Source organism: Cryptomeria japonica, chromosome 10 (assembly GCF_030272615.1).
Source record: "Cryptomeria japonica chromosome 10, Sugi_1.0, whole genome shotgun sequence".
Lineage (NCBI taxonomy): Eukaryota > Viridiplantae > Streptophyta > Pinopsida > Cupressales > Cupressaceae > Cryptomeria > Cryptomeria japonica.
Window position 1 is genome coordinate 162,467,878 of NC_081414.1, and position 72,089 is coordinate 162,539,966.

The window sequence follows — 72,089 nt, forward strand, 5'->3', positions numbered from 1 at the left end:
ACTAACTTTCTCCCTCAAGTAATGATATTTGATTGACACATGTTTAGTCTTTGAATGTTGCACCATATTTTTTGACATGTTGATAGCATTGGAATTATCATAGTATATGATAGTAGGCTCATCATAGATAACTATGATATCTTTCAACATTTGCTTCATCCAAACCATCTGAGTGCAACTTGTTAGGTACCGGAGACAACTGAGAGGGGGGGGGGTGTGAATTAGTTGTCTAATAAATTTAAACCAAAATTAACTTAACCAAAACTTAATGCTTAATGCCGGTAAACCAAACTTTATGCCAGTAGATAGTTTTATTAGTTAATCATAGTACCGGTAATTATTAATGCATGAAACAAAAAGACAATAACATCCACTACGCATAACACAAATATTTGTACATGGAAACCTTGTAAGGGGAAAAACCATGTTGGGAAACCTTACCCACAATTAGATGATACTACTGTAGATGGTATGTGTGTACGATATGGAGTCTATACATGCAGAAATGCTAGTTGCCTAGAGCTCACTGCTCAAACACAAAATGGGAGTCACACTGACTACAATTGGATGGTTAAATCCAATGATAATTTACTGCACAAAATAACATCTTCATATGCTAGATTCAGTATCGGTTAAGCTTTGATTATCTTCTCAAAACCTTCCTTCAATCTTCAAATGATGTTTGCATGTATAGCTCTGCTTATTTTTGCATATTCACACTTACTTACATTCCCATTATCAATCTGACAAATGAGATCTTACATTTCTACCGAAGCCAAAGACCAAATGTGTAGGTCGGCTTACAACGAATATTACAATAAAATCAATTACAAATAAATAAATATGCGATGCATCATGTTGGCTCAATGCATTTACAATAATAACAAATCATCTCCATAATGTGCCATGCTGATCTGGAATAGATATTCTTGCTGGTGCATAACCTGGACCTATTTGCCGGTAACAACAAATATGCAAACCCGATTAGACCAATAACTAAATCACCAAAACCAAGTGATCAAATAATGACTTCAACATAACTAGGTAGTCTCCAAGTCATTCCAAGTGCCGGTGAACAATATAACCTATCAGTGAACCAAATCCCGGTGACTGTGCATAAGTTACTAAACATGCCGGTGGACAAAACCAAAGATCTCCAAGTGCTGATAAGGTTGACAAGTGTTGACAAGTGTTGAAATCAATGACAAAACCATATCAACATATTCAAAATACCAACAATCTCCCCCTTTGACATTGATGGCAACACAAGATGGAAAAACCATCAAAGCGCCAAAATAGAAATGCCAAAAACCAAAAACCAACAATCTCCCAAAGAGATCATTAACTAGAAATCAAAATACATAATATCTCTCCCCTAGGAATAATCTCTCCCAAAAGATAATGTGTTTTTTCATAATATCTCTCCCCCTTTGACATCAAATTCCAAAGCAATACAAAAACTAGATTGAAATACAAAGTACCAACTACTCCCCCTGAGAAGTAGCTCTCCTCATCAAAACCACAATAAAAGATTTCTCTGTTAATTCTGTCGGTTGATGACAAACATCAACTATCTAAGTCTCTACCAGTGGGGGTAGAAATCCAAGTTGCTCTCTGAGATATTCAAAAGTCTCCTTAGGCAAAGGCTTAGTAAAAATATCTACAATCTGCTCTTTAGTATTCACATAGACCAATTTCACTTCTTTTGCTTCAACATTCTCTTTCAGAAAATTGAATTTGATAGAAACATGTTTAGTTTTTGAGTGAAATACTGGGTTCTTAGATATATCAATTGCTGCCATATTATCACAGTAAATAGTTATAGGCTCCTTGCATTTTACCTTTATGTCCTGTTATCGCTGTTTTTAAAATTGGGTTCTTTCCCCATATTTGGCTATGGTTTTTGAAAAAATTTGTATAAGATGTGGCCCCAAATGCTTCAGCCTTATTCTAAACCTAGAGGGTTTAAGGTTTTCTAAGTTTTAGGCTTTATCTTTTGTGTTAGGTCCCCTGGTTTCTATTCCGACGTTACTTTATTTCACTTAAGTCATGGGTCGCGGGGTCGTAAGAAGTGTCCCCCCTTGCTATTTACCTAGGCAGTCATGTTAATTATTTGAAAATTTTCGCCTTTTATTATTTCCTTCTAAAGTGCCGGGCCCAGTAAACACTGATCAACTTGGGGAAAGATCCGACGGTTGGCGCTATTTCGCAAAGGCTAAGTGCTCACATTTTAAGGCTGCGAAATAGCGAGGATTAATATCAGCCGTCCATGTGTCATGCGGAGGAAGTGAAGGTTGCGGCTGTCAAGAAGGTGGGGCCCCCTCTACGTGGTCTTCTCTGGCGTATTAGAGGGCAGCACGTGGCACAGGCCGCCACAGTCAGCATTTTAAGATTAAGGATCAAAGTGGGCCCCAAAGATGAGTCAGCTCACAGGTGGAGGTGACCTGGCAGGGATAACTCTTACAATTCATTGAGACCCCGTGGCTCCTTCCAGCGAATGAAAAGTCGACAGGTCCGCTTCGAAGATGACAGGGCGCCAGGTGTCCATGATGTGTCCGTGGGCCCACCTCTTCTGAAAGCTCCTAGCAGGGTTTAAATGCCGAGCAACTTGAGAAAGGATCTGACGGTCAGCGCTATTTCGCAAAGGTTAAGTGCTTGCCCTTTAAGGCTGCGAAATAGCGAGAATGAATATCGGCCGTCCATGTGTCACGACAGGGTAAGTGGAAGGCATAGTTGTCAGAGATAGCTGGAGCCCCGTGGCTTTCTTTTGGCGTATTATAAGGTAACACGTGGCACAGGCCGCCACAGTCAGCAGGACAGAAAGCCAGGTGTCCATGATGTGTCCGTGGGCCCACCTCTTCTGAAAGCTCCTAGCAGGGTTTAAATGCCGAGCAAGTCGAGATAAGATCTAACGGCTCGCGCTATTTCGCAAGGGTAAGATGCTCACATTTTAAGGCTGCGAAATAGCGAAAGTTAACCTGGACCGTCCATGTGTCTTGATGACACGCGGTCTAAAATGCAGCTGTGGGTCCCTATAGTGTATGTTCGACAAATGAAAAGTTGACAAGTCATCTTCGAAGGTGACAAGAAAGCCAGGTGTCTATGGCGTTTCAGTGGGCCCACCATTTCTGAGGTAGACCTGTCGAGACTGAGGTGGGGCCCCCATGGTTCTTCTTCCGACAAATGACAGAATGACAAATCAGCACAGTGGATGACTAGATGCCAGATGTCACTGATGACTCAGCGGGCCCACCATTCCTGAGGACCTGTTCGAAGGATTAAAAGGTGATTAACTTGAAAGATAATCCAACGGCCCGTGCTATTTCGCAAGGGTTAAGTGCTCACCCTTTAAGGCTGCGAAATAGCGAGAATGAATATCAGCCGTCCACGTGTCATGATGATGACATGGCAAAAAGAGAAAAGCACGGGCCCGCTACAGTATAAAGGGCGACATTCAGCCAGTATCAAAATAGAATGTGAGGGGATTTTCTAAGCCAATGGTCGGATGCCGCGTGGTATTATGTAGCCAATAAAAGACAGGACTTAGACTAAGGACAAAGCCGTCAAAATGAAATTCACAGAGAGACACTTGCAGAAAGACTGCGGCCCGTTGGAGCTAAAATATGAATTCTCGTATGAATTCGATTTTGAAGGGACGGTCGAAGCATGCGGAATCAATGTTACAGTTAAGGCCCAGAGTACAAGCATTTGATTTCCTAACAACCAAGTAAGGATACCTCTTAAAAGGATTTTTGCAGAGGAGGCAAACGCAGAGTTATCTTTTACAAATACAGAGAAGGCGAATTGGTTGCAAAGCGAATTTCTTCGAGCAAGCATCAGGTTTTTTCTTATTTTGCAGCCGTTCTTGTGTTGTAATACGTGAAACTGTTCTCGTATAACAGAAATAGTTTCAGAAGTAAAATTTATCTGGTTGTATTGCAAATGGCTCCTAAAAGGGAATTTTTTGGTAAAGTTGATTATCTTGAAAGAAGTGTGTGTGATGACTTCTTAGAGCAGTTGACGCTGTCAACCAACCAGGCATCTAAGGCCAAAGAATTAGTACCCAGGGCTCCCCGATTGAGAATTGGAGAAGGATTGTATGATAAGGGTAATTGGTTAAGAGACCCATAGGTTGGGCTGTCTGGGTTGGGGTTATTTAAAATCGGTTTTGGAATGAGGAATTCTCCTGCTCCTCAAAATAGCATTTGGGAATTAGATGTTGGGAGATTGGTAGTCCCAGGGGTGTTCATGGATACAGATTTGTTAACCCAGATGGCATTAAATTATGATTCAGTTACCAGGTGTATCCGGGATGTGAATGGAAAAACCCTCGTGGAGATAAATGCAGAAGAGCTGAGAAAAGCGTTTGGGCTTAGTGAGTTTACCAATTTCTTGGAGCATATAAACTTCACACAATTAACTCAGGTATACAGGGCACAGAGGACTCATCTCAAGAATGGGCCTCTCAAAGAACTTTTTCTGAAAGTGGGAGGGTTAGCAGTCGTAGGGCCCAATACACAAGAGCCCTTTTCACTAAGTATGTTGACCTTAAGGGCAAAAGGGATGTACTGGGCACTTTGCCAAGTTCTAGGAGAGGATGCTGAATCTAATATACCAAATCATTATCTGTTAATGATTGTTCAAATTCTGAACCCTTCTCTTGCTATTACATTTGATTATGCCTCCTATATTGCTGATGCTATCCATGGAGGACTGATGGGGATAAAGAATGGGAAGGTGGATAGGCCATTTGGGTGGTATTCATTATTGATGCACCTCTTCCTCTTCAAAGGTGGAGATTATTTTGCCAGTGGAATGGATCTGGTAAAAGAAAAGGAGGGAGAGAAGATGCCAGTACAATTATGGAGTACTGTATTGTCATGGGATAGAGAGGATGCAAGTTTTCTAAAGTTTGATAAATACTTTGCATCCAAGATAAGGACTCTTCTTTGCTTTGACAATCCACGAGTCCCCAAGATTCTTCTGGAATTCTTAAGACCAAAAGAATTCGCAGAGAATGTCAAGATTGTTCATAACTGGGGTGATATGTATTTGTATCCAGTGTCCACAGTGTTTAGGGTCTTTGGTTTCAGAGGCACCCCATTTTTGTTACCATACCAGGTCCCCCTCAAAGTGGGAATAGCTGAGATTCTCAGACAAATTGGTGACTTGCAAGAGGCAGAGTTAACAGGCCGAGGTAAAGGGACTATTTTCCCTACAGCTACAGTAGCCCACCAATTTGTAATCACCAAGGGCGGCTGGAAATGTTTTGAGGATTTCCTCAAACCCTACCATTTGTCCACTGCAGTGTCAAGATGTGCTGATCCGGAGGACTTCTACAATGGTGTATTCCGGAAGAAAGTAGCATACAGAGGTAGGCCCCATCAATTCCACTTTCCTGAAGACCTCATCAGGAATGAATTTGATTTGGATGAACAGGAGTTGAGGAAGGAAAAATGGGTAGCTTACAGGAAGGCCCTGGATTTTGTGCATCAATTTGATGCTAGCTATGACCCATTGTCTAGCTTCTTCCCATTGGAAGAAAAGATAAAATTTTTGATTATTTGTTTTGAGGATGTGATGCAGACAATAAAGGAGAAAAGGGAAGTTGTAATTAAAAACAACCCTGAGAAAGCAAGAATGATTTTGAGGAAATCAGCTCCTACTAAAGCCATCCCTCCTGGTGATTATACCCTGCATAAGAAAGCAGGTTACAGTGTGTTGGTGTCTGCAACAGGGGAACCCTCTTCATCTAAAGGGAAGAGGAAAGCACATGAAGTCATTGACATCCAAGACAGCCCAAAGAAGCAGAGGGTGGGGAAGGAAGTGCAATCAGATACACCCTTATATTCCCCATCCCAATCCCCTCTCCACATTGGAGATGAACAAGCAGCAACTGAATACCTCTCTCAGTTGGGCAGTTTGGGGGAGATTGCGTATACATATGATGAAGTGGAAGAGGGGATGCCAGAAGAACCCACTGAAGCACAAATGGACATCACCTCGACTGAACTCAAAGGCCAAGAGTGGGATCCTGAGATAAAGAAGGCCACTAGTGCTTTTCTAGCAGATGATAGTTTTGTAACATCTGAAGCATTCATGCAGTTTATATGGAAACAACATATAGATAAATATAATGCTAGATGTGAAACAAGAAAGGCAGAACAACTAAATAAGGATCCAGCCTCGGTGGAGGAAGAAATAAAACAGGAGATGATGGAAGAATTCAAAACCATCACTCCTGAACAGGGGAGAGATTTAGTAGCACAAGCTGGAGTGCTCATTTTGCCAGAATGGAATATTGCTGATGCTCTGGTGCTGGATGCAGTGAGGAAAGAAACCAAACCCATGGAAGGGGTTACATTTAGTAAAGACAATGCTGCTCTAGTCATGTGGTCCCTTAAGAGAAATGAGGACAAGAAGGGTAAAGACACCATAGGGACAAGTCACATTGGCGGATTGATGGTCAGGAGAGTAGAAAGTACAGGGGTAGTAGAGGCTGCTAGCACAGTGTTGGAGACTGCCAAATTTAGTGTTGCAGTAGCTGAGAAGGATGCTAAAGAAAAAGAGGCTCTCCAGTTCAAATTGGAAACAGTCTTGAAAGCTTATGACATTGCCAAGGAGGAAATAAGAGGCAAGGAGAGTATCATTGCCAAATTGCAGAGCCAGTTAGCAGGACAACGTCAACAAGGTGAGTCTTCAACATTAATGATCACCTCTTCTCCTGCAAGACCTCCACCTACTAGCCCCATTATTGAGTTCCCACTATCTCCTGCACCTTCCAGTTCTCAGATGATAGAGATAACTCCCCAAGAATTGGAGAGTCTTAAGCAAACTCAGGCCTATTATGCAGGGAAGTATGAAGAAAAGATTAAGGCCATTGTCTCTAGTTTTGCAGACACTATAAATGCTTCACTCCTTCACAATAGTGTAGGAAAAGTCATGGAGATATGGACTGAGTTGATAAGAGATAAAGTCATATTGACACCCATTTTTGATAGATGGAGGCCTAGGGAGCAGGATTTGGAGTTCATGTGTGTTTCCTATGATGAAGCAAGAGCTAACCCTATTATCAAATCCACTTCTGATATCACTAAGAGTTTATTGCAATTGGCGACAGAGGTGGATAATGTGGAAAGAAGGGTTAAATTGCTTAAAAAGGAATACACTGATCAGGTGTGTGAATTACTCCCAGGAATTTTTGCCAATCCAGATCAGCTGAAAGATAAGCAGATATGGCTCAATGAGATAAATGCTAAATTGTCAGCAAGGGTCAAGGGAATTATTGATCTGGATGATACCTCATTTTTTGTTATAACCATACAGGAAATAGAGAGAATTAAATCACACTACAGTTTTCTTAACTCAGAAGTCAACAAACTGAGGAATTCTTGGAAAGGGTTGACTAAGGTTAAAAGTGATGTGATTAATTTTGTATGGCCGACCGAGGAGACATATGGTGAGTGGGGAATTAAATATTCCACTCGAGATCTGGAGCAGTTAGAGAACATCCCTGAAGAGCCAGAGGAGGTTGCAACTGAACAACCCGTCCAACAGACTGCTGAAGAAGCTGAAAAGAGCGCATAACTGAAATTGTAACTTCTTCAATTTTTGAAGTAATTGTAACAAACTTTCCTCAAGAAGTCCGAAGCTTTGTGCATCCATATTGATATAAATGGATACCAGGACTAGAGAGAGAGAGATCACAAAATTTTTGTAAGAAAACGCTGCAGAAAAATTCTCTGCGCTTTTCCAAAGATTAATGGAGAATCAGACTTTTGTAGAAATTTTTCAAATGAATATTAATATACAGGCCATCAATTTTGAGTAAAGCTGTGTGTCATCTTCAAACTTGTCCTTAAGTTTATTTACTTTGTTTCATTCAGAATAGTCTAGGATTTTTCTGTTTGAATGGAATTGTAAGGCAATCTCAGTATGGGTGTTTCTAGCTTTTCTCTTTAGGAGGGAAATTAAATATGCACGACCACTCTACCGGTAAATACTTTAGGAGAAACTTTGAATTGGAGGACCATAGTTCATTTTGAAGTGATTAGATCCTTGTTGATGTTAGGCATTTACAGGGATAAATGGAAGCCGAGTTGATGGGAGGTATAGAGGTACCTCATTTCAGGAGTTTTATTTGAGTTTGAGTGACTCTGTAACCTTGGATAAAGCACTGGTATTAATCTGAGGCCTTTATTGCATTTGTTGTCGATCAAATATGTTGAAATCGAGTATTATTTCCCTCTTTGTTTTCAATTGTTTTTTTAAGGTGAATAAATCCACTGGTTTTCTGGACTGGTTTGCTGTGGATTTGTTGCTCTAGAGTGTGAAGTTAATTCACAAAGGGTATACCTGCCTGGGCTTAAGGAAGAGCCCGAAGTGTAGAAGGTCTAACCAAACCTTGTCATATGTTGTCTCTGAAATCCTTTTATCCTTGATGTCTTCTCGGCACCCATTTTAGATTATATTATTAAAGGCATTGAAGGGTAATCAGATTTTGAGAACAACATGTCCTTCAACATTTGCTTAATCCATAATACTTGTGTGCAATTGGTTGCTGCTGCAACATATTTTGATTCTGTTGTTGATAGTGATGTACAACTCTATTTCTTGTTCAACCATGAAATTAGTCTGCTACCAAGAAACAATGCTCCGCTGGTAGTGCTTTTTCTGTCATCTACATCTCCTGCCCAATTAGCATCTGTGTATGCACATAAATCAAAATTTTCATCTCTAGGATACCATAAACCAAGATTTGTAGTGCCTTGTAGGTACTGAAAAATCCTTTTTACTGCTGATTCATGATTTTCTTTGGGATTACTCTGAAATCTTGAGACAATACATATTGCATTCTTAATATCAAGTCTTGTTTGTGTCAAATACAGTAAACCTCCTATCATAGACTTGTATATAGTCGAATTAACAGGTGTTGACTCATCCTTCAATGATAATTTATCAGTTGTAGTCATATGTGTGCTTACCAATTTAGAGTTTTCCATGCCAAATTTATTTAGTAATTCCTTCAAGTACTTAGATTGACATAAGAATATACCTTTATCAGTCTATGAAATCTGCAATCCTAAAAAGAATTTTATCTCCCCAATCATAGACATTTCAAATTCTTGCTGCATTTTATTAGAAAAGTCTTTACATAATCCATCTTCTCCTCCAAAGATTATATCATCAACAAAAACTTCAATAACCAAGATGTCATCATTAGTCACTTTGTAATATAGATTGCTGTCTACATTACATTTAGTGTATCCAAGCTTCAAAAGATATTTGTCCAATCTAGCATACCAAGCTCTAGGAGCTTGCTTTAGTCCATATAAAGCTTTCCTTAACCTGCAAACCATATCTTTTTCATCTGTCAAAGAAAATCTATCAGGTTGTTCAATATAAACTTCTTCTTCAAGATCTCCATTCAGAAATACACATTTAACATCCATTTGATATACTTTATAGTTCTTGTGAGCTGCAAAAGCCAATAATAGTCCAACTGCCTCAATTCTATCTACCGGTGCAAAGGTTTCATTCTAATCAATTCCTTATTTCTGTGAATATCCCTTACACACTAATCTTGCTTTATTTCTGATTAACTTGTGTACAAATCTTGCGAGGACCAATTTTTTTCATCATCAATTTGTTGTATTTGCCTTTGGGAAGCCTCTCTTTCCTGAGATATGCAAACATCATATCACCAACCTTGTATTGGACATCTTTCTTTCTCAAATTTGCACTTTTCTTATACTTTCTCACATTCTTCTTTAAAGTTTCTTTGAGCCGCTCATGAATATCTTTCATGGTTACAACAAAATCTTCAGCTTGTGCACTTGTTTTATTCAATCCACTTATGTCTCTCACCTCATAGATTCCCCTTGGATGCATTCCATAAACAACCTTAAATAGACTTTTACCAATACTATGGTTGACTGAGTCATTGTAGGAATATTCAGCCTGTCACAAGATCAAAACCCAAGCTTCCTTATGTTCTTTTGTCAGACATATCAATAAATTTCCCAAAGATCTGTTTACAACCTCAATTTGCCCATTTTTTTAAGGATGGTAGACATAACTAAAAGTTAAATTTGTCCCTAGCTTCCTCCATAAGGTTCTCCAAAAATGGCCAATGAACTTGGGATCTCTGTCTGATAGTATAGACAATGGCAAACCATGAATTATTACAATCTCTCAAAAGAAAAAATGTGCAATACAAAAGGTATCATTAGTTGTCTTACATGTAATGAAATGTTCCATCTTACTAAATCCATCCACTACTACATAAACACTATCAAATTCCCTTGAAGTCCTTGGTAATCCCAACGCAAATCCATACTTATTGACTCCCATGGTCTACTTGGTATGGGTAAAGGTTGATACAAACCAACATTGGAAATTGAACCCTTAGCTCTTTGAAATATCATACAACTATCAACAATCTTTTTCACATCCAAGTACATCTTTGACCAATAGTGAAACCTCTTGACTTGTTTGAAAGTTTTATCACAACCAAAATGTCCTCCTAAAGTACTGCAGTGCTTTTCTTTCACCAAATTATCCCTCATTGAGCATTTAGGCACACACAGTTGGCCCCCCTTGAAGAGTAACCCATCTTGTATCACAAAATCCTCATAGTCCTTATGAAATGAACCTTGAAATTGCTGGCATACTTTAAAAGCAACACTAAAATATGCATCAGTAGCATACATACCTCTAAAACTGTCTATTCCTACAGTTTGGAGCTACAATTCTTGTATTAGACCCACTCTCCTATTCAATGCATCAGCTACCTTGTTGGCTTGTCCTTTCTTATGTTTTATGGTGAATGTATAATCTTGAAGATATTCTACGCATTTCATGTGTCGGCGACTTAATTTATCTTGACTGTTAAGAATTATCAAAGCATGATTATCAGTGAATAATAAAAACTTCTTAGGTAGAAGGTAATGTCTCTATTTCTTAAGTGCTTTGACCATGACATAAAGCTCCAAATAATATGATGAATATCTCTTTTTAGCTTCATTTAGGTTTTCACTAAAGAATGCAATTGGTTTTTCTTCCTCACTTAATATTGAACCTATTGCAAACCCACTAGCATCACACTCAGTAGTAAATACTTTACCAAAATCAGGAAGAGTAAGGATTGGTTGTTGTGATACCTTCTTCTTCAAGAATTCAAAGCTTTGACATGCTTCCTTTTTCCATTTAAACCTGATCTTTTTCTCCCCCTTAATGGTGTCAATCATTGGTGCAACAATATGACTGAAATTTTTGATAAATTTGTGGTAAAAACTTGCCAAACCATGGAAACTCCTTACTTCTCCAACTGTCTTAGGTGTAGGACAAATGATTATTGCTTCCACTTTGGTGGGATACATTTTCAAAGTTCCTTGGGAGACCACAAATCCTAAATAGACAAGTTCCTCCTTCATCCACACACACTTCTTGAGGTTGATCATTAGCCTTTCCTCATTCAATCTCCTTAACACCCTGTCCCAGTGTTCCCAGTGTTCTTCTTTCATCCTATTGTAGACTAAAATGTCATCCAGGTAGACTACTACAAACTTATTGATAAAATCTTTCAAGACCTCATTCATGAGTCTCATGAATGTACTAGGAGCATTAGATATCCTAAAGGGAATTACTAACCATTCATATAGGCCTCATTGGTTTTAAATGCTATTTTCCATTTGTCACCTTCTCTTACCCTTATATGATGATAACCACTCTTTAAATCTATCTTAGAAAAGTACCTTGCACTTGCTAAGTTTTTCATGAGGTCTTTTATCTAAGGTATAGGAAATTTGTACCTAATTGTGATTTTGTTTATATCCCTAGAGTCTATGCATAGTTTCCACTTCCCATTCTTTTTGGGTGCCAATACAGTTGGCACAACACATGGACTTAGGCTCTTTCTTACTAAACCTTTATCCAGCAACTCCTGCACCTAATTTTTGATCTCCTCATTTTGTTGAGGTGCCACCTTATATGTTGTCTTATTAGGTAGACTTGCACCATGTATTAAGTCAATGTGATTACTTACATCTCGGATTGGAGGCAAAGCATTTGGCAACTCCTCCACTACTATGTTCTCATACTTGTCAAGTAAACCCTACACTTCAATTGGAACTTCTTCCTTGTTAGTAGTTGCAGTATTGCTGATTGGCTTAGCTAAAATGGCATATCCACATCCTTCCTCCTAAAGGTCCTTCAAAAAATCCTTCTCCTTTACTATCATGACACTAGGTCCCTCATGAGTTGTACCCATATTTTCCTGCAGTGGTTCAAGGGTATAAGACACTCCATCTTTCTCAATAACATATATATTTTTATGCCCATCATGTTGAGCTCTCCTATCAAATTGCCAAGGCCTTCCAAGAAGAAGGTGGAACACATCCATTGGAACAATATCACAAAGAACTTTATCCATATAAGGACCGATATTAAACTCTACCCATGCCTGCTCATTCACAAGTACTTGTTGTCCCTTATTAAGCCATGATATTTTATAAGGATTCTGATGAGGGAATCTCTCCAGCTTAAGTTTTTCTACCATTTATAAAGATATTATATTATCTGTTGAACCTGAATCAACTATAACTTTGCATACCTTGTCTTGAGATTTGTAGGTTGTTCGGAACAAAGCTTTCCTTTTTTGGAGGCTCCTTAATGGCTGGTACTTTTATTAGAGTCCTTTTAATTATCAGAGATTCTCCTATCTCTAGAGTGACATGAACAGAAGGAGAGTTCACACTCCCTTCATCGTCCTCCCGCACTAATTTATTTTTGTTCTCTCCATTATAAGAACTTGTACCAGCTTTATCAGGACACTTCCATGCTGGATGTCCAATTTGGTTGTAGTTATAGCACTTTCATGACAAAGTATTAGAACCCCTTCTTGGTCCATTGAATCTTCCTTTTCCTCATAGTCTCCTACCTCTAAAAATTCCTCTTGAATCATCATTAGAATCTTGGTTTGTATTCTGCTCACCTGAATCTTTTTTTGGTCCTCTTCAACTACAATTCCCTCTACCTCTAAAATTTCTGCCCCTACCTCTTCCTTGTTGTTCTTGTTTCCTCTTGATCTTTTCTTCTGCCTTACAAGTGAGTTGGTATCATTCTTCCATGGTTCTTGGGGTGACCAAGCTTAATTAATCTTGTATATTGAATCTCAACCCATAGAGATACCTTGCAATCTTCTCCACCTCATCTTCATGGTGTCCGGATCTCAAAGTTAGTTTGTGGAATTCTTTAGTATAGGACATAAAATCCATATCCTTATGCTTCAGATTTTGAAGTTTCCTAAATGTCTGCACAACAAAATCAACTGGTAGGAATCGAGCCTTGAGTTTTGAGACCATTTTGTCCCATGACACTATCTTTGTTTTACCTCCTTTCATCCTCTCTTCTTGAACAAAATTCCACCAAGTAAGTGCTAGACCTTTCAACTTTGTTTTGGCATACCTTACTTTCTTTGTATCCTCTACCTCCTCAAATTCAAAGAAGCTATCAAGTGCATCTATCCATTCTAGGAGCTCTTCACTATCTCTTTTTCCTCCATACATGGGCACTTCAACCTTCGCCATGAAAACACTGTCCCCCTTTACAACCTTGAGCATCCTTACCATTCTCAACTCTTTAGTGTCCATTGGTGGCTCTGGAACCTGTTGAACTACATCAGGAGGGTTGTTACTTTCACCCCCTTTCTCCTCATCACTTTGGTCACCACTGACCATTTCTATTCTTTGATCTTTCAATTCCCGAATCTCCCTCACTGTAGAATAACCTTTCAGAGGCATCTTGGACTTCAACGTACTAGTACCTAGTTTCATCCACTTCCTTTTTGATCTAAAACTATGCTCTAATACCACTTGATGTAGAAGAGGGTGAAATTAATCTCTCTCTCACCATTCACCTCCCTTTCTCATAGGGGTCTCCTGTCAAACAGACAATAGTAAACTCAAAAAGTTAGTTTCGACTGTCAACCCATAAAGTATAACCTTAGCACAAAAAATATCAAATGAGCTATGACAATATGTCAACTTGTAAAAATATTTGATTTAAAAAAGCTTATAGATCTCAACTCTTAAACCCTCACTACAAATTTTAGGATGAATCTACCTCATAACCTATTGATCTCAATTATAGTATATATTATTCCAAATTATAATGAAAAAGTTTTATAAATAGTCAAACATTCTTCCAGTTATAGTTGTGGTATCAATAGGTGTCCAATAAATACTTTAAAACAATTGGATACAAATTGTACTAAATTTATATGACCTTGGTTTGACCATTGTTTTGAATAAGCAAGTTGAATAAACAATTTAGAAGATATAACTGGCAACCAAGGTAGATAGTCTTAGAGCTTTAATTTTCTTTAAACTATCTATGAACTACCAGTTCTTTTTACATATATGTCTTAAACCTTGACAATTTTAATTCCAAAACTTATATAGGTACGATGTATGTATGTGTGTATCACTTGAAATTATTCAATATTTTAAACATGTGTGTTAAATTTATATATCTAGAAGTATTGCTCTTTCTTTCAAATACAATTATCATGAATATAGATAGAGGAAGTCTAACAAGTAAATATTAATGTCCACCATACAAGGTGTATAACAAGATAATATACTAATAGGTGTGCCCTCATCTTGAATCATGTCATAAAATCAATATCATTGAGCCTCATTTCCATAAGTGAAGCATACAATTTGGTGCATGCCAAATTTGATGCTTTCCAAATTAAAAGAGCACATTTTTTACATTTGGTGAGTGCCAAATATTTTGAATTAACAATTTGTATTTATCTCTCTCCCACTTTGGCTAAGGCTAAGAGTTTATGATTTATGATTTATGATAGATAGTTAAGGTTTTAGATTCCACACCCTCTCTACCTCCTTCCCTCTGTTCTGATACTTCTCTCTCTCTCTCTCTCTCTCTCTCTCTCTCTCTCTCTCTCTCTCTCTCTCTCTCTCTCTCTCTCTCTCTCTCTCTCTCTCTCTCCCTCTCTCTCTCTCTCTCTCTAGGACCCTCGCTTCTTTTCCCCTCTATATCTTCTTTATCTAGGTATCTCACTCCCTCCATGTCTACCTCTCCCTTTATCTATTCTTACTCCCTGACCTCTCTTTGTTCTTTTGTATCTCATCTTCTCCCACCTTCCCCTCGCTAGGTCTCTTCTTCCCTTTCTTCCCTTCTCCCTCTCTATCTATCCATCCCTCCTTACTCCCTCCTCCTCTCTCTCTATTATTTTGTCTCTCCTCTCCTCCCTTCCTCCCCTCTATAGATCTCATTACCCACCTTACTATATCCCTCTCCATGTATCTCACCCCTCTCTCTCTTCTTTCACAATTTGTTAAAGGTTAAAAAATCTTAATAAAGGTCATTTGGTGACTGCCAAATTTGGCATTCAACAAATAGCTTGCACCAAAAAATGGTGATGCCCATATTCTCTATTTTTGTCATCTTTTTGTGTATTATCTGGCAAATAAATTATTTTACATGGTGTTGACACTTCACACAAGCATATTTTTCATATTCCATCACCACTTGACCACCTTTTTGTTCACTAGACAATGTGGAAGACACAAATTTTAATTTTATAGATCAAAATTTATTATATGAGGTCTATTAGATTTATATAGGGTACAACCACTTGAATGCAAACCATCTTTCAATTGCATATGAGTGAAAAATAGTACTTGTAGTGTCCTAAAATTGCATCCTTTGCAATTTTGACCGCATTTGGGGCCCTCACCTTAGTGTTCTCATCCCTATGCTTAGATACGACTCATTTATGCTTGTACCATGCAATAATGGTCTTTATATCACATTCTACCTTGCTAGGACCCTTAACCCTAGCCCAAATATGGGGTAGGACCAGGGCGTGGTGCCTTGGTCGTCACTGGGAGCATGTTGCCATGCCATGGTCCTCCCTATTTGGGACCTATTTCAAAACCTTTGCCCCATCCAAATTTTAAGCGGGAAACCTTGCTTCATGTTGACTTATGTTGGAAAATTAAGATGTTTGATGACAGGTAAGTATATAAGGAGGTCTTCCCCTCTTATTTTGGATATAGGTGGATAATAAGAAGACATACATTCAAGCATTCAAGCATTCATCATCAAACATTCCTAAAGGTCTTCAAGGCTGCATATTATTCGTCTATCAAATGTGGAGAAACTTTACACCATTCATTTGCAAGCATGTGTGTGTGATTAGGGTTTTATCATGTTCATGTCTTTTCATACAACATATGTGATTACATTCAAAAAGAAAAGCATCATTATCATTGATTGCAGATCTGAGGTATACCAAATTCCATCATTTTATTTTAATATTTGCAATATTTCATTCAAGGTTGATTCCAAACTGGGGTTTCAATTAGGAAAACCCCTATTCCCAACTTATTTCCCCTTCTTTTTGTGTGTAGGAAATAGGTACAGCGCAACGATCTTTAGGATAAGCTTTATTTACATAGACAAATCAATCCCCCTTTGGTGTGTGAAAAGTGCAGAGGACCAAGGCGACCATTGCCATGGTCCCAATATTTTTGGAGCCTTTTCAAGGATCAGATACAAATCTGCATACACTACTCCAATCTAGGTGCATGCGAAAATTCTGCATCTGTAGTTCACTATTTTTGCATATTTACCTTCATTTTTCAGCAATTTATCTTAATGAACAATATTTCAACTCACAAAAGAGGGTCAATTCATTCCTACCATCCTTAAATCCATTTAGTATTCAGTCCTTATCATTCTTGATTTGGGATTGGATCTATTGAATTCCTCCCTCTTTTGAATGTAATGACAAATTAGTGGTTTTTATCCCTCTAATTGTAGAAACCCTAGTTTATCACCATTACATATCCATGAACCTAACTCCCTAGACCTTTAATTCTGATTTATGTTCTTAGATCTGAGTGTTTATGCAATTTAAAATTCAAGTTTTCATTTACAAGTTTGATTTCCTTGCAAATTTTAAAAATTTAGAGGTTAATTTCACTAAAATCCTAATTTTAAAATTCAAAATCAAGCTTGTGAACTGCTTAGTTTGGAATAATTATTTCAGATCTGAGTATTTTTCAATTTCAAAACTCAAATTTTTACCTACAAGTCAAATTTTAAAATTTAGTGGTTAATTCCAAAAACCCTAATTTTTGAAAATTTTAAAAATTTAGCTTGTGGCTTGTTTAAATTTTGAATTTATCATTTTAGAGTTGCCTCAAATACAAAATTACAATCTTAGATCAATTTTAAAATTTAAATTAACATTGTGGGATGCCCAATTTTGGATTAATTATTTCAATCTTAGATCTAATTTTTAAATTTAAATTTTAAAATTAAGAGGTTACTTTCACAAAGCCCTAATTTAAAATTTAAATTTCTATTGGGTAATTTTAAATTTTTAAATCTCCTAGTGGGTAATTTTAAATTTAAATTAAGAGGTTATTTTCAAAGCCCTGCTTTTAAATTTATATTTCCTAGGAGGTTGCTTAATTTTTCACAATTATTCTTTAAATTTTTTAAAAATCACAAATCAATTTGTTTATTTAATTGAATAATCATTTTTATTAAATTTTGCATTATTCAATTATTTTGCATGTTCCAAATTTCAAATTTCAACTTTCATATTCAAAAGATTTCAACATAGGCTGATTCGTCGGGAGATCCTAAATGCCTTGATTTCCTTTGACTCTTACAATACACTTTTGATTCATAGTGAGATAAGATTTTCTGAAAAATCATCCTTTTAACCTTTCATTCATCATCCCACATTAAATTCTTATGCGAGTTCATCCACTACCTTGAGTTTGGCAATGACATGTCAAGCTTTCATGATGAGTTATGCTTTCAATACGTTTAGCCAAACCTTCACACACTTTGCTACACTATTGATGCGGCTTCACTTTCCTTGGTAGGGGAAAAAGGATATTTCTTTGATTACTCCCCTTGGGCCCAAGCCACATGTTCATCAGCTTCTAGATGAAGTGCTTACACCAGAGCTAGCAGCATCCATAGATTCTTTCTTCCTCTAGATCTTCTTCATTTCTACCTTCACATCTTCTACATTGATCTTCGTTGCCAGTTTATTTGGAGCTTTAACCTCACTACTTCTGCATTTCCTTGCCATGTCTTTGGATTTATTTCACTTGTAGCATCTGATATTTACTAGAGCTTGTCTTGACTTGCACTGGTTAGCTTTGTGTCCAAAAATATTGCATGTATAGCATCAACCTTTAAAATGATTATATCTATTCTGATTTATAACCAAATTCCTATATTTATTAGCTTTGTGACCATATTTTATTGCATGCATAACATCTACCAAAGAATAAATTAGAATTTTGATTCATGTTATTCCTAAATTCTATTGCCTTATGACCTATTTTATTCCATTTATAACAAGAACCATTAAGGTGTTAGAATCTCTGATACCGGGAGAAAACTGAGAGGGGGGGTGGGAAATCATTTTTCCACAAGTATAAGAAATTAATACAGACTATAAACCATTTATCGAAGCACAATATAAAAAACACAGTGAAAGATAAAGAATGAAAGCACAACTCACACAACACCAATATTTTTGATGTGGAAAACCCGATAAAGGGAAAAACCACGGTGGGAAACCCTACCCATAGTCAGATAATACTTCTGCAGTAGTAAGTGAAGTAATTATAATGGGGATTGGACTTGCAATCAGGCCAACCACCTAGAGCTCACTGCTCATCACAAAAAGAAGTCTCATTGACTTACATAAACATTAGACTACAATCTGGAGAAAATGAACTGTGAAAGTAGCATCTCCTAATGCTTGATATAGTTTTGGTTAAGCACAAATGTCTTCCTTGCAATACTAAAACCTTCTAAAACCTTCAGTGAATGATATATCTCTCATCACACAATTACCTTTCTCTTATAATGTAGATATAGCCATACCGACATCTAAATTATATGAATAAGTCGCCTATAAATATAGATCATCAACCTTGATAACAAGGTCGGATAAACCCTAAACCCATAAACCATAATTACAAAAATTACATGACACAATACCATCGGACCAATATTATGATTTACATTACATAGCATGGAACTAATTCCAATTCCCAATTAATTATATCCATAAAAAAATTCCACTAAGACCTATATCAGCACGTTTCACCAACCGATAGAAATCCTCAGTGAAATAACACAAAATAACCAACTGGATCCAAATAGGACCACCAAATCATCACGCCAGCCAATGCGAAGCCACCAAACAATTATGACATGATCAATAATTCCTTTAGCACGTTAGGAATCATTTCTATAAGTCAGACCAAAATCAGTTAACCAAATCATCGAATATCACCAACTGGTACCATGAAATACCAACTAGTAATCCAGAACATAAGCGATAGCTTCCGAAACACCAAATCATGAACCAACTGAATGTGAAAAGCATATAACCAAACTGAATAACCATCCAAAACCAAAACAACCAATCTGATCATATCAGATCAGAATCACTGATAACCAAGTCCAATCGGGAAAGAACCATATCCAACCGGAGCACAGTGTTGACATCAATGACAATACATAAGCAATTTCAGCATATTGCCAACAATCTCCCCCTTTGGCATTGATGGCAACACTGAATGTGAAAAACATCCAAGTACCAAGGAATGACAACAATCTCCCCAAACAATCAAGAACCAACAAAATATCTCTCCCTGTAAGATTTTCTGATTTTCACATGAACACTATCTCCCCCTTTGACATCAATGACAAAGGGTTGATGCCAAACCAAACAACTGACTACTCCCCCTGAGTAGCAACATCATCCCATCAACCCAAAACAAAAGATGTTTCTGATAAGCTCACCAGATTGATGCATCCCTACATTTCTAAGTCTCTTCCAGAGGGGTGGTGACCCCCAACTGATCTCTGAGATATTCAAAAGTATCTTTAGGCAATGGTTTCATTAGAATATCTACAATTTGTTCCTTAGTAGGCACATAAACCAATCTAACTTCTTTTTCTTCAACCTTTTCCTTCGAGAAATTATACCTTATAGAAATGTGTTTTGATTTGGAATGAAGTACCAGATTCTTTGACATATCAATAGCATCAGTATTATCACAATGAATAACAATAGGGTCATTATAACTTATCCTTATATCCTTCAACATTTGCTTCATCCATAAAATTTGAGTGCGGTTAGTTGCAGCAGCTACACATTCAGCTTCAACAGTAGATAATGAAGTGCATGATTGTTTTTTGCTGAGCCATGAAACCAACTTCTTCCCAAGAAAGAATGCACCACTTGTAGTGTTCTTACAGTCATCCACATATCTTGCCTAATCTGAGTCTGTATAGGAACATAATCTAAAATCATCATCCTTTGGATACCATAACCCATAATCTGTTGTTCCTGCAAAATATCTAAATATTCTTTTAACAACAATATCATGACTTCCTCTCAGATCAAACTGAAATCTAGAAGAAATGCAGACAATATTCATTATTTCCGGTCTAGTTTAAGTTAAGTACAAAAATCCACCAATCGTTGATTTGTATCTACTTGGATTCAGTCTCAAAGATTCATCTTCCTTAGATAATTTGCAACCGGTTATCATAGGAGTACCAACATGTTTTGAATTTTCAAGACCAAATTTCTTAAGCAATTCCTTCACATACTTAGTTTGACAAATGAAAATACCTTTATTAGTCTAAGTAATCTACAAACCTAAGAAAATTTCTTCTCTCCAATCATAGACATTTCAAATTCATTCTTCATATCATCAACAAATTTCATGCATAGATTTTCTTCTACTCCAAAAATGATATCATTAACAAAGAATTCAATAATCAGTATGTCATCATGCTCAATCTTGTAATATAAGTTACCATTAGCATTACCTTTGTTAAAACTACGCTTTGAAAGATATTATCTAATCTAGCATACCATGCTCTAGGGGCTTGTTTCAATCCATATAAAGCTTTCTTCATTCTGCAAATCATGTCCTTGTCCTCTGATCATGAAAATCCATGATGTTTGTCAATGTAGACTTCTTCTTCAAGATCTCCATTCAGAAATACACATTTAACATCCAGCTGATATACCTTTTAGTTCTTGTGTGCAGCATAGGCAAGAAATAGTCTTACCGCTTCAATCCTTGCAACCAAATCATAAGTTTCATCATAATCAACTCCTTCTTCTTGTGAATATCCTTTGAAAACCAATCTAGCCTTGTTTCTTACAACCTGACCTTCCTCATTTAATTTATTCCTGAAAAACCCATTTGGTTCCAATAACATTTTTATCTTTAGGCCTAGGAACCAATTCCCATGTTTTATTATTTTCTATTGGATTCAATTATTCTTCCATAGCTCTCATCCAATTTCCATCTTTACTTGCTTCAATAAATGATTCTGGTTCAATTTGAGAAATTAAATATACCTCTTCAACAGCTAACCTTCTTCTTGTCATCACACCTTTCCTCTTATCTCCAATGATCTGATCTTCAGAATGATTCAACTTCATATACTTCGCAGTCTTAGGATTTTCTTGACTTTCTTACTCTTTCTTCTCATCAACAGTCATTGTGGAATTTTTTGATGTTACCAGAGCAACTAGATCAATGATTTGAACTGATTCTTGCATAACCGGTTCTGATATGACAATTTCATCTTCCGGTCCATAGTCATATGATTTGATATAATTATTACCTTGCTCATCCACTTTTACATTCATGCTTTCCATTATCCTATTGAGTCTTTTGTTATAATATCTATATGCTTTACTCTTAGTAGAATAACCCCAAAATGTTCCTTCATCACATCTAGGATCAAATTTCCCTAGTGCATCATCTCTTCTAATATAGAATTTACCTCCAAAATTTTTGAAAAATCTGATAGTAGGAGTATGACCGAACCATAAATCATAAGGAGTCTTACCGGTATCACCTTTTATGTGTAGAAAGTGTATACTATAGTATTGACAACTTCTCTCCAATAAATACTAGGAAATTTGGCTTCCATCATCATTGATCTTGCAGCATCTAAGATAGTTATGTTCTTCCTTTCCACCATTCCATTTTGCTGTGGAGTCCTAGGTGCAAAAAATTGTCTCCTGATTCCATGCTTCTCACAAAAGTTGTTGAACTCACCAGATGTAAATTCACCGCCTTGATCTAATCTTAAACATTTTATCTTCAATTCTATTTATGTCTCTACCATAGCCTTGAAAATTTTGAATTTCTCAAGAACTTTTGATTTTTCTTTCAAAAATACAACCCACATCATTCTAGAGTAATCATCAATAAGCAACATAAAGTATCTATCACCTTGAAAACTTTTAGTCCTTGTCGGTCCACATAGATCAATATGAATAAGAACAAGAATTTCATTAGATCTATCATGTATGCTTCTGAAATAAGTTCTAACTTGCTTACCCATTTGACATTCTCTACATACCAGATTATGAGGTTTGATAATCTTGGGCAAATCTCTGATAGCCTGAGTTAAATTGATCTTCACTATGCAATCAAAATTCATGTGACACATCCTCTTATACCATAGACAACTTTTATCAATCTGATAAATCAAGAAAGCCTTCTCACCGGAGTTCAAATGAAAGATGTTTCCTTCGGTCTAAGTTCCAGATGGAATTTCCAAACCAGATCTATTGATAATCTTGCATTTTTCATCTTTGAATTGCAAATGAAATCCTCTATCCACCATGTGACCTATACTCAAAAGATTATGCTTCACACCTTCATAATAATTATCATTGTCAATATTAGTCTTACCATCCAGGGATATTGTTCCTTTGCCTTTGATCCTGCATGCCTTGTTGCCTCCAAATCTGACTAGTCCACTAACAAATTCTTCCAAAGACAAGAATTTCCTCTTGTCGCTAGTCATGTGATGTGAGCAACCACTGTCTATAACCCATTCATACTTCTCTTCAATTTTAGCAGCTCAAGCCTTCTCCTCAGAATGATTTGCATCAATGACAGGTTCTAGAGCTTGATAGCAATAAAGACCCAATCTTTACTAGAGCTTCCATTATCGGATCCACTCACAGGCTCATCATCATCATCATCACCAGCATAGTAACATAATTTATCCTTAGTTCTTCTAAATATATGTCTACTCTAATATTCCGGATTAGGTTTATAATTCCTCATAAATCTTTCTTGATTCCTAGCAGCTCTTTCAGGACATCTAGAAGTAAAATGACCAATCTTATTGCATGAAAAATATTTAAAAGAAAATTTTCCTTCATACTTACTTTGAGATGGTCCTTTAGGGATTCTTCTATCAATTAGAGCTTCCAACTCTTCGATTTCTTTGTCTTCTCTATCAATGTCTTCCAAATCTTTAACATATAACTCCTTTCAGTCTGTCTTCTACTTATCGGAGGCAGATGCTCTAAATGCAGTCTCAATTCTAGTAGCATTTCGATCTCCAAGTTCCTCAACTTCAAAAGCAGTCAATTTTCCAAGTAATGTATCTTTGGTAACAGGGGTATTTGACATTGTTTGGAGTTCATTTATTGCAGTAGCCTTCATTTTTTAAGTTGGAGGTAGAACTCTCAGAATCTTTGACACAACCTCATCCTCATTAACATTTCCACTGCAACATTTGATTCCCATGACAATCTCATTCACTCTATCCATGAAAGAATTTATCTTCTCATCTCTTTCCATCTTCAAAGTTTCATATCTCACCCGGTAACCTTCAAGTTTTGCAATCTTTACTGCTTGGTCACCTTCATAAAGAGTTTTAATCTTCAACCAGATCTCCTTTGCATTTTCTAGTTCTATGACATTCAACAACTTCTCATCTGATAGGGTACTTAACAATGCTTCTTTCTCTCTAACATCATTACCAACTTTCTTTTGTTCATCAGTAGGTGTCAAAGTTACAGAATTAGGATCATGAGGTGTATACCCTTTCTCTATTATCTCCCAAACTTCATCTCCAAGACATCTCAGATGAATCTTCATTCGCTCTTCCATATATTGTAATTTGTACCACCAAATATGGGACTCTCTTTCTGGTAGGGATTAAATATATAAGTTGATGATCTCCTCAAGTGGTTAAGCTTTTGCAAAGAGCACCTCACTCTCATACCAATTGTTAGAATCTCTGATATGAGGAGAAAAGTAAGAGGGTAGGGTGAATCAATTTTTCACAAGTATAAGAAATTAATGCAGATTATAAACCAATTACCAGAGCACAATATAAATAGAATAGTGAAAGATAAAGCATGAAAGCACAGATCACACAACACCAATATTTTTGACGTGGAAAACTTGGTAAAGGGAAAAACCATGGTGGGAAACTCTACTCACAGTCAAATAATACTTGTGTAGCAATATGTGAAATAATTCCAAAGGGGATTGCACTTGCAATCAGGCCAATCGCCTAGAGCTCACTGCTCATCATAAAAAGAAGTCTCACTGACTTACATAAACATCGAACTACAATCTAGAGAAAATTAACTATGAAAGTAGCATCTCCTAATTCTTGATACAGTTCCAGTTAAGCATAGATGTCTGCCCTACAATACTAAAACCTTCTCAAACCTTAGTTGAATGATATATCTTTGTTTGCACAATGACATTTCTCTGATAATGCAGCAATAACCATACCGATATCTAAATTAGATGAATAAGTCACCTATAAATACAGATCATCAACCTTGATAACAAGATCGACTAAACCCTAAACCCATAAACCATAATTACAAAAATTACATCACACGATACCATCAGACCAATATTAATACTTACATTAAATAGAATGGACCTAATTCAAATTAAGAATCAATTATATACACCAAAAATTCCGCTAAGACCTATATCAACACGTTTCACCAACTGATAGAAACCCTTAGTGAAATAACACAGATTAACCAACCAGATCCAAATAGGACCACCAAATCATCATGCCAGCCAATGAAAAGCCACCAAACAATTAGGACATGATCAAGAATGCCTTCCAAACATTAGGAACCATTTCTATAAGTCGGACCAAAATCAGTTAACCAGATCCTCGAATATCACCAACCGGTAAAGCCAACCGGTACTAGGAAATACCAACCGGTAATCCAGAACATAAGCGATAGCTTTCAGAGCACCAAATATTGAACCAACTGAATGTGACAAGCATATAACTAACCTGAATAACCATCCAAAATTGAAACAACTAATATGATCATGCCAGATCATAATCAATGATAACAAAGTCCAACTGGGACAAGTCCAACTAGGATAGAAGTAACCAACCGAGAAAGAACCATATCCAACTGGAGCATAGTGTTGACATCAATGACAACACAACAAATTTCAGCATATTGCCAACATACGGAAGGTATTCCTCTTACTTACTTGTTGCTCAACCGATGACTTACGTTTATCCTCCTTGGTGGATTTATTGAACTCTATTGCTTTTGCCAAAAGTGGATCCTCTTTGTGTTTCATCTTGGATTGTGAACATTAACTAGTTTGCAATATTGCATCCTTTTTTTCTTCCAAGGGATTCTTTACATCCATCATCTTATCTGACTTACCAAAATCGGGTTTTCTCTCTTGTCTCTTTGCTTTCTCTAGATCTTCCTTTATAGATGTTACTTCTTGCTTTAGATTTTCTTACTCTTCTAGTTTACATTTCACCATTTTGTTCAAGTACTCCTTAGTCTTCTCATTATCTTCACTTTTGACTTTCAGATTTTTGATGGTGTCATTTGCTTGCTTGAGCTCATCACTGACTTCTTTATGCCTTATTTATACTTCCAGATTTGTTCTCTTAGCTTCTCAATGAATTCATTTTCTAGCTGGATATTTTCTTTTAGATCTTTGTTTCCATTTTCTACTGCCTGATGATCCTCAAGAGCATTCCTAATATCTTTGCTTAAGTCCATAAGTTCAACTTTTTGGATCTCCTTTGAGTGGTTAAACTCTTCCAAAGGACCTGGCTCTAATACCAATTGTTGAATATTCAAAATATTGAGAGGGAAGGGTGAATTAGTATTCCCTTGAACTTATTAAAACTTCTAACTAACCAATTACATAACATAATTTAAATGCAGTAAAGCAAATTAACAAAAAACACATGACACAGGATTTATACGTGGAAAATATAATTTGGGAAAAACCCCGAAGAGAGTGATCTCTCAAGGATAGTATAATATGTAACTGGTTACATAATACAAGGGGTGTCTCATTTCTAGTGGGGGTTCCCTGCCCAAATACAAAAAGGTTCACTATCAGATAATAGGCTTATAATTAGAATACAAAATTGGACTGCTAGAATTGTGCCTGACATATGCATGAAATAAAGTTTTATTGAGGCACATAAACTCTTTTACATCCACTGTACATATACCACTTATCAAAATTCACATTCACAGACTTATCACATATACAATATGCACAACTTAGCTATTTTTCAACAACTATATCTCTATCTTTTAAAACTTATGGTTATATATATCTACACCAAATATTCTGATAATTCGGCTCAATTGGAGAAGGGATGAGACCGATATATCCACATGAAATAGCTTCATAAGATGTTGTCTTCAATCTTGATTCCAAAATACCTTGTAGAATACACCTCCAATATATCTAGATAGGACCAGATCCAAATTTTCCTTGTAGATTATGCCTTCATTGTATCCGGATGGGATCAAACCCAAAATGTCTTCCAGTGAAGTAGATGTCGAAACTCAAAACTGCATAAAGTAAGCATACATACATTACATAATAAAGGAGCAAAAGAAATGGACCAATAACATATACTGAAGTAGACTGTCAAACCAAACAAAAACATACATGCCAAACCAAACTAAACCAAAGCATACATGTTGGACCAAATTACATCAATGACAGCAGGGCAACTTAAGCATGTCTTAGCAACTATTTCTTTCCAGCATCAGGAACCTTCGTCATCCCCATCCTTGACCTTTCCCTTGTTTGCTTCCCTCCTTCCCTTTCCTCCCCTTCTCCTCTCTCTCCCTTGTGTTCACTCACGTCAAGGTTCCTTTCCCCTTAGGATCTTGTCTTTCCCTTCCCCTTAGTTGTCTGACTCTTTCGGTATCTAGGTGGGTATCCTTGGCCTCCCTTTTGCTTATTTCTTCTGTTCTCTCTTATTTCGTGTTTGTTTTGTCCTTTGCTTCATGTATATTTAGTGTTTTTTATTGTTGTTTTTTGTGGTCCTCTTATATATGTGTGTGTGTTATACATATAACTTGTTTCATCTTTGTTGTGATATATATATATGTATATATATATGTATATATATATGTATATATATATATATATGTATATATATATATATGTGTATATATATATATGTATATATATATATATGTATATATATATATATATATCTACATATATATATATATATGTATATATATATATATATATATATATATATATATATCTACATATATATATATATACATATATATATATATATACATATATATATATATATATATATATACATACATATATATATATATATATATATATATATATTGCTTTCTTTTAGTTTTATTTTCAAATATTTTTGTCTTAATTTAAGGTTGTGTTTCTTTCATCTTTGTTGTGATTTTTAATTATTTTTGGGTTCCCTATTTTATCTTGGTGTCTTCTTCTTCTTTTCTTTTAGGTGGTCTTTTTTATTAGGTTATTTTGGTTTTTGGTTGTTTTGATCTGTGGTCCTTGTTATCTTTTACTTTTTTATATATATTTTTAATTAGTGTTGTGATCTTGGTTCATTTTACCTTTTTTTCTTTCTTATTTTCATTAACTTTTAGTTTATTTTATTTTATTTCCTTATCTTGAGTTGCCACTTGTCCTAGCCTAGTACCCTCACTCTCTCTCTATCCACCTCTTCTTATTGTGTCCGAGTTTGCAACATTATCCATTTCTCCTTGTGCTCTCTACTTTCATCCTGATGATGGATCATAGAGTATGATCTAAAATGTTGATGCAAAAAAGCTCACACAATCAAATCCAGAAGCCCATACAGACACACCTAAATCTATCAGTTTGCTCACTAATAGCAAATTTCGTGCTAGTCTAGAGATATGAAACACACCACTAATCATTTTTACTCTACCATCAAGAAACTTGATTCTAACTTTGCCACAACCAATAATATCTAAATGAGAATCAACACCCAAGTACACCTTACCTCCATTAAAATATTCATATTCATAAAACCAATCTCTATTGGAAGTAATATGAAAAGATGCACCTAAGTCAATTTTAACCATGCATCATTACCTACATGAGTGGCCAAAGTTGCAATCAATGCATTACCATCTTCCTTCTTAGACTTAGAATAAGAATCAAACTTCTTCTTTTTCTTCTTTTCTTCTTTGTAGTCCTTACAAATGTGTCTTGATTTATCATGATTCCAGCAAATGAATTTAGACTTTTCTAAAGATTCTGATCTCCCTCTAGACTTGGATTTATTTTGCTTCTCATTCTTCTTGTCTTTTTCCTTGGGTCTTCCTTGAACAGTTAGGTTTTCCTTCAAATTGATGCATAGCTTCCTTTGCATCTCTTCACCAAGAAGGGAACCCACCACATCTTCATACTTTAAAACAACATATGTACTATCAATAGCCATAACAAGAGAATCTCATGAATTAGGCAAAGAACAAAGCAAGATATGACATTTCTCCTCCTCATCCATCTTGACACCAATAAATGCCAATTGAGCCACCAACATATTGAATGCTTCCAAATAGTTTGTAATACTTCTACCCTCTTCCATTCTCAAAGAATACAATTTCTCCATTAGGAAAATTTGATTAATAATGATTTGGCTTGATACATCTCACCAAGATTATTTCATAGCTTCTTTGCAGAGGTCTATTCGTGGACATTGATTAGAATAGAGTCTACCAAGAACAATTTAATTAGAACCTTAGGTTTATGGTCCATAACATCATATTAATAATTCTTAGTAGGATTTGAATGTCTTGAGACATTCACATCAATGTTCAACATCCCACAGATATTGATCTATTAGTAGATCCTCGATCTTCAACTTCTACATTTCAAATTTACTTCCAAAAAATTTCTCCACCTCTATTCTCCCTAACCAACTTACCATCTAAAAAAATATGTAACAAAATAAAAAAGTATCTTCTACACAAGCTCCCATTGAAATCTGGATTAGTTCAAAAAACCCAACAATCCACAAATAAAACCAAAGCTGATCAGGCTCTGATATCGCTTGTAAGAAAGTTAAGTAGAAAAACAATTTCCTACACTAACCTTGAGAGGGGGGTAATGTGCAAAATTTAACAAATCATTACAACAGGCACATAAATAAATATAAATAGCATGCATACCACATCATAGTGATTTATGTGGGGAAAGCCCTTTCAAGAGAAAAACCCCACACTCCAAAAGCCGCACGATATATTATTCACAAATCAATATAACGGATTATAATATGCTTGCAGAGCATGTTTTTCATAGGAGTATCACCAACTAGATATTAAGAGGTAACTCAATAGCTATAAGACTCTTACCCACAACCTCCATCTCACACACCTCATATATAAGAGATACAATATAGGAAACTGTTAAATGGTATTATAAATCCGTGGGCTAAAACCTCCCAATAAAGTGAAACCCATCTTATCCTCCAATCCTAGATGCCCTATAATGTGTCAAAACACACATCAACATGTGTACCTCCCTTTTACATTATTTATGTATCCAATATATTTTTTATATTTCCTATTTTAGGAGACCCAACTTTTGGTGGTCATAACTTTTGAACCGGGTGTCCAATTGATGAACAGTTTGAAGAGTAGGCAAGACCACAATATTCTCTCTCAAACTATAACCCACTACACCAATTCCAAGAAATCTAGAGCCTCTAAAACCCTCAAAATTGACTCTGAAACTTTCGCTAGTAACTTTGAAAAACATAAACTTTAATATCTTCAAATCTGGACATGATCTTGCAACTAAAATTTAGCGACATACTTATCTAGCCATTCCAATACTTTGGGGAAAATTTCAGACTAGCTTGTGCTCAAATAATAAGACACCAATTTACTAACAATAAGAAGGTGTAATCAATTTATAAGTGTAAAAGCTAGAAACAAAAGTTGGATATTCGGGTCCAAGTTTGTTGAGAGAATTATAGACAAGTTGAATATCTTTCTTTTTAAGACCATATGATTTGCATTGTGCTCTAACATCATTTACTTTTTTTACATAGTCTTGGATGTTATGAAAAGACCTAGGATCAAGACTCACTAGTTCTTTATCAATTTGATAACCTTGAACTTCATCAGTTGTACCATATAGAGTTTTTATTTTTTCCCATGCATCCCATAATTCTTTACATCCTTCACTTTGAAACATAAGATCTAGGAAAAAAACTCCTCAAACAACCAAGTGCTTTTGTATTTTCAATCATACAAATTAGCTTTTCCTTATCTTCAGTGGGTTTAATTACCTTCTTCTCAATATAAGGTGTAAATCCTAGTTTCTTTAAGGAATTCCATGCATTTTGATGCCATGCATTATAGTTGTATGGTGTTATCAATGGATATTTCAATTGACCCATTTGAAAGAAAATAAAGTACAAGTGAAAAAGATGCAAAAGCACAAGTATACCAAGAGACCCCCGCCCCCCACAATTCAGTCAATCAAAGGACCCCACCCCCTCCCCCCCCTAAGAAACTATGATTTGGTGCTTTAATATTAGTGCTATTATAATTACTACTAGTAAGAAACATTAAGTGGATCACACTTCAATGCTTTTTACAAATTCTCATAAGAGAGCTTATAATGAAAGTATAATTTTGGTACAATACGAAGTGAAAAAATCACCACCACTATAAAGTACATAAAAAATATTGCACTTAAAAAAAAAGAATCACCTTGATCTAAAGTATTATGCAAAAGTTATGGAACCTTGTGTTGGCCATATGATGGAATTGATTATGTGTTGCATTGATATTTTGTCATTGATGTCAACACTTTTTGTTATGGTTGTTTACCTGCTTCCAGTAGAAGGATTGGATTGGGATCGGTTGATTGTCACCAGTATGATCTGGATGATGGAATAAGTTTGTATGGTTGGTTCATATGCTTCTCAAGTATGTTTCAGTCAGTTGATATTAACTTGATGATCAGATTCTATCTCATATTCTAGTAAGCCTGCTTTATTGGTCCGGTAAGGTTTTCATCGGTAAAGCTTTATTGAAGATCCTTGATGTAATGCATAAGTGGTGTTGGTGCAGCTTCTAGAAGGGATTCATGATGCTGATAGTGATTGTGTTCGTGCCTTGACTGATTAGTGTCATTGCTTTGGTATGTGTGGCTCTAATCTCGGTTTGGTGCTATCTAGGTTATGGACCGGTTTTCATGTAATGTGCTGATGGATCCTCGGATGCGTTTCCAAGATGTTTTATTATTGGATAATGTTTGTTCGGCCTTGGGCTGACATGCTTTATGTTTTATTTCAGGATTATGTAATAGATCTATTGAATTATAATCTGGGTGGCTGACCTAATTGGTTACGTCCCAGGCTGGTATAAATATATGTAAGATCGCATTGTAGATAATGCATGGAGTGAATAATGTAATAATCATTTGTGTAGAGGATCTAGTCGATCGTAGGTGATAGAGTTGGGTTTATGTAAGAGGTTTTAGACCTCTAGTATTGAGCTTAATTAGAACTTTAATATGGCATGTTTGATGCTATCACTTGCAGTTCTTCTCTTTAGATTGTTGTCCAAATATTTCGAGGTGGTTGACATCTCTGTAGTCAGTGAGACTCCATTGTGATGAGTAGTACGCTCTAGGCAATGTGCCTTCCTACATGTATAGGCCCCTATTGTAATCATATACTTGTTGCAGAAGTATCATCCGACTGTGGGTAGGGTTTCCCGTTGTGGTTTTTCCCTTTACTGGGTTTTCCACGTACAAATCATGGTGTTATGTGTTATGGTTGTATGGTATTGATTCTTTGGTTTTCAGTTATGCTATAATGCTTTATCAGTTATTCTGGTATAAGGTTTTAAGTGCTTTAATTCACATAATCTATTGACAATTGATTCACACCCCCCTCTCAGTTGTTCACTAGTTATCCTAACAATTGGTATCAGAGCTTGGTCCTCTTTTTGCAGAAGCTTAACCGCTTGAGGAAGATCCTATGGCAACTAATAGTTCAACTACTGGTTTCTAGAAGGAAAACCCTAAGCTTGATGGAACAAACTATGGAGTATGGAATATTCAGATGGAGACTCATTTAAGATGCATTGGAAAGGAAATTTGGGAAATAACTCAGAATAGTTATAGTCCTCATAATCCGACATCTGGCAATCCTACACTAGCAGACTTGGAGAAGAACATTGAAAATGACTGCAAAGCTAGAGAAGCCCTCTTAAGCACCTTATCATATCAGAAAATCATGGGACTATTAGACAAATCATCGGCAAAAGCTATATGGGACAAGTTGGAGACTTTGAATGAAGGTGATCCTACTATTAAAATTACAAAAATTGAATGTTATCGAGTAATATTTGAAAGCTTGAAGATGGAGGAAAATGAAAGAATTTTTGCAATCATGGAAAGGGTAAATGAAATTGTATTAGGAATTCAGTGTTGTGGTGGATCTCTGAGCGGGGAAGATATTATTTCAAAAGTGTTAAGGTTTTTTCCACTGGCTTATAAGATGAAGGTAACTACTATTAATGAGCTAAGAACCATGCCTAATTATTCTGTTAATAGAGATACTCTTGTTGGGAAGATATCTGCTTTTGAGCTTGAGGAATTTGGTCGTCCTAGAGCTGCAAAGATTGATACTACATTTAAGGCATCTACATCATCAACCAGCAAGCAAGATTGGAAAGCTTTGTATGCAAAGGAATTGGAAGAGATTAGGAAAGAAGATGAAGAGCTTGAGCAACTTGATGCCCTATTTTCTAGAAGGATACCTAGAGGTCCGACAAGAAGTAAGTATGAAGGAAAATCTCCTTTCAAATGTTTTGCATGTAATAAGATAGGTCATTTTGCATCTAGATGTCCAAAAAGGAATTCAAAATTGGAAGAAAGAGAAAGAAGATATTTTAAGCCTAACCTTGAATATCTGATCAAGCATAAGTACAGGAGAAACAAAAACAAATCATGCTACTATGTTGATGAGGAAGGAGTAACTAATGACTCAGAGGAAGAACCGACAAGAGATTCAACTAGTGGATCTAACAATGGAAAAGACTGGGTATTTTATGCTATGAAGGAAGATGATCTGGAACCAGTTATCATAAATGAGGAAAAGGCCCTTGCAGCAAAAGTTGAAGACAAAGATGAATGGGTAATAGACAGTGGATGTTCTCATCATATAATAGGTGACAAAAGGAAGTTGCTAACCCTACAAGAATTTTATGGTGGCCAAGTCAGCTTTGGTAATAACAGGGCATGCATGATCAAAGGAAGAGGAATTATTTCATTGGATGGTAAGAATAAAACTAATAATGTCTATTATGTTGAAGATCTGAAGCATAATCTTTTGAGTGTAGGATAGTTGGTAGATAGAGGATTTCAATTACAATTCAAGGATAGAAAGTGCAAAATCATTAGCAAATTAGGATTGGAGATTGCAACCAATACACAGACAAGAGGTAACATCTTTCATTTGAACTCCAATGAAAAGACATGTTTGATTGCACATATTGATAAAAGTTGGCTATGGCATAAGAGGTTGTGTCATGTAAATTTTGATTGCATTGTAAAGATCAGTTCAACAAAGGCAGTTAGAGATTTACCTAAGATTGTGAAGCCTCATAATCTAGTATGTAAGGAATGTCAAATGGGTAAGAAAATCAGAACTTCTTTTAAGAGAATACCTGATAAATCTAATGATATTCTTGATTTGATTCATACTGACCTATGTGGCCCTACTAATACAAGAAGCTTTCAAGGAGATAGATATTTCACGTTAATCATTGATGACTATTCTAGAATTATATGGGTTGCTTTTCTAAGGGAGAAATATGAAGCCTTTGAGAAATTGAAGATCTTTAAAGCTATGGTTGAGACAAAGGTAAGGATGAAAATCAAGTGTCTTGAGATCAGATCAAGGTGGTGAATTCACATCCGGTGAATTCAATAGTTATTGTGAGAAAAATGACATTAGGAGAATTATCTGCACCTCAGACACCTCATCAGAACGACATTGTGGAAAGAAAGAACATAACCATTTTGGATGCAACCATAAGCATGATGATGGAAGCTAATTTTCCTCATATCTACTAGAGAGAAGTAGTAAGTACATTGGTTTATACATTCAACAGAGTTCATATCAAAGGAGATACCAGTAAGACACCTTATGAATTATGGTTTGGTCATTTCCCTACTCTTAAGTATTTCAGAATCTTTGGAAGTAAATGCTATATCAAAAGAGATGATTCCATTGGAAAGTTTGACCCTAGATGTGATGAAGGAATATTTCTTGGTTATTTAGCTAAAAGAAAAGGATATAGATGTTATAACAAAATATTGCAGAGAATTGTGGAGAGCGCTAATGTGAAAGTAGATGAGCAGTACAAAGACCAAGCTAAATATTATGACAGTGAACCGATAGTGGAAATGATCATAATTGATCCGGTAGTGCCTATACCAAAATAGAATACTGAACCAGTTACTCTGACATCATCAAAAAACTCAACTGTAACTGGAGAGCAGCACAAAGAACCTGAAAATCAGAAAACACCAAGGTATGTAAGGCTAAATCATTCTGAAGATCATATCATTGGAGACAAAAACAAGGGAGTTATGAAAAGGAGAATATTGGTAAATCAAGAGGCATGTTTCATTTCTCAAACTGAACCGACATCAATAATTGAAGCTTGTTAAGATGAATGTTGGATGAAAGTTATGGAAGATGAATTAGACCAGATAGAAAAGAAGAATACTTGGACTTTGGTTCCCCGGCCTAAAAATAAGAATGTTATTGGAACTAAATGGGTTTTTAGAAAGAAAGTGAATGCGGATGGACATGTTGTAAGAAACAAGGCTAGATTGGTTTGTAAAGGATATTATCAGAAGGAAGGAATTGATTATGGTGAAACTTTTGCATCAGTAGCTAGAATTGAAGTTGTTAGACTATTTCTTGCTTATGCAGCCTATAAGAACTACAAGGTCTATCAGATGGATGTTAAGTGTGCATTTCTAAATGGAGAATTTGAAGAGGAAGTCTTTATTGAGAAACCTGATGGATTTTTACTGACAAATGACAAAAATATGGTTTGCAGATTAAGGAAAGCTCTTTATGGATTAAAACAAGCTCCTAGAGCTTGGTATGCAAGGTTGGATAAGTATCTTTTTAAGCTTGATTTTATAAAGGTAATGCTAACAGTAACCTATATGATAAGATCACTAATGATGACATTCTGATTATTGAAGTATTTGTTGATGATATCATTTTTGGAGGTGAAGAAAAATTCTGAATGGAATTTTCTAATACTATGTAGAGTGAATTTGAAATGTCTATGAGTGGAGAAATAAGATTTTTTCTAGGTTTACAGATTACTCAGACTGACAAAGGCATCTTTATCTATCAAACTAAGTATCTAAGGGAATTATTGAAGAAATTTGGTATGGAAAATTTTAAACCAGTTAGTACTCTTATGGTTACAAGTGAAAAATTGTCAATTAAAGATGTATCCCCTCTAGTAAATTTTATAAGATATAAATCCATGATTGGTGGTTTACTATATTTAACTTAGACTAGATCGAATATAATGAATGCAGTTAGTATTGTATCAAGATTTCAATGTAATAAAAGAGAAAATCATGAAAGTTCAATAAAAAGGATATTTCAGCATTTGCAAGGAACAACTGAATATGGTTTATGGTACCCTAAAGATGATGACTTTACTTTATGTGCATATGCAGATGCAGACTAGGTAGGTGATGTTGATGACCGGAAGAGCACATCCAATGGAGCATTCTTCCTTGGGAAGAAGTTGGTTTCATGGATCAACAAGAAGCAAACATGCATTTCTTTATCTACTCCTGAAACTGAACATGTTGCAGCAGCAACCAATTGTACTCAAGTTCTATGGATGAAGTAGATGTTGAAGGATATACAAGTGATTTGTAATGATCTGATTATTATCCATTGTGATAACTCTGCAGCTATTGACATATCCAAGAATCCGGTATTTCACTCCAAGACTAAGCACATATCAATCAAGTATAACTTTTTGAAGGAAAAGGTGGAAGCAAAAGAAGTCAAATTGGTTTATGTGAACACTAAAGAACAGATAGCATAAATCTTCACTAAAACTTTGTCCCAGGAATCATTTGAGTATTTGAGAGACGGATTTGGGGTTTCTACCCCTTCGGTAGAGATTTAAATGATGCAGATATGCATAAGTTCGATATGCATTATCAGAGCTATCTTCTTCTCCGGATTGATGAAATAATGCTCCAACTCAAGGGGAGTAGTCAGCCTTGTGATTTTGAGTTTTTTTAATTCTGTTTGATTCTTTGGCATTGCTATCAAAGGGGGAGGAATAAATGTGAAAACCATTGCTATTTATTTTTCAAATTGATTGTACTCCTTAGGGTGAGTTTGGTGGTATTTGGTCTTTTGATTCAGTTTTGGTTCAGAGCTTCATTGCTATATCACTTTATGGGAGTTTGTTGGCTATCTTCCATTGGGGGAGATTTGTTTGGCATCTTCTTAGCACTTGGATGTTTTTCACATCTAGTGTTGCCATCAATTCCAAAGGGGGAGATTGTTGGCCATATGATAGAATTGATTATGTCTTGCATGGATGTTTTGTCATTGATGTCAACACTTGTTGTTATGGTTGTTTACTGGCTTTTGGTAGAATGATTGGATTGGGAAGTTTATCAATTGATTGTCACCGGTATGATTTGGATGATGGAATAAGTTTGTATGGTTAGTTCATATGCTTCTGAAGTATGTTTCAGTCAGTTGGTATTAACTTGATGATTAGATGCTATCTCATATTCTAGTAAGCTTGCTTTATTGGTCCGGTAAGGGTTTCACCGACAGAGCTTTATTGAAGATCCTTGATGTTATGCATAAGTGGTGTTGGTGCAACTTCTAGAAGGGATTGCAGATGCTGATGGTGTTTGTGTTTGTGCCTTGACTGATTGGTGTCATTGCTTTGGCGTGTGTGGATCTAATTTAGGTCTGGCACTATCTAGGTTATGGACCGGTTTTCATGTAACATGCTAATGGATCCTCATATGTGTTTCTGGGATGTTTGGCCTTGGGCCAACATGCTTTATGTTTTATTTCAAGATTATGTAATAGATCTATTGAATTATCATTTGGGTGCCCGACCTAATTGGTTAGGTCCCGGGTTGGTATAAATATATGTAAGATCTCATTGTAGATCATGCATGGAACAAATAATGTAATAATCATTTGTGCAGAGGATTTGGTCCATCATAGGTGATCGAGTTGGGTTTATGTAAGAGTTTTTAGACCTCCGGTATTGAGCTTAACCAGAACTGTAATCTAGCATGTTTGATGCTATCACGGACAATTCTTCTCTTTGGATTGTTGTCCAAATATTTTGAGGTGGTTGACATCTCTGTAGTCAGTGAGACTCCATTGTGATGAGCAGTGCACTCTAGGCAGTGTGCCTTCCTGCATGTGCAGGCCCCTATTGTAATCATATACTTGTTGCAGAAGTATCACCTGATTGTTGGTTTTTCCCTTTATTGGGTATTCCATGTACAAATCATGGTGTTATTTGTTATGGTTGCATGGTATTGATTCTTTGGTTTTCAATTATGCTTTAATGCTTTATCAGTTATTCCAGTATAAGATTTTAAGTGCTTTAATTCACTTAATCTGTTAACAACTGATTCACCCCCCCCTCAGTTGTTCACCGATTATCCTAACACCTTGAACTTTGCAAAATGAGAACGAAGTAGAGTCACATGTGAGAATCTACAAATTTTAGAAAATTTGAACATTGAATCTCTATAACGCCCTTACGAACATGTAGAGCACAAAAAATTAGCCCAAATAAAAAAACATTGCAATAAAATCTAACGTCTAGAGCTTGAGTTATGCACCATCAAAGTTGATCTTCAAAACTTAACTTATCAAAGAAGAGGGGTCAAGAATTTGTTTTAATTTTCTATTATTTATTTTCATAGCAAATTTATTTGTTCTTCATATATTTTACACCTTCACCAAAAAAAAATCCAGTGAAATTTACAACTTTACTAATTTTAACAAATTGTTACATAAAAGATTAGATTTGACACTAAAGACAAATCTAAAAGAAAAACTTAAAAATAAAATACAATATTGCTTTAACATGGACTTAGATTTTGGGTCCACATGATCATAAAATATTTTGACTTTATAACTCCACTTTTAAAACTTTATCATCAAATCTTTATCTTTATAGCTCCACTTTTAAAATTTTATCACAAAAGATTTATCTTAAAACTAAAGATGTTTCCATGTGAAAACTTAACTTTCAACACTTTATCTCATAAAATTGTTGAATTTAGTACTCTGCTTTTGATTTTTTTTAATGATTTTAAAAAGTAAAGCCTTAACTCCTTTCTTTATTTTAGGAAAAAAAGATAAAACCTTAATTTTTTTAAAAATATGAAAGTGTGGAATGTTTTTTTTAAAAAAAATTACTTCACCTAATAATTTTTTTAAAAATCAACAATTTATCAGTTGATTGTAAAGTATTCAGGTCTTTTGAATGCAATTGAAGAGTTGAATTTGACACAAAATGCTTTGAAATGAGGCCTCGTTGCTAGATTTAGAAATGAACCCCCCACTTCAAATCTTTGCATATCTAGCCTCTAATGTCTGAATCAAGAAAAATAAAAGTCATATCTGACTTTCTCAATTGCTCTAAACTCAATGGTGAGCTCAAAATTTCTCCACAAAGCTTCAAATGACTTGTAATTAACAAGTCAAAGTATGAACTCCTATTAGAAATTGACATTTTCCATAATTTTTTGATTCTTCAAGTCATAAGTCATCCAAGGATGAAAGAGAAGAGCATACTCATGTGTTTTGAAAAGTAATAGTTCTACACTCCCATATTTCCTAGAAAATTGCTAACCCATAAAACCAGGGTTTACTTTAGTGGCGAATATTTGCCAATAGTGATCTATGACCATCATAGGCCGGATTAGCACCTGCTACATGTCTCCTCATCCTGTTCAAAAAATAGAGTTCAAACTTAAAACTTAATTTAAGCCATGACAAATTAAATACAAAGAATAACAATGCACAAAACCTAGAAATCAGAAATAGAAAAAGGTAGAAAAGTTAAAATCTAAGAGAATTTGGGAATACAAATTTGCAAGGCTAAATGTGTGCATCATAGGATGTATTAGTAATAGTGAGTGCTGCATTTTTTCTATTCATAAAGTAGAGTTATTTCAAGCGATGCCAAAAGCAGAAAACCTTGAAATTAAGAATAAAAGCAGAAAACTATGCATTACATACTATGATTCATGAGATCTTTGTGCCAATTTTTGTAGGGTTCTCCACTCTCTGTCTAATGGAAGTCCAACTTCTTTTAAAGTATACTAAGTCAACTGCAACTTCGTTAGCAATCTATATTTGGAAGAGTGACTTGACTCCAATGTTTCACCCAATACCACATACAAAGTTGTAAATGGTTTGATGAAATTTAGGAAGTTGTGAGGAGTTGTGTCCTAAGGAAGCAAGTCTAATTCAGACTTCATTTTGTCCTGCATCCTTTTTTTGAAAGCTTATTTTCTAATGAATTTATTTGATGTGTCAGCACTATTCGACAAACCAAGATTTAACAATTTGACTGTATTTTCTTGCAGCTTAATTATTTTTTTCCCATCTTTATCCGCAATTTCCTATGCTTCCCTTAGTTTCTGGTATTTTTGAATGATAGATGATGCCTTTACTAAGGCATCAATGTGGCTCTTAATTCCCTTGGATGCCAAATAGTTGTCACTAGTACTGGAGACTTCTTGCAAAATTTGTTTTGCAATATTCTCTTTTGAATAAACATTTCTGTTACTTCTCAATGTGGTCTTTGAGGTTCCAAAAAATTACTCTCAAACTTTCATTCAATTCAAACCATTTAGACAACTTGTCACTCCTCTGCATTATTTTCCCCAAATGTTTTCTTTTATATACTTCAATGTATTTTTTATATTGTCTTCCGAAGTTTTAATTTTAATATTTGTATTCTACAACTCTTCTTTCATTTGTTCACATTTTTTTCTTTCTTCCTCTGCTTTCTCTTCCAATTTTTTTTCTTTTTCTGTCTCATGCTCAAATTGGTTCTATAAATTTTTGTTTAAGGCAGCAACAAACTCCAGGCTTTTGTATAATTTTGCTGAAGTGGCTCTTTCATCATCAAATTTTTTAAAGCTTTCATCCAAATTTTGCCCCAGTTCCTTCAGTTATTCCTCCATCTGTTCCTGCTTTGTAATTGCTAATGTAGAGGCTATTTTTTTATCCTTCTGTGTAATTCATTGCACTTGTTATCTGCTGCTTTCCTCTTTCCTTTTTCATTTTTTAGGTCTTCTTGTAACTTTTCTATTTGTTTCTCTAGATTATTTTTCTCTCTCCACCTTGAGTAGTGAAGTATAGATCACTTCGTTGGTCTTTTTTGAGACACTAACTTTGTCCACATTTTTAACTTTGGAAAAATCCATTTGGAGGGTGCTAACATGAAATTCAGAGGGATCTATCTGATTATGTGGTGGATTTTTATCTTTATTTGGGGGCAAAACAACCATGAAGTCCATCATATCTTTGTTTGGGTCATATGTGGGAAATACCATGTTCGATGTAGGTTGTTCCTCTAAAGCTACAGTAAGGGCACCCCTCTTCAATGCCTTCTTACTTTCTTTATTCATATATGTTGTTTATGCAAATTTATTAAAGAAATCATTGTAATGAAAATCTGGGTTTGCTAAAGCAATTGAATGTTTCAAAGGTGAAATATCACTTGCAGTGATGTGCACACCTCCACCCATGCTCATGGTTCTAATTAATGCATTTTGAGGCATAGCAACACCCATTCCTAAACCTGCCTCACTGAAACTTGCAAGCGGAGTTTTTGGACTCTTTTGAGGGGTTTTTTCTAGAGCTGCAAACAATAGATTTGTACTTGTCATTGTTTTCATAACCTTTTGCTTCTTCACAATGCCTTGATCACTAGGATTTTGTATAGTATCTACTACTATTGGCCTCTTGTGAGAGATATCTTGTTGTTGAACTTGTTCAGGAAAACTAGTATTAGTACCCATGCCATCCCCACTAGTGGTAGTGTCACAAGGTGGATTTGAAGCTCTAACAAATTTAAATGGAGATGCAGGGAAATTTGTAGTACCTTGCTTTGATGAATTTTATGATTCAACTCTAATGACTGGTTTCTCACAATGTTTTGGTGGAAGTGGTGTTTTAATTGGAATATAAGGGCCTTCTCCTTTGGGACCCAGACCACCACCTTCAAAACCCATTTTTTCCATAATGGTTGCCCCTTTGCTATATTTTTCCTTCATGGACTCATCAACTCCACTCAATTTTGTAGAGACTATAGTAGGTGTTGGAGTGACCTCAATCTCATACTCATTTTCATCATCACTTTTGTCATATGCTTATGTGGGATGCTCCATATTCCACAATTTGCTAAATTCAATATCCTCATCGATTTCATCAAGATCTACACTGGTCTTTGGTTCACTAAGATTCTTCCTAATAGTCCAAAAATCACATATTTTGGTTTGAGTCCAAAGTCCATCTTTACATTGTTCCAGTATATTTTTTGGAATAGCTTTTTTAGATGGATCAATAGATTTTTGGTAGAAATTGTAGGACCTCCTATTTTGATTTTGATTTTGGATGCCCTGCTCTGTTGTTCTCTGTGTGTGCAATGCCATAATTTGTGATGACAATTCTTCTATTGAAATTTAATTGTCAGCGACAGTTTTCTCCATCTCTTTTTTTACCTCATCCCAGGAGTCCATGTTTTTAAGCTTTTCTAGCAATGGTTTACTTTCACGTTGAAATTTGTTTGCAGAGTTGTAAGCCTTGCTTGAATGATGGTGATTAGATCATATTGCCAGTAATTGTCAACACCAAAGCTGAAAATTGTCAAAAAATTATGTGCCACTTTCATTCCTTTTCTCTCAAATGTGAACCCTCCACATGAGAAAGGCAAGTAAGGAAACATGCTCTTGTTTTAATAACCATGAAAGAGTAAATTTGTACTCTCCATCTACTATACATATTCCAATGCAAATACCCTCTTTGTCACATGTATTAGAATTTTCTAGGGTTCTACTATTGATCAGTAGAACCTTAACACAATGTATTCTCCCATGAAGAACCAATTGAATGCAATATCTACAAGACACAAGCAATCTAGGCATTGGAGTTCTTGTAATTTCATGATACATTGGTGCCAAAAAGAAGTCTACAAAATGGTTGTAGTTCTTTCTGTTATCATGCATCCTTATCTTTGTTGTCCATTCATATATTGGACACTCTGTTATGTCCTGAGTCTTCTCATCAATCTTATAGACTTGAATGTGAAGCTTGTTGGTCTCAAATATTGCACAATACTTTGCTAGAAGAAGATAGTAGAAGTAGGTTGCGAACCTAAATGTCTGACAGGAACCTCTTTTAATCATTAGTAATTGTTTTTGCATGGATCGAACAATGTGCTCAACAAAATTAAATCTTATTGGTTCTCTTATGAATTGGATATGAAAAATCATTTCAAGAAGGATAGCACCCACTTCCCTATTATTTTCCAATCCCAGGCAAAATGTTATCAAGGAAATAGTATCCTGAACCCATGGCACAAAATATTATAATCATAAGGAGGCTTATGATTCTATTCCAATTGAGCACCACGCAATGTTAGACCTTTTGTTAATCCTATGAGGATCTGGTTAATACTGAGAAGGGGGGCTGAGTCAGTATTAAGACCAATTCAAAGTTTAACTCAAAATCAAACTTATTTCAGCTTATCTCATATCAAAAACTATCTAACAAATATCTCAACTTCTGTAATTAGATCTAATAACCTCTTTATCAGATTTTCTTAACACATTAATCAAATCTTTAATCAGAACACATTAATCAAATCATTTACCAATAATTTCTTCACCAAAGTAATCATATAAACTTGATCAATTACCAACTTATTAATATTATCAATAAGATCAAAAAATTTCTCAAACAACTTCTTATCACTATCGGTAACCTCTAATAAACTTCTAATAAAACATCACAACTGACTTCTCAGAAATAATGCATGAAATGAAATATAAACAAGAACATCACACAAAAAATATTCCACACATGAACACCATAAGTTTTTGATGTGGAAACCCAAATAGGGAAAAAACCATGGTGGGAGTTGGTACCCACAAATATTTGTACTCTTTCGAAGTATGCCCTGTTAGGAGCTTAGCCTCATTAGAAGCTTACAATACGCCTGATTAAGAGTAGACCGTGTCAGGAGTCACCTGGTTAGGGGATTTGCCTTGCAACTTGCTTAGGAGCTTGATGTTCTATTAGGATCAACCTCGTGAGATGATTTAACACTCTTTTGAGAGCTGCCCTATTAGGGGACTTAAATGATTAAGGCTTGTTAGAACCTACCCGGTCAAGGGATTTAACCTGTTGCAACTGTTAGGGAACAACAATAAGAAAATGATCTATTTTCTTGCACTTCTCTGCTTGCTTGATCAGATCCAGTTATACACAACACTCTGCAACTCTCAGGCAAATTACACACTTCACTTGGATGGCTTACAATTATTAGATTCAATGACAGTCCCAAAGACACTGAGAGGGTGGGGTGAATAAGTGTCTAACCGGTTAGCAAAATATTTAAACTTATTTATAACTTTGCAACCCAAAACAGTGTACCGGTAAATAAGAATTATTGCAGTAAACATAAATAATAGAGACAACATAGAAACACACCATAACACAAGATATTTAACGAGGAAACCTGATGTGGGAAAAACCTCAGTGGGATTTGTGACCCATAATATTTACTCACTAGCCAATGAATAAATACTACTTACAGTAAGGGGCCTGCACATGTAGGGAGGCCAACAACCTAGAGCTCACTGCTCAATGAAGAGTCACACTGACTACAAAATGGATTATCAAATCCAATACAATGTACTGCTGAAAACAACATCTCTAATGCTAGGTTTAATACCGATTTAAGCTCAGTCTATAACCAAAACCTTTGCTATCACTAAACAATTATTATCTACCATACATGTCTTCTACTACACACCAAAATGACTTATAAGATTTCATATATATATGAGTCTTTTACAATATACCATGTCGGCTTACTTAAGATAATTACATTTACAAAACAATTCATATAAACAAAACTTTATCCCATGTCGGCTGGAGTGTCGGTATTGTTGCCGATGTAATCTGAATGCCAGTGTAAGTGCCTGTTGGTGCCGATGTCTGCCAGTGTATGAAGTTTGTGATATCGAGAATGTAGAAACCAATTGCTGATGAGTTGCCAGTTGGTTTCCATCAATGACAACATCAACTATTCTCATAAGAGTGTGGAATGCCAACAATCTCCCCCTTTGGCATTGATGGCAACACTCATGAGAAAAATCAAAATTGTTATCCAAAACTAAAATCCAAAAAGATGTGCTCCCCCTGAGCAAGTGATCTACTTTGTACATGCATTTTTCTCACCACCACTCCCCTTTGACATCAATGAAAAAGGATGTCATAAATAATCAAAAGAGTACAAAAATGCTACCTCAAAGTCTGTAACTGGTTGGTTACAATTTGAAAGATGTTTGCCAAAATCATATTCAGACTCTGCATAAACTTGTTGTTGTTGGTTAAAGTTGTCCCTATCTACTGGATTATACCGGTGAGATAGTGCATTTGCTACTCCGGTGATTGGTCTCCTTGAACTGTTGCCTTAGATATTTGACCTCTCTGAGTAATAAGACTATCTAACCTCAGACCAAGTTTATCCTTTAATTCCCAGGCATTAAACCTTATTCTTCCCTTCTCTTTCTCAATTTTTTCCAACTTCTCCTCAAAAACTGCAATTTCCTACTCAAAAATTGATATAAGTTCAGATGAACCTATTATATTCTCTGTAATGTCATCAATTTCTCTTTGTGTCTTTTTTATCTCCTCATCAATGTCCTCTGTTAAACAGTGAGGTTTACATGCTTCCCTATATAACTCCTTATACTCCAAAATTGTAGAATTGAGCACCGGTAAAAGTGTATCCAAATGATTGGTACATTTATTTATGGTGTTTTCAAATAATGTGTTTTTCTCTTTGTTAACTCTCTCCTTTATGGTATCCTCATTTACCTTATCTATATTTATTACATTATCAACAATGAATTTGGATAATGTGTCCAATTTCCCTAAAGAATAATTAATGTGATCTATCTTACAATTGGGTGCAATCATCTTCAAAATGGGCAATGTGTTATCAATTGCCTTAAATGCTAAGGCATTGCAATTAGTAATCCTTTTAATTGAAGCCAAAAGTACCTCTGTAATATTAGTGGGTCTTAATTCACCTATAGATGTGCTTGGTTCTGCTGTAGGTTTCTTCTCAACTGATGTCTAACCAATCACCTTCACTATATCTTCTTTGTTTCCATCAGATGTATCCACTTTTCTTTTATTTTCTTCTGGTGGATCTATCTATGTCTGCACCTCTACCTTTAATGGTTTCTCAGTTTTTTTAGGCTTCTCTGCAACTTCTTGTGTCACAGACTCAATATGTACCTTTGCCTTAGATTGTTTCTCTGTTAGTACCACTATCGGTTTCTTAGATTTCGGTGGCCCTGTGCTAGTTGTCTTATCCTCTGTTTATTTCTTAGTCTCCAGTTGTTCTGATTGAGCTGGTATCTCAGTTTCCTAAGAGTCAATAGATTGTACCGGTTTCTCTAAAATCTTGCTTTCCTTAACACTATCTACCTTAACCTCTGAAGTTTCTTTATCCACAACAATGTTTACCTCCTAAGTATCTACATTCATAGTAAAGAGTATCTCTGACTTTGGATTAGTATCATCATGGGTTAAACCTTCAGTAGCTATATCTGGTGGATTAGTTGTATGGACTAGTGATGAAGGTGCTAAAGAAGGGGTGTCCTAGGTTGGTGGAGGAATGTTATCTGTTATTTTTATGGAAGGTACACCACCTACTTTACCTTTACCCTTGTCCTTTTGATATAACTTGAATGTTTTCTCTATTTTAGGTCTTCTTCTTTCCTCTTGTTTTTCCTTCTCTACAAAGAATATGTCCCATTTATCTACAGTCTCATCTACAGTTTCTTTGACCCTTCCAGCCATCAGGCTCACTTGCCGGTGCCAACTAACAAATACTGATCGGTTAGCTTCAGAAATAAGCTCATCTATCTCTTCCTTATAATTTGCCAAATGTACAACTAAGAGTGCTTCAACTTTTAACTTCTTGTCCAGTTCCATTACGGATAGCCTTTTATCTTCCAATCTCATGTATAAATCATTTGGAATCTCATCATCAATCACTTCTATCAATACTTTCTTATAAATGTCCAAGTGTAAAATAATGCTTTCTTCAATTGTGCTTTTGTCAAAATTATTGGAAGAATTATACCATTTATTTACATTAGACAGATTACCTTCCTTTGTAATCTCATTCAATAAATCATCCAGTGTGGGGGTAACCGGTGTTTGTTTCTTCTTAGGTGTAAGTTTCTTCTTCGATTCCCTAACTACTTGATGTTTCTTCCTTAGTGTTCTGGTTTTCTTAGGTGAAGGAGAGGGTATCGGTGAGGGTTTTCTCTTCCTTTCTACTCTTTTAAACTCAGCAGCCTTACCACTGTCAGTATCAGAGGATGTTACAACCAGTGAAACATGTGCTTCAGGTTGTAGTCCGTCAAGTTCACTTGCTGATATACCATTGATATTCATGACATTTTCTTTGATTTCCTTGACCTTCTTGGAGGCATCTCTGATAAACTTTTCTCTTCTTTTTGTCCTTTTCTGCATAGATATATTGCTCTCAATAGTTTCTGCATTTCCAAAGAATTTCTCAGATGGCTCTCTTGGTGCATCAAGTAGATCTTTAACATAAGTTTCCAGAACAGATAGGTCAACCTCATAACCCATCTCAGTAACCCAAATAGTTCTAGGGCTTACTGCTTCCATCCAAGTTTCTTCTCTCTTAATGACAAAACAAATTTCCTTGTCATATTTGTCAATTATGCTATGTGGTAGTCTCTCTCTTGCTCTCATCTTAGTTTGGAATGTTTTGAAGTAGTTTGTGATATTCTTAACACTGTCAGTGCCCATACCAGTGAAAGCATCTTGTATTTGTCTTCCTACCAGGATGTCATTACCAAAATCCTTGTGACCTATGTCGAGTATCTCTTTGGTAAAGTATAGCATCAGACATACTAATAGGTTTCCAAAACGAAAAGTACCTTTCTTGTCTCCCTTAATTTTCTTTAAATTGTCAATTAATTAATCTTTAGGCCATTCACACACATCAATCTTAGCATTATTGTTCACCATCTTATGTGCACCATGAATACAAAGGCTAGAAGCAAAATTTAGTCTATTTGCATGAGTTTCTTTGTATCCTAGTACCATACTCACATATCTCACATTTATATCCTTAACATCATTTACTCTAAGTGACCTATTATCAGATGTGGCTCTGGTTAAATCCATAACTCCCTTGTTAGGTATTTTCTTGGTTTTATCAAGTCTACTACCGGTTGAAGGTAAACAAGTAACCGCCTTAATTGCATCCTTGGTTATTTTGCAAACTGACTCTAACTACATGAATTCTCCATGGAATTTGCTCAATACAATTCTAACAACCTCCTTTGGAAATTTGGGAATGTTCAGAATCTCTACAAAACCTAAGTCTTGCATAATTTTATGTTCAGGTTTGATCACACCATTTCCATCGGTAATAACCTCATTGAATATTTTATTTAGATCCTCAGTCCCTAGGTTTTCTATGTTGCAATGTATGTAAATTCTAGGGTCTTCTGCAAATGCTACACCCTTCAAAATTTTTGAAAAAGTTCTGACATAATCATTCTGTTTTGCAATCTCGGGGATAATCTTAAATATGGGTCTAGGGTGTTTGACATTTTTCACAATAACAAGTTTTGCAATAAACTCCAGAACAGAAGATGAGGAAGCCATTTCAAAGATAAATACCTCTTATCCGAATTTCTGAATGCCTGAAAATTATTTTGTAGCTTGGCCTTAGAATGCCCTTGCTCAGTTTCACGCTCTTTGATTGTTTGAAATGAGGGTTTCTCGATGCTTTATAGCCAAAAAGGTTCTTTAAAACTACATTAAATGCTTGCCGGTTAAGTGAAAAGTTAACACATCTGCCGGTAAAGAAGAAATGTATCTTCTCACCATCAACCGAGGGTAGGATGCATGATTTTCAACTTGCTGTAATACCCCCTAAGGATTATTCCTCAGTTAGATGAAGAATCTCCTGCCGGTGGAGGATCACTCTTTTCTACCAGTGCAAAGATAGTTTCATCAGTTTTCTGATCACTCTTCTTAATCCATTATTTTGAAAATTCTTGTTTTACTTCATCTACCTTTTCTTTGCCCTTCAAACTAGATCATTTATTGTTTGTCGGTGTATTCTTGCTTCTATAGAATTTTGCAATATGTCCAATCTTGTTGCATGCATAAAAAGTTACATTATTCCTCTGAATAGCCTTGCCATATCCTTGACCGGTTTGTGATCTGCATTGATTAGATAAATGCCAAATCTTCCACAAACATAACATTTCACATTCATTCTGCAATTTTCTGAATTATGACCAACTTTGTTGCATTTGGAGCATTGATCGGTGGGTGAGTTTGTATTTTGATTATTTCTAAATCTACACTAATTTTCCCTATGACCATATTTGTTACAATTGAAACTTTTCCCTTAAAATTATAAGCATTAGGTTGTCTTACCGATTTGTTCTGATCTTGATTATTTGCAGTATCAGAACTTTCTCCATGTTCAAATCCAAGTCCATTTGTATCTCCATTAGGTTTTTGTCTTTTAAGCATGTCATCAAGTTCTTCTGAACTTTTCTTGAATTTGTCTTTGTGTTTATTTGTAGTAGCCAACTCATTTTCCAGAATTCCAACTTGTCTCACAAGCTCATCTTTATCATGTTGCATGTGAATTAGATTTGTCTTTAACATATCATTTTCATGACCAAGTCTCAGATTTTCATTTCCAGCATCACTAAGTCTCCTAGTCAAGTATTCTTCATCCTCCTTCCTGTCTTAAATATCCTTACATAACCTCATAGTCATATCTTGCTTTTCATTCTTCATATTATTGTTTTCTTGTCTCAACTTATTTGCAATGTCTCTAAGAGTCTCTTTTTCATCATCATCATTCTGCATCTTCTCATGAAGTTCCTTTCTCTTATTTTATGCTATAACCAGATTTTCTTGAAGTCCTTTACTGAATTCCTTAGTATCCCTCAGATCATCTTCAAGTTTGATATTCTTCAATTTTTCTACATCAAAATATTCAAGAGCTCCTTCCAACTGTTTTCTTAAGTTCTCCATTTGTATCGGTGTCAGAATATCCCTCAAGTTGTTAGGCTTTTGCAAATAGAGGACCGCTCTGATACCAATTGTTAGATTCAATGAAAGTCCCAAAGACACTGAGAGGGGGGGGGTGAATCAGTGTCTAACCGGTTAGAAAAATATTTAAACTTATTTATAACTTTGCAACCCAAAACAGTGTACTGGTAAATAAGAATTATTGGAGTAAACAAAAATAATAGAGACAACACAAAAAAAAACCATAACACAAGATATTTAACGAGGAAACCCGATGTGGGAAAAACCTCGGTGGGATTTGTGACCCACAATATTTACTCACTGACCAATAAATAATTACTACTTACAATAAGGGGCCTACACATGTAGGGAGGCCAACAGCCTAGAGCTCATTTCTCAATGAAGAGTCACAGTGACTACAAAATAGATTATCATGTCCAATACAATGTATTGCTCAAAACAACACCTCTAATGCCAAGTTTAGTACCAGTTTAAGCTCAGTCTATAACCAAAACCTTTGCTATCACTAAACAATTATTATCTACCATACATGTCTTCTACTACACATCAAAATGACTTATAAGATCTCATACATATATGAGTCTTTTACAATATACCATGTCGGCTTACAAAAGATAATTACATTTACAAAACAATTCATATAAACAAAAAATTATCCCATGTTGGCTGGAGTGCCGGTATGCTTTGTTGCCGATGTAATCTGAATGTCGGTGTGAGTGCCTGCCGGTGCTGGTGTCTGCCTGTGTATGAAGTTTGTGATGTTGTGCATGTAGAAACCAATTGCCGGTGAGTTGCTAGTTGGTTGCCATCAATGACAACATCAACTATTCTCATAAGAGTGTGGAATGCCAACAAACACATTCTCTAAGACCACCGACACAATAAACATCAATTGTGTCAACATAAATAGCCATCTCAACTAGGTCGGCCATAAAACCTAATTATATCATGAATTTACAATAAGATCACAAAAGATCATCGTAGATCGCTAATCATATCATAACAAAAAATTACAATGCAATATCAATCATTGATTGAGCATAATTCATCATGGAAATCCAATCTATATCCTCAAAACACTCTCCAAAGCATTTCATTGATTTCCAAGAAAATCTTCCTTGAATCATGCTAAAACAACTATTAAATCTTTCATGCGGGTTGTGCTATGTTACCAAATTTAAGTAGACTCATTGTCGATCACCATCATAACATAAATCATTACCAATTTGATGATTTCTTCATTGGTCCTTAAACCCTACTAAAACCTTAGCAAAAATTCATTAGAAATTGAAACACGCCTTCCGGTAATCATCGCAAGCTCCAGTTCTAGTCACATGCATATTTTGATGATACAAGTTCACCATCCAAATTGTAAATCACCAATCATTGCCAATCGACTGATCCAATCAAAACAATTCTGCTTTACCGGTTAAAGTCCTATTTCACAGACTTTAGCTCACTACAAGTAAACCTTGTCTTCTAGTAAACCAAAAAACTTAGATGATAAAACAAAAAATCAAGAACATTAGGAACATCAAGAACATCAGTTGCCAATAATGACAACACAAATAACTGATCAAGTCATCTATTCATAGAATCTCAATCTCTTCATCACAAATAGACTTCTATCCTTTACTAGTGCAGTCATCCAACTTCAACTGCATGACCCTATTTGTATCAGTTATGCCAAATGCCAACAATCTCCCCCTTTGGCATTGATGGCAACACTAATCATATGCACAATCAGAATACCATCATCATCATCAATGTGCTTGTCGATATCACATCTCTAATCACATCTCTAGTGGTTCTCCTTTTGACATCTCCCCCTAAACCAATGCTTCACTCAATCTAAACTTCAACTTCTCACATTCCTTCCATATATGATTTCTATTCATTTATTCTCTCCCTTTGACAACAATGCCAAAGATGTCAATGCATCACTTGTCTTTAATTCTGCTGCTGCCTCTTCCATCATCTCTGCTACATAAATCGGAAAATTATAACAAAGCATTAAATCAAAATTTTACATCAGACTTGCTCCCCAAAGGAGTATCCTGTACCTTCATCAATCCTTAGTGTAAAATAAACACGAAATCCACAGGATTGATGGATTTGCATCATTCTAGTTCTTCCGGTGTAGGGGTCTAACCCGTGGTTTACCTCTAAGAAACTCAAAAGTAGCCTTTGGTAAGGGCTTAGTAAAGATATCAGCCAAATGATCTTTACTCTTCACATATTCCATCTTCACCTCCTTCTCTTGAACTCTTTCCCTTAGGAAATGATACTTCAATTCAATGTGCTTGGTTCTACAATGTAACACAGGATTTTTAGAAATGTTGATTGCACTTATATTATCACAACAGATAGTCACTGGTTCTGACATATCTATCTTGAATCCTTCTAGCACATGTCTCATCCATATTTCTTGTGTATAATTCATGGATGCAACTACATACTCAGCTTCAACTATAGATTGAGAAACACAAGTTTGTTTCTTGCTCATCCATGCCACTAATCTTCCTCCAAGTAGAAAAGCTCCATCGATTGTGCTTTTCCGATCATCAACATTACCTGCCCAATCAGCATCAATAAAGATATCCAAAGTAAAATCACCTTTATAGGGATACCATAAACCATAGTCTACTGTGCCTTTGAGATACCAAAAAATTCTTTTCACAGCCACCATGTGACTCTCTTTAGGCTCTCTTTGAAATCTAGCAACTAATCCAACAACATGAGAAATGTTCGGTTTGCTATGGACAACATAATGTAGCTTGCCAATCATAGATCTGTACTCTTTTTCACTAACAACATGGGAATCATCTTCCTTTGACAACTTGCAACTAGTCACCATCGATGTACCTACCGGTTTGTAGTCTTCAATTCCGAAAGTCTTCAACACGTCTTTGATATACTTGGTCTGACAAATAAAGATACCACCATCCAGTTACTAGACCTGTAAGCCAATAAAGAACTTAATTTCACTGATTAGAGACATTTCAAATTCTTTTTTCATTATATCAGCAAAGTCAATACACATATCATCATTGCTACCAAAAATTATATCATCAACAAACACTTCTGCTATCAACATCTTTTCTCCATCAGTCTTCAAATAAATATTGATGTCCTCAATGGTAAGATGGAATCCAATATTGATTAAATGTGCATGTAGTCTCTCATACCATGCTCTCGGTGCCTACTTAAGACCATACAAAGATTTGTGCAATTCACACACCATGTCTTTATCATCGGTCAAGGAGAATCCATCCGGTTGTTCAATGTATACTTCTTCTTCTAGAATCCCATTTAGAAAGGTTGAATTGACATCCATTTGGTAGACTTTGAATCCATTATATGTAGAAAATGCCAGTAGCATTCTTACACCTTCCAATCTAGCAACAGGTGCAAATGTTTTACCATAATCCTCACCTTCCTCTTGAGCAGACCCTTTGTAGACTAACCTTGCCTTGTTTCTTGCAATCCTTCTTCATCCAATTTATTCCTAAAGACCCATTTTGTTCCAATTACATTTTTATCCTTTGGTCTAGGAACAATTTGCTAGACAGTTCAAATAACCGGAAGACAACTGAGAGGGGGGGGGGGTAGGTGAATCATTTGTCACAGATTATTGGAACCATTAGCAATTTAAACTTTAATACTAGAACCCAAAACATTTATATCAAAATAGAAGTTAATCCAATTAAGAATAAACAATAATTACAGAATAAAATCCATCCACATAACACCAAGATTTATACATGGAAAACCTGGTAAAGGGAAAAACCACGGTGGGAAGCCTACCCACAGTCAGATAATACTTCTGCAGTAAGTATGTGAATTACAATTGAGGGGCCTACACTTGTAGAAAGACCAACAACCTAGAGCATACTACTCATCACAAAAGGTGCCTCACTGACTACATATAAATCCAGACTACAATCCAGAGAAGTATTGAACTGCAAAAGGTAGCATCTCCTATGCCTGAGTACAGTTTTGGTTAAGCTCGATACCGGAGGACTAAATCCTCTTACATAAACCCAATTCGATCTCTAATGATCGACCAACTCCTCTTCCTGAATGATATTACATTATTTGCACATTACATTCCTTGACCATGACCTCCAACCATAACCATGATAATCTACAATGAGATCTTACATCTATATATACAAACCCTCGACCATAAATAATCAAGTCGGCCACCAGATAATAAACCAATTACATAATTACAAACTATGTCAGCCTTAGACCAAACAAATAATATCTGACACATAAGACATCTCGGAAATATATCAATAGGTCCAATTCACACATTATATTAAAGCCAGTCCATAACCTAGATCAATCGGGACCCAATAGAGGTCCAAATGCTTCAACAATGATCTCCATCTACCAAGTCTCGAACATGATCACCAACAGTATCCTAAAACTCCACCAGAAGCTGCACCAACACCACTTATGCAATTCATCAAAGATCTCTACCAAATGCTCTGCCGGTGAAACCCTCGACAGAAATAGAAACCAAACTTCTATGATAGCAAGATAGCATCCAATCATCAGACCAAAACCAACTGAACAAATATGAGCATGATTATCATGAACAAGCCAATTCCATCACCAAACTATACTGGAGCCTATCGAATCATGTTGGATCCAAGTTAACCAGAAACCATTCAACCTACCAGGACCATAAGGGTGCCAGTAAAGCATCCAAGCAACTAGTGTTGGCATCAATGATAAAACATCAATGCAACACATAATCAATTCCACCAATTGGCCAACAATCTCCCCCTTTGGCATTGATGGAAACATTAGATGTGAAAAAAATCTAAGCACCAAGAAATGCCAAACAAGTCTCCCCAATGGAAGACAACCAACAATATCCTATATACAGCTCTGAATATCAATATCTCTCCCCCTTCTTTTTCTTTTTCTTTTTCACATCAATATCACTCCCCCTTTGACATCAATGCCATAAATCTGACAGAAATATCAAAACAAGAACATAAACCACTGAATCACAAAGCTAACTACTCTCCCTGAGCAGTAGCGTCCCACATTAGTGCCAGAATGAATAATATCTCTGATAATGCATGCCAGACTGATGCCAAACTGCATCAATCAAGTCTCTACCAAAGGGGAAGAAACTTCCAATCTGTCTCTTAGGTACTCAAATGATTCCTTGGAAAAAGGTTTAGTGAAAATATCTATAATCTGCTCTTTAGTGTTCACATAAACCAGTCTAACTTCATTTTCTTTCACCTTCTCCTTCAGAAAGTTGTACTTGATATATATGTCCTTTGTTTTGGAATAAAATACTAGATTCTTTGATATATCAATAGCAGCAGAGTTATCACAGTGAATAACTACCGGTGCATCACAATCCACCTTTATATACTTCAACATTTGCTTCATCCATAAAAATTGTGTACAGTTAGTAGCAGTAGCAAAATACTCAACTTCAACAGTAGATAAAGAAGTACATGATTGTTTCTTGCTGATCCATGAAACCAACTTCTTTCCAAGAAAGAAAGCTCCACCGGAAGTACTTTTCCGGTCATCAACATCTCTAGCCCAATCAACATTTGTATATGCACATAAAGTAAAGTTATCATCCTTGTGGGAAGGCCTCTACAGTGAGTTGTCTCATGGTTTTACTTTTGTTGAGATAGTGTGTGATTACAACGTTCAGAATCAGAGAAGAGGTATGCACACCAGTTGTTATAGTGATGAGACAAAAGAGGTTGATTATGATGATTCTGCTTAGTTGTTATTGAAAGGTTCCTTTGTTTGGATCATGATATCAAGTGATGAAAATCAGATTTTTGACAGAGGTAAATGTTAAAATTGTTTGGAGCAGCTTATGATCATTTTAGTATGTTTGTATATCTTGTATAGTTGCTTTGCTTCAGTTGTGTGGTTTTCAATAAAGTGCCCTGCTGTTTGGGTAGAATAAGGAGCCCTCAGTTTTTGAGAAGAGAAGAGATGGAAGAGTATTCTGTTTTTTGGGTGGTTTGCTCAACCATAGATATCTGGATTCTTGTGTTGATCTTGCAATCAACCATCCCCAATCAGAGCCACTGTTGGGACTCATTAAAATTGAGTCAAGTTTTGAGGCCCAATTCAAATTTTTTCTTTGCATTTCCAAATGAGTCAGTTTGAATGGCCTAGTTAGAGAGAGGGCAAAATGGAGACAGTTGATTTTCAAAGGGTAAGGCTCGGGAATCATGTCCTACACCTTTCATTTGGCCTATTCAGTGATGTGCAGTTTTCATAATTCAGTTTGGATAATTTTACTAGGTACCCATTTTGAGGGGTGAGCTGAAAGTGCATTTTAGGCACAAATGCAGATTTTATTGAGTAGCCTACTTTGAGTGCTTATATCTTTTGCCTTGTTAATCGTCATGAAGAATTTCAAAATGGATTGAATTTTATGTATAAATTTCAGTCAGCATGCAAAATTTCAAGTCTTCATGATTCCATTTGCTCAATTTTTGAAGATCAATCCAGTTGCAGTTTGTGTGGTTTGACAAGTCCCTGTTTCGGCGCCTAGTCGGAGCCCTGTTTCGCATAAGTGTAGAAGTTGCCTCAATGAGTGTTATGCCAGAATGTTTGTTTTGGTCTATTGTTGGTATAAATGATGAGGCATGTTTCAAATTTCAAGCCTCTGCCAATCCATTTGATCGGTTTTCAAAAGGGTTCATTGAGTCATCGTTTTCAGTGATCCATATTTTCAGTGTTATATCAGTTAATGTAGCCATTTTCATGAGTGCACCATTTGCACCTAGTTAGGCTTTTGGTCGAATTGAGAATTCTAAGTTTTAATATGCATTTCAAGGTACCTATGTTTCAAATTTGAGGGCCTATGGAGGTCGTTTGATATTTTTGAGAAAGGCATCATGTGTTGCCAGAACATTGACTTCATCAGGTCCACAGTGTCAACAAAGCCAGTTGGTCATTTTCAGCGATTAAGATCTCTTCGCTCGGGACTCATCTTGAGAAACCGTTTGGTAGAGTTCATCCTTGTATATCAGAGTACACACATGTCAGATGGCGAGGTCCAGAAAGGTGTTTTGACCACTTTGAAAATTACGTCTTCGCGATTAAATGCGAAAATGTGGTGTAACTACTTGAAGGTTGTAAAACTCAGTCTGATGATCTGAAAATGATGCTGATCGATTCTAGAGGTAATTTTGAGGTTCCTGAGGTATTTCAGAGGTCAGTTGCATGAAAACAATTTTTTTTTTAGTCTGACCCATTTTGGGGATCGACCTGGCCCATGCCTGTGTCGTATTATTTTATTGGCGACTTGGTTTACTGGGAGAATTTCATAATGTTGAAATGTGGTTTGTAATCATGAAACATTTCATATGAGTTGAAGATGCTAATAGAACTCCATGCAAATTCAGATTGGCGATTTTAATACCAAATCCTCCTTCAGCGACAGAGAAGAGACATTTTCAAAAAATGTACCTGGCAGATGGTGTGGCATTTTAGAGGACAATGAAATTCAAAGAAAATTAATCATTGTATTTGAAGGAGAGGCATTTAAAAAAAAAGAATATGTGCAACATCAAACTTTGGATTTAGGAATGATCTTTCACCAAAACTCAAGGAACAAATATTGTCATACATGTGTCTCAAATTCGGAGGAGAGGAGCTTCAGCATGCAAAAGCTCATGGAAGAATTTCCTTGAGCCATTAAAACCCAACAAATGATAGATGGCGTTGTCTATGAAGAAGGCTTCTGAAATTTTCAAATGTATGGAATGTGCCAAACTCCCCTCACATGGGCCATGAGAACCTCCAAGGCGTTGAAGACCCCATCATCTTCCCTCTTTGCTGTAGCTTGGCACATGGTTGTATGGAAATCAATAAACTTTAACAAATGCAAATGGAAGTTTCAATAGAAGTTCTCCCTCCCTCACGTGGAATGTGGTATGGTGGAGGAGTAGCAATATAATTTTTTTTCATAGAATTGCAATGAATAGGAGCGTGGGCTATGAAAAACCTACAGGTAGTTTCAAAACCAGCATACCCCTCTCCCCACATGGAAACCAATGAAGCTGAGCGTGGTGGATGAGGAAGGGCATCGAAATTCGGAAAGTTCTTTGTACAGCATGGCATGGTTGAATGCCATTTTAATTTTCAAACAAATCCAATAACCCCCTGTGTGGTGTGTGGAGTTTAGCGTGGTGAATGGGGGCAGTGTTGAGGTTTGTTTTAACAAATGCAAATGGCAAATAAATCCAAGTTCCCTCTATGGCGTAGTGAAGGAGGTGACAAAATTAAGTTTCAGCATATGCATTTGGCACCATTAAAGTCTTGGAAAAGCTCAAGAAAATGCAATACCAGGTTTGAAGCTTTAGTCCCACATTGGTGGTGGGAGCAAAACTTTTGATATTTATAATTAAAACCTTACACAAGCAATATGTCAAAGCCTCAAGGCTTTTGACAGATGGTGTCGGTTGGGTGCCCAAGCGGACCCCATGCAAGCAGGAACAAATCCCAAGGTAACCAAGGTGGCAACACATGGACCCCATGCAGGCATGGATCTTGAGGCAAGCGAGTTTTGCAGGAAACAGATGGCTTAACCGATGAGGAAGTTCGGAGAGGATCAACGATGCTCACGATTTCACAGGGTGGAAATGCTCACCAGTTAACGGCTGCGAATTGGCTTAACCGATGAGCAAGTTCAGAGAGGATCAATGGTGCTCACAATTTCATAGGGTGGAAATGCTCACTAGTTAACGGCTGTGAAATGGCGAAAAACCCAAGCTCAGCGAAAGGAGTTAAAGATCGAGCATGTCTGGAAAGATCCAACGGCTCGCTTGATTTCAGAGCTCGAAGATGCACCCTAGTTACCTATCATGAAATGGCGAAAGCCAGGTGGCAGGTCCAGTTGGCGGTCTAGCAAGCGGGTCCCGGTGAGGTGGCTGTCCAGTGGTGGTGATGTGGCACACAGGTGGCAGACACATGGCTATGACATGGCGATGAGAAAGCAACTTGGTGGTGGACACGTGGCAGAGTGATGAGGTGTCATCCCAGAGGATGCCCGGTGGATCCCATTGGCCAATCAAAGGTTGCCACATGGCAGGACGTCAGGGCAAAAGGGGAGCCAAAAATCAAAGTTAAATTCAGATTAAATATATAGTGCAAACTATATTAAAAATTCAAAAATTTAAATGATGTGCACACATAAATGATTAATTCGCTCAGGGTCTTATTTTTGGCCAAAATATGAAGTATTATATGTTGTCGAAAAGCTCTCAGGATAAGGATTCTGATCAGGCGGTTAATTTTAACAAATATGGGATATTTCGAGAGTAATTTCCATGGGAAAGAAGAAGGTAAAGAATTTCAGCTAGAGAAAATAGACACTTGGCAATTTCAGTTGCAGAACTAATCTTTTCCCTCTTCCTTCTTATTCTAATTTTCTTCTCATTGTAATGGTTCTAGAATTCTGTGAGAAGTGCTCCAGTTTTCATGGATTCCATTTCTGAATTTCTTGACCCAAACTTGTAAAGTTCTATGGATCTTTTCAAGGTATAGAGGTTGCAGTGCAGTGTTGTAAATGTTATTTTCTAGTTGTAGATCTTACTTGTGTCAGGCATGAGTAAGTTTCCCACATTATTGTCTCTGTATATGTATTTCATTATTATGAAAGGGGGATGAAATTTGTCAATTTCAAGGAGGTTGCGTGATTGCTTGTGGGTATCCTTCATTGAAGGTTTTAAACTCTATGATCAGTCATGAATAAATGAAATATGTGTCCCAGATCTGATGATTTTGTGAATAGATTGAGTAATGCATTAGCATAAGGTGTTAATGCAGGAATATTGTTTAAGGAGAACCTGTTTGTGAGTAGGATGCACATTTGCATTTCTGTGTGTGACTCTATTTCCCAATGAACAAGACACTGGTCTTGTAGATTTGGGGATAGTTTTCAGATTTACAATTATAAAGACAAATCTATTTCCCTTTATGTGTAGGGGTGTGTTCTTTTCATTCCAATCTCTGTTTTCATTTGTGGTTTATACAAATTTATCCAATCTGTAGTGTGTTTCTAAATTGGGTTAGCTTGTGGAATGGTTTAATCTACTTCATTGATGCTGTCATGGTGAGTAAATGGGTTAATTTCATGCATCAAAAGGGTGTCCCCCCCTAGGTCTAGCAGAACCTGAAGTGCAGGAGGATCAATTAGGGTCCTATGTTATGTTGTCCATGCCCTGAAGTGTTTCATTGATTGAGATTGGCTATCTCATATATAGATTTGCAGGTGTTCTTGGGTTAACCAGATTTGGTGAACAACAAAAATGGTGACTCTACTGGGGAACCTAATGGATTTGAATGTTTGATTGATAAGGTTATAAGTTTAATGTATTCCTCATCCTGTCAATTTCATATCCAGCCAGTCTATCCATTGTATATGCATAGAGTTTGAGATTGATTTTATGGTGAATAGAGTGTTTAGTGTTCTGGATCTACAAAATGATATGTTTTCTCATGTCATATATTATGAAGGAGTAACAATAAATTCATGTTGCTGAGTTGTGAGCAAGTCCTTATAGTTGTATGCAAATTTTTCTCCAATTCCTTATTGGGTGGCGACTCTGTGGTTCATACCAGTGTTTAATGTCTGTGCAATTAGTATTGCACAAGGTTTTTATGGTTTTTTATATAGGTGCAAAGATATGGGTTATCACTGCTAATGCAGATCTACACATGAATTCTTCATCATAAAAGTTTGGTATAAAGTGCAGTAGAAAGATAGACATAGATGTGGTGTTGATTATTCCCAAATCTATGTGTTTGTGGCCTGGAAGAGTGTTTATTGCAGCGAGATTGAAGGAGACAATAGAGAATTTAAATTTGTGTTGAATGGTATTCTGCTGTTCAAAATGTCCTCTATGCAAGAGGTGGCGACTCTGAGGTAAAAGACAGTGCTGAAATGTGAAGTTGATCTTCAGATCTATAAGTCCTACAGCTGCAAAACTCCAGGTATTTTCAGAGGTTTCAAATGCAAAGATATTTGTTCTAAAAATTTGAATGTGTAATGTCGTTTTCCCATTTAGTGAACAACACTAGTCTAGAGGGAAAGAGGAATCACAAAAAATTAATTTGCATATCTATGCTGCTAAAATATCCAGTGTATATATTCTGTTGTAGTATGCAAATTTGAAGAAATCTTTGTGTCAAGTAGTGTTATGAATAGATTTGAATAATGATAAGTGCTTGAAGTGTTTCATTATTGATCCAAGGTTATATAATCATTTGTGGAAGTAAGGAAGAAATGTGTAGTGAAATTTTTCACGCCCAATCTTATCCACATATGACCATGCCTAGTAAACCAGAACAACCATGTAATAGGAAAAGTTTCAGTATGAAGTATTATGCTGCTCTGAACTTTAAACATATTCCGGGTTACCCAAATCTCATACCCGCAGAAATTAGAAAGTATTTGCCCATATTCAGTGGGAATAAATCAGAATCAACATGTCAACATGTGAAAAGGTTTTTCAGATTTGATGGGAGAGTTTGAAATTTGTCAAGAAGATGTATGCATGAAGTTATTTGTTCAGTCATTGAAAGAAGATGCAAGGGATTGGTTTTCCTTTTTGCTAGTAGATTGTATTTCCTCATGGGAGGAATTGATTTTAGATTTCATAGACCAATTTGATGAAAAAGTGAGTGATTGTGACTTGCTGAAAGAATTCACTTACATACAAATCAGGGAAGATGAATTGGTACCAACATTTAATATCATATTTTCACAAGTTTTGTCTAAAATTTCCAGAAAGTATAAATTTGATGATAAAGTATGTTTGGATATCTATATGAGTGCATTTGACGAGAAGATGGGTTTCTTATTGAGAAACAAAGAACCCAAAACCTTGTATGAAGCTTTTAACATAGCTAGGACATCGAAAATAATTTGAAATTTGGGATGGCCAAGAGATTTGTGTCTGCTGTGGTTTCTTGTCAAAGTGCCTTCTATGGTGAAATACCATGTGAAGTCGAACAAATAATTCCATGTCAAAATATGTCAAGCCCTGCTGTTCCTAGTAGTTTTGCTGATATATGTGATACAAAGCTAAATGAGAGTCAAGAATATTTGCTGTCAATGTCGGTTGTCTCTCACAGTAATGATGGAATGATCAGTGGGAATTGTTGTGATAATGCTGATACAGAGATAGACATATATAAGGGATATGTACCATTTGATTTGTATGTCAGTTATGTTGATTACATAGTTGCCAATTATGAAGTGAATCATGCATCTCTCAAGGATAGTGAAAATGAAAACAATGATGGTGATGACCATCGATCTTTAAATGTTGCTAATGTATTTGATGTTCAAATACCAAATATTAAAGGATCACCAAATGTTGCTGATTATGTAAGTGAAGATGTGCAATATGATGAAAATCATATTTTGGTTAAGTCTGATAAATCTGAAAATGAAATTGTGAATGATGTTGATGATGTGTTCAGTGCAAGTACACCCAGTGATGAATGTGTTTTAGAATGGAGTGGTGTTGTCGATTATGAGGACATTGAGTTCTATTCCCAGCACCTTGAAGGTATACAAATGAACAATGAAGATCATTTTCAGAATAGGAATGATCTTGGCACGAGTTATTCACTTTCTTATGATCAGCAAATGAATGCCAATCATGCGGCTGATGATGGTTATGAGAATTCCTATTATTCATCTTGTGAAGATGATATAATAGGAGACCAAGTTGTATATTTTAGTCATGAATCTGAAAATGAAAGTATTTTTGAAGATAAGAATGTATGTGATAGTGCTGATAATGTTCTATTTTCAGATTTAAGTAAACCCATGTTTGAATGCTTTCAGAATTTGAGGTACCATGAAGAGAATGTGAATGTTGATAGTATGCTTGAACCGGATATGGATTTCTTTGCTTTTGATATGAATGTCCATGGTGCTGATTTCATTATGGAAAATGTTGAAGTTTCCCCTTGTGTTGAACAAGTTTGTAATGCTGATGTAATTCCGAACAACAGTAGCATGGGTTGTAAAAATTTACTTCATGATGAAGACAAGAGGCATGGGTTATGTGATGATTATTTCAGACCGCAAATGGAAGTTTTTCAGATGGATGTAAGTCTGAATGAAGAAGATTTAGCTGAGGATTTGCTTCAGCTAGAGGTATGCATTCTTTTCCATGAATGAGATATTGAGAATGCGGAGGTTTTGAGTTTGATAAACAAGGATAGTATGGAATGTGATCAACATAGTGAAGTATCACATCCGGATTGTAACATTTATGTTCCTTGTTTGCATCAGTTGGTTAGTAGTGTCCCTCATTCTATTGATTTAAATGATAATAAGGTATGTGCTGATGGGAATTATAATTTTGGGATTGAATGCTTTATTTTTGAGGTTTAGCATGATGGTACTCTTGCAAATGGTATAATTGATTGGGATAGTGAAGTGTATTGCAGCTTGTGGGAAGACCTCTATAGTGAGTTGTCTCATGGTTTTACTTTTGTTGAGATAGTGTGTGATTACAACGTTCAGAATTAGAGAAGAGGTATGCACACCAGTTGTTACAGTGATGAGAACAAAGAGGTTGATTATGATGATTCTGCTCAGTTGTTATTGAAAGGTTCCTTTGTTTGGATCATGATGTCAAGTGATGAAAATCAAATTTTTTATAGAGGTAAATGTTAAAATTGTTTGGAGCAGCTTATGATCAATTTAGTATGTTTGTATATCTTGTATAGTTGCTTTGCTTCAATTGTGTGGTTTTCAATAAAGTGCCCTACTATTTGGGTAGAATAAGGAGCCCTCAGTTTTTTAGAAGAGAAGAGATGGAAGAGTATTCTGTTTTTTGGGTGGTCTGCTTAACCATAGATATCTGGATTCTTGTGTTGATCTTGCAATCAACCATCCCCAGTCAGAGCCACTATTGAGACTCATTAAAATTGAGTCAAGTTTTGAGGCCCAATTCAAATTTTTGCTTTGCATTTCCAAATGAGTCAGTTTGAATGGCCTAGTTAGAGAGAGGGTAAAATGGAGACAGTTGATTTTCAAAGGGTAAGGCTCGGGAATCATGTCCTACACCTTTCATTTGGCCTATTCAGTGATGTGCAGTTTTCATAATTCAGTTTGGATAAGTTTACCAGGTACCCATTTCGAGGGGTGAGCTGAAAGTGCATTTTAGGCACAAATGCAGATTTTATTGAGTAGCCTAATTTGAGTGCTTATATCTTTTGCCCTGTTAATCACCATGAATAATTTCAAAATGGATTGAATTGTATGTATAAATGTGAGTTAGCATGCAAAATTTCAAGTCTTCATGAGTCCATTTGCAGTTTGTGTGGTTTGACAAGTCCCTGTTTCAGCACCTAGTCGGAGCCCTATTTCGCATAAGTGTAGAAGTTGCCTCAGTGAGTGTTATACCAGAATGTTTACTGCGGGCTATTGTTGGTATAAATGATGAGTCATGTTTCAAATTTCAAGCCTCTACCAATCCGTTTGATCGGTTTTCAAAAGGGTTCATTGAGTCGTCGTTTTCAGTGATCCGTATTTTCAGTGTTATATCAGTTAATGTAGCCATTTTCATGAGCGCACCATTTGCACCCAGTTAGGCTTTTGGTTGAACTGAGAATTCTAAGTTTTAATATGCATTTCAAGGTACCTATGTTTCAAATTTGAGGGCCTATGGAGGTCGTTTGATATTTTTGAGAAAGGTATCATGTGTTGCCAGAACATTGACTTCATCAGGTCCGCAGTGTCGACAAAGCCAGTTTGTCATTTTCGGTGATTAATATCTCTTCGCTCGGGACTCATCTTGAGAAACCATTTGGTAGAGTGCATCCTTGTATATCAGAGTACACGCCTATTAGATGGCGAGATCCAGAAAGGTGTTTTGACCACTTTGAAAATTACGTCTTCGCGATTAAATACGAAAATGTGGCATAATTGCCTTAAGGTTTTAAAACTCAGTCTGATGATCTGAAAATGATGCCGATCAATTCCAGAGGTAATTTTGAGGTTCCTGAGGTATTTCAGAGGTCAGTTGCATGAAAACAAATTTTTTTTTTAGTCGGACCCATTTTGGGGCCCGACCTGGCCCATGCCTGTGCCGTATTATTTTATTGGCGACTTGGTTCACTAGGAGAATTTCATAATGTTGAAATGTGGTTTTTAATCATGAAACATGTCATATGAGTTGAAGATGCTAATAGAACTCCACACAAATTCAGATTGGTGATTTTAATACCAAATCCTCCTTTAGCGACAGAGAAGAGACATTTTCAAAAAATGCACCTGGCAGATGGTGTGGCAGTTTAGAGGACAATGAAATTCAAAGCAAATTAATCATTGTATTTGGAGGAGAGGCATTTTAAAAAAAAGAATACGTGCAGCATCAAACTTTGGATTTAGAAATGATCTTTCACCAAAACTCAAGGAACAAATATTGTCATACATGTGTCTCAAATTCGGAGGAGAGGAGCTTCAGCATGCAAAAGCTCATGGAAGAATTTCCTTTAGCCATTAAAACCCAAGCAATGGTAGATGGCATTGTCTATGAAGAAGGCTTCTAAAATTTTAAAATGTATGCAATGTGCCAAACTCCCCTCATGTGGGCCATGAGAACTTCCAAGGTGTTTAAGACCCCAACATCTTCCCTCTTTGTTGTAGCTTAGCACGTGGCAGTATGGAAATCAATAAACTTTAACAAATGCAAATGGCAGTTTCAATAGAAGTTCTCCCTCCCTCACGTGGCATGTGGTATGGTGGAGGAGCAGCAGTATGATTTTTTTTTCATACAATTGCAATGAACAGGAGCGTGGGCTATGAAAAACCTACAGGCAGTTTCAAAACCAACATACCCCTCTCCCCACATGGAAACCAATGAAGCTGAGCATGGTGGATGAGGAAGGGCATCAAAATTTGGAAAGTTCTCTCTGCAGTGTGGCATGGCTTAATGCCATTTTAATTTTCAAACAAATCCAATAACCCCCTGTGTGGTGTGTGGAGTTTAGCGTGGTGAATGGGGGCAGTGTTGAGGTTTGTTTTAACAAATGCAATGGCAAATAAATCCAAGTTCCCTCTGTGGCATAGTGAAGGAGGTGACAAAATTAAGTTTCAACATATGCATTTGGCACCATTAAAGTCTTGAAAAAGCTCAAGAAAATGCAATACCAGGTTTGAAGCTTTAGTCCCACATTGGTGGTGGGAGCAAAACTTTTGATATTTATAATTAAAACCTTACACAAGCAATATGTCAAAGCCTCAAGGCTTTTGATGGATGGTGCTGGTTGGGTGCCCAAGTTGACCCCATGCACACGGGCATGGATCCCAAGGCAACCAAGGTGGCAACACGTGGACCCCATGCAGGCACGGATCCCGAGGCAAGCGAGTTTTGTAGGAAACAGACGGCTTAACTGGTGAGTAAGCTCGAAGAGGATCGATGGTGCTCGCGATTTTGCAAGGTGGAAATGCTCACCAATTAAGGGCTACAAAATGGCAAAAAACCCAGGCTCAGCGAAAGGAGTTAAAGATCGAGCATGTCCGGAAAGATCCAACGACTCGCATAATTTTGGAGCCTGAAGATGCACGCAAGTTACCTATCATGAAATGGCGAAAGCCAGGTGGTAGGTCCAGTTGGTGGTCCAGCAGGAGAGTCCTGGTGAGGTGGCTATCCAGTGGCGGTGACATGGCACATAGGTGGCAGACACGTGGTGATGACGTGGCAATGAGCAAGCAGCTTGGTGGCGAACATGTGGCAGAGTGATGAGGTGTCATCCCAGAGGGTGCCTAGTGGATCGCATCAGCCAATTAGAGGTTGCCATGTGGCAGGACATCAGGGCAAAAGGGGACCCAAAAATGAAAGTTAAATTCAAATTAAATATATAGTGTAGACTATATTAAAAATTGAAAAATTTAAATGATGTGCACACATAAATGATTAATTCGCTCGGGGTCTTATTTTTGTCCAAAATATGAAGTATTATATGTTGCCGGAAATCTCTTGGGATAAGGAATCCGATCAGGTATTTAATTTTAACAAATATAGGATATTTCGAGAGTAGTTTCCATGGGAAAGAAGAAGGTAAAGAATTTCAGTTAGAGAAAATAGACACTTGGCAATTTCGGTTGCAGACCTAATCTTTTCCCTCTTCCTTCTTATTCCAATTTTCTTCTCATTGTAATGGTTCCAGAATTCTATGAGAAGTGCTCCAGTTTTCATGGCTTCCATTTCTGAATTTCTTGACCCAAACTTGTAAAGTTCTATGGATCTATTCAGGGTATAGAGGTTGCAGTGCGGTGTTGTAAATGTTGTTTTCTAGTTGCAGATCTTACTTGTGTCAGGAATGAGTAAGTTTCCCACATTATTGTCTCCGTATATGTATTTCATTATTATGAATTTAATCCTCAAGGGGAATGAAATTTGTCAATTTCAAGGAGGTTGTGTGATTGCTTGTGGGTATCCTTCATTGAAGGTTTTAAACTCTATGATCAGTCATGAATAAATGAAATATGTGTCCTAGATCTAATGATTTTGTGAATAGATTGAGTAATGCATTAGCATAAGGTGTTAATGCAGGAATATTGTTTAAGGAGAACCTATTTGTGAGTAGGATGCAAATTTACATTTCTATGTGTGACTCTATTGCCCAATGAACAAGACACTGGTCTTGCAGATTTGGGGATAGTTTTCAGATTTACAATTATAAAGACAAATCTATTTCCTTTTTATGTGTAGGGGTGTGTTCTTTTCATTCCAAACTCTATTTTCATTTGTGGTTTATATAGATTTAGCCAATCTATAGTGTGTTTCTAAATTGGGTGAGCTTGTGGAATGGTTTAATTTGCTTCATTGATGTTGCAATGGTGAGTAAATGAGTTAATTTCATGCATCAAAAGGGTGTCCCCCCTAGGTCTAGAAGAACCTAAAGTGTAGGAGGATCAATTAGGGTCCTATGTTATGTTGTCCAGGCCCTGAAGTGTTTCATTGATTGAGATTGGCTATCTCATAGATAGATTTGCAGGTGTTCTTGGGTTAACCAGATTTGGTGAACAACAAAGTACATGACTGTTTCTTGCTGATCCATGAAACCAACTTATTTCCAAGAAAGAAAGCTCCACCGGAAGTACTTTTTCGGTCATCAACATCTCTAGCCCAATCAACATCTGTATATGCACATAAAGTAAAGTTATCATCCTTAGGGTACCACAAGCCATATTTTGATGTACCTTTCAAGTATGTAAAAATCCTTTTCACCCTCATCTCATGATTTTTTCTAGGATCACTCTAAAATCTTGAAACAATATAAACACCATTCATAATGTCAGGCCTAGTCTGAGTCAAATAAAGCAAACCTTCAATCATAGATTTGTATCTTGTAGGATTTACCAGTGCTGAAACATCTTTTCTTGTCAATTTCTCACTTGTAACCATAGGAGTACTAACCGGTTTAGAATCTTCCATACCAAATTTCTTCAACAATTCCTTAGCATATTTAGTTTGACAGATGAAAATACCTTTTCCAGTCTGAGTAATCTGCAAACCTCAGAAATAATTCATCTCACCAATCATAAACATCTCAAATTCTTTCTCCATGTTCTTAGAAAATTCTATGCATAACTTACCTTCACCTCCAAAAATAATGTTATCAACAAATACTTCAATAATCAATATATATCATTAGTGATCTTATAATATAAATTACTATCAGCAATTCCCTTAGTAAAACCAAGCTTTAAAATATATTTATCTAACTTTGCATACCAAGCTCTAGGTGCTTGTTTCAATCCATATACAAATTTCCTTAACCTGCAAACCATATTTTTATCATCTGATAGAGAAAAACCATCAAGTTGCTCAATATAAACTTCCTCATCAATATATCCATTCAAAAATACACATTTAACATCCATCTGATAAACCTTGTAGTTTTTATAAGCAGCATAGGTAAGAAAAAATCTTACAGCTTCAATCCTAGCTACACGTGCAAAAGTTTCTCCATAATCAGTTACTTCCTTCTAAGAATATCCTTTACAAACCAATCTAGCCTTATTCCTTATAACTTGATCATCCTCATTCAATTTATTCCTAAAAACCCATTTATTTCCAATAATATTTTTATTTTTAGGTCGGGGAACCAAGGTCCATGTGTTATTTTTCTGAATCTGATCTAATTCTTCTTCCATAGTTTTTAACCAATATTCATCTTTACATGCCTCAATTATTGATACCGGTTCAATTTGTGAAATTAAACATACCTCATTACTTGCCAATCTTCTTCTTGTCATCACTCCATTTCTCTTGTCTGCATTGATCTGATCTTCAGATTGATTCAATCTCACATATCTAGGAGTCTTCTGACTTTCTTTTCCTCTTCCCTGTTCTTCAGTTACTATAGAATTCTCTGATGTTTCCAAAGTAACTGGTTCAACACTATGTTCTAGTAAAGGTGCTACCGGTTCAGATATAATCATTTCCACTGCTGGTTCCTTCGATTAAACTCTGATTTGACTTTTGTTTAACTCATCTACTTTGGCATTAGCACTCTCCACAATTCTTTGCAATCTCTTGTTATAAAATCTATATGCTTTGCTTTCATTATAATAACCAAGAAATGATAACTCAATAATGAATAGATAGTACCAAACCGGTACTGAGAGGGGAGGGTGAATCAGTACAGACAAAAACACATTCCTAAAACTAGTTTGTTAGCAGACACTGGGCTTTGGCAAACAAACAATAACACTGGTCTTAAATAGAGTACAACTGGCAAAACCCAGAATAACTGAGACAAGCATAAACTGGTTGACACTTATCCTTTCATACAATCTAATACTTCATTTCCATTTCACCCTAGTTCATGAACATGTAATCTATCATCAAAACCATAATAATAGCTAGTTCAACATATCTTACCGTCAGACATAAGACACTGAACCATCATATGAAAACATCACACATGACACACAAATTTTTCACGTGGAAACCCAACTGGGAAAAACCACGGTGGGGATGAATACCCACAAGCTGTTTTTGAACTCTTTAGAAGTACGCTCTGTTAGGAGCCTTGTCCGGTTAAAGACTGATACAATAGGTTCTATTAGGAACCGATCTTGTTAGGGATCACCCAGTTAAGGGATGGCTAGAATACCCGGTTAAGGGTTAAACCCGGTTAAAGGTTACCTTGTTAGAGGATTTCAAGAACTTAGCGGTTTTGAGTCACCCTGTTAAAGGATTTATAGTAAGTCGGTTAAAGCTACCCTATTAAGGGATTTCTCAACTGTTGAAGTGGTTAGAGACCAATAGGTAGTACAATGATTTGGTTACAAGAACTCAATGCCAATGCAAATCCGCTTTAGCTCATCTTCACCTTTTGCACTTACACTTTGCAGGTATCACTTCTCTCCTTTGGTCTGGCAAGAATCACGTATCTCTTCACTTGGATACTCACACACAACTTTTGCCAACAACCACAGAAAGAAACACAACATCGACCTTATAGGAAACAGATAGGTTGGTAGCATAAACCCTAAACCCTAAATCTGTTAGGTTAAGCAATTCTAACGGTTGAATCCTAACCATTGAGCACATTGCATTAAATGCAACAATCTTGGATTGATCTCAAGACGTTCTCCATCATTCATTTTCCACCGCTTTCATGGCGGCTTGTAACCCATTACGCATTTTCAGTGTTTACAGACTGCGCACATTCCCGAGGTAGATAGGAATAATCTCCTTCATACAAGATCCTTGACGCGCACAAGGCTGATGTGGCAACATGATCTATTCTTCGTTACAATGCTAACCTATCACAAAAAGTCATCGGTTGAGTCACACAGGCTTGAAGCACCTGAACCGGAAACCCTAAAGTTGAGACTACCAACCAGTAGTCATATAAAGCTTTCATGTACCCGTTCTCATACCAACATGCCAGTTCATCTTGAACAATCATACCGCTTCACTTTGGCACATATATCGGTTCTTGGTAACATACCGATTCTCTCTTCAGCATATTGACATCAATGACAACATACAATGTCATCATGTCCTCATACCAGTTCACATAATGCCAACAATCTCCCCCTTTGGCATTGATGGCAATATACAAAGATATCTCTCCGCTTCACATCTTCTCCCCCAATTTCTGTAGATGTCTTCTCCGCTTCACTTCTTCTCCCCCTTTGACAACAATGCCAAAGTGGAGGCACAAGCTTCCCTATTCCATTATGCTGCTCCCCTTGAGGAGTAGCATCCTTCAACACATCAATCCAAAAAACAATTTGACTATGCAATACCTGACTGATGTGGAGCATGTACTTTTAGTTTACCTCCTAAAGGGGCAGCACCCCTAATTCACCTCTTAAGTACATAAATGTAGCCAATGTAGCCTTTGGGAGAGGCTTGGTGAATATGTTTGCTAACTACTCCTTACTGGAAACATGTTCCAATGCAATCTCTTTGTTCTAAACCTTTTCCCTCAAGAAATGATACTTAAGCTCAAAGTGCTTGGTTCTAGAATGTAAAACCAGATTCTTTGAAATATTTATAGCACTTGTGTTATCACAAAATATTCTTACCGGTTCAGATACAGGAACTTTGAAGCCATTTAGTACATGCTTCATCCAGATTGTCTAAGTGCAGTTCATGAAAGCTGCAACATACTCTGCCTCCGTTGTAGACTGACAGATACAACTCTACTTCTTACTCATCCATGAGACCAGTCTATCACCAAGAAAGAATGCACCACCGGTAGTGCTTTTTCAGTTGTCCACATTACCTACCCAATCAACATCTGTGAATACTTTCAAGTTGAAATCCTTGCTATATGGATACCACAATCCATAATCAATAGTTTCCTTCAGATACCTAAGAATCCGCTTGACTGCAACCAAGTGGGATTCTCTTGGACTTTTCTGGAATCTTGCAGTAATGCCAATTGCAAGTGCAGTATCTGGTCTGCTATGCACTACATAATGCAACTTACCAATCATTGATCGGTATTCCTTCTCATTAACCAATGCAGAGTCATCCTCTTTGGATAGTTTACAACTAGTCACCATCGGTGTACCAACCGGTTTTCTATCTTCCATGCCAAAGGTCTTCAACACCTCTTTGACATACTTAGACTGAGTGATGAAGATTCCATCTTTCATCTACTAAATTTGTAGTCCAATGAAGAACTTAATATTCCCTATGAGTGACATCTCAAACTCTTTCTTCATCTCATCTGCAAACTCATGACTCATCTTGTCATCTCCACCAAAGATAATGTCATCAACAAATACCTCACAGATCAGGATCTGATCTCCTTTAGATTTCAAGTAGATATTGCTATCTTCGCTTGTTCTCTCGAATCCAATCTTCACAAGATGGGAGTGCAGGCATTCATACCATGCTCTA